The sequence below is a fragment of the Anas platyrhynchos genome, chromosome 2, assembly GCF_047663525.1.
Source record: "Anas platyrhynchos isolate ZD024472 breed Pekin duck chromosome 2, IASCAAS_PekinDuck_T2T, whole genome shotgun sequence".
NCBI classification, from domain to species: Eukaryota; Metazoa; Chordata; class Aves; order Anseriformes; family Anatidae; genus Anas; species Anas platyrhynchos.
Window position 1 is genome coordinate 88,154,475 of NC_092588.1, and position 67,291 is coordinate 88,221,765.

Consider the following 67,291-nt stretch of genomic DNA (forward strand, 5'->3'; position numbering starts at 1 on the left):
AAAGAGCTGATCCCAAAGTTTCTAAGCTAAAAATTGTCATGGGTGAGTTCAGGGCCAAAACAAAGACTTAAAAGTGTGATGTTATTTGAGGTTGTCATCATTCCTCCAATGATTATTTGAGCATATTTAGGAAAATCTTCTGAAAAGAGAGAGTAGTTATGCCTTCCACATGACCTCCAGTTCCTTACCATGACAGGTCAGACTCTCACTGACAGCAGAGGTGTGTTCACATGGTTTCCAGCACTGAAACTCTGGGCATTTTTTGGTGTGTGGTTGTCAGGTGGGAGATTTGCACATTTTACCATCATATCCCCCCTTTTGCATTTCAGATAGTAGGTATTAGAAACGCCTGCCCACCAACACTTGCTGTTCTAAACAGTAGTTTTCCTTTTAGATTTCTGTACAAATATATATTAATTAACTGGATTAATTACCTGGATTGAAAAAGGTGCTCAAGTCCATCCTGAAATTGAATAACCAAGAAGGTTCTCACCTGGTTAGTTGGGACCCATTTCGTAACACGAGAATATGTTGATCATAATCATGCCAACTTGTGCCCATATAAAACCAAACAAACTTCAATCAAATCTTGCAGATAGAAATATGCCAAATGATTGCATGACAGGTGCAGATCTACCATTGCATCACACCAAGAAAAACCTCCATTTTTGCTTTATTTAATGCTTTCCTAACTGCAGGTCTAATTTGAAGTTCACAGGAATCAATAGCAGATGACTTCAGAAGAGTGTGCATTATATCTTTGAGTTATGCTGATGCCACTTTACTAAGAAAAATACTTTTATAATCTCTCCGTAACTTTGTGCATGATACAGAAGGTCCAAAAAAACAGTGTTAAGTGTTTGAGCAATTACATCCCAGCTGGTATATGATGGCATAGCTCCAGTGAGACCACTAAGAGTTGTTATTGGTGTTTTTTTTTTGTTGTTGTTTGTTTGTTTTGTTGTTGTTGTTTTGTTTTTTTTGTTTTGTTTTTTTTTTGTTTTGTTTTTGATTTCTGTGGGGTTTGACCTTTTAAGTATCTCTTGGAAGATTCACAAGACCTGACTTGAAAAGGGAGCTAAACAGATTTCCGCAGTTCATGTACATCTCTTCAAGGATGCACAAACCACAAGAGTTGTAGAGATACAGACCAACATCTGTGCTGCAACTGAAGTTATTGTGATCAAGAAATCTAACTGGCAGATTTAGATTAGGAGATCTTATAATGCCATCTCTCAGTTTTGGGGAGGCTGGTGATATCTACGTTTTTAAAGTAATGCTAACATTTGAAGTGACTTTGATATGAAATTCTGCCCTCAGAGGGCAACCATATTTCTCCATTTGTAGTGCCTGAAGGACCAGGCCTTTCATCTTTCTGATTCATCTCTCCTTAACATATGGTTCTGAAGGAGTTAAAGTCTCAGTCTAGTGAAGAGTGAGTTCTTGCCAATCCTTTTTTTTTTTTTTTTTGCAAGCTGCCAGACATAAAAATAAAGGAGATGTATCAGCACACTTCCTTAGAAATTGAGTTTCCTGATTAAGAATAAATGCAGGATATACAGTGTATTTTATGCTGAAATGCATTCCCCTCTAGAATTGCATGAACACAATTAGCCATTAGCAACATCTTTACACTCAGAGAGGATTTAGATCAGGAAATAATAGAAACAGCCACATACTGCTAGAATGTGGAGAGGGAAAAACAAAACAACAAACAAAAACCAGAAAAACAAGAGTCAACTGTTGAGTAAGTCCTGTCCTGATGCTGCTCCATTTCTGTCTCTAGTCAGGCTGAGGAGAATGAATGAGACAATCATGTTGTAAAATGCACAGCAGGACTATGATGCAGTGGTTTTCTCTTCATTATTACTGTGCAGTGATGTTTAATCCCAAAACACTGCAGTTTACCAGCTTAACCCAGGGTATCTGCACACCACTACTTCCCATTAATGAAAATTGTTTCAGTGACAGGAAATCCTTTTATTTTTTTTTTGATGTCCAAGTGCAATGAGTACCAGTGACAAGCCCAATCATTTATGTGTTAAATTTAATCAGAAGGTCCCCTACATTTGGTGCTGGCAGAGGCCGTCTCAGTGTAAAGGAAACTTTTATGTTTTCTTTTGTGATGCTAAAGATTTCTTTACCCTTCTAGCATTTCCTTGTTGGGTGTAAGTCTTCCATTTGATTGGCAAATACAACATTTGCATCTGCATCTGGTTCTGAGCTTCCCACATCTGTTGTGTGTGGTACAATGAACCATGTACTGTCTTTGCAGAATATTTACAGTTATGGTGTATAGGGAACCTAGCTGCTACTGGAGTCAAGAAAAAAATAAAAGTAACCAAGCATGAGTCAGCTTTCCTCTACAAGTGGGATTAGCTTGGGGTTACCTCAGTTTGGGTCTTGAAAAAAAATAATTGCAATGTTTTCCATTTTAATACATAGAAGTACAAATTGTATCATCCAACAGTACTTTCAGGTATTTCTGACACACTGGTTAGGAGCCAGATTCTGTGATGTTACAGCCAAAATGAGTTGAAACAGATATTGGGTCTGTGTCTTTGGTGGATCTGTGAGGTAACATCATAGCTTGAGCTGAGTACTGCAAAAGGAAAGCTGTGAACACTGATGCCCAGAAACCGATGTGAAGCATCCACTCCATTTTTTCAGGTTCAAATAGAATAGTTCAAGAGGTTTTTCTGATGGGCAAATAAAGACCAAACCTCACAGGCCTATCACGCTCAATAAAAGCCTAAGCTTCAATAAAACACCTCCCCACATACTTATGATTTTTTTTTATTTATTTTTAAATCAGGATTTGATATTATTGTCCACACTTTAGTTGTAGCAGCTGGTTCTTATGGGTGAGGAAGCTTTTTCATCCCTCACTAAGCTGAATTTCCTCAAAACTGAAACAAATCTTGCTGCAATGATGTCATGTTTATTTTAATCTTCTCTTGAACAATGCATATTAAATAGTGAATATGGTAAGATTATTGAATTTAGACTTAATTGGCAATCCGAAACCTACTTTTTTTTTTTTCCTTTTCTTTTTTTTTACCACTCGTTGTAGTGGCTTCAAGGTGTACTGTGCCTAGATGTTGGGTTCAGTCAAGTCAGGAACAGGGTATAGCTCTAAGAAAAGAGAGAGGCCAGAGGAGAAAAGTAAAATCTCAAGGTAGAACCTGTTTGAGATCCAACCATGTTCCTATGATGAGGCAAGACTGGGAAGTGTAATCCATGGTAACTAATTGCTATGCACAGCCCTGAAGAGATCTCTGGTGGACAGATCAGCTGAATAGACATTGCAAACATCTGGGAGAGTTTGTGGATTTTACTGAAAAGGGAAAAAAAACGCTGCTGTGCTGCAGAGTAGAAACATAATGTGACCATACATTCTGAATGTGCCTTTTCTTTCCATTTTCCTTGGTGAATGGGAAACCACAAAACTTTAACCCCGCTTTCATAGTCTAATTTCAGCTAAAGAGAGATCAACTATGCCATCTGAGCTAAGAAACCTGTCAACAGGCTAGTAGTGCCATGCCAATATGCACAAGAAAAAAATAATAATTTAAATAGGATGTGAATTTCTCTGTGGAAAACCTACATATTTGAATTGTGCTTTAGCCCCTTCCACCAGAATTGCCCCTCACTGACTTTTCTGACTCCTTTCCAGAGCTGAATACTGTGCTTTACATGCCCACTCCTGCCCAGATCACATTATTGCCTTTGACCATGGGGCTCCCAATCTGATGCTCTCTCCATAGCAGAAAATACAGAGCTCAAGGCCACTGTGCAAAGCAGTCATGATTACCTCTCAAATAGGAACATCTCCTTGTTTAAGTCTTCAAAACATTGTATAAATATGCGAAACTGAGAAATTGCTTCTCCCTCCTCTTCCCACAGAGATCAATGCACAGCAGACTGGAGAAAACACTGTTTGTTGTTGTTGTTTGCTTTTTTTGTTGTTGTTGTTGTTGTTTTTTAATGTTTAGAATTTATTCTGAAGTTTACTTCAATGTCTTAATTATCCTGGTCTTGGAATACCAAACCCCTCCTTAGTTTGTTTATTTGATTTGTTAATTTTATGTGTTGTATTTGTTATGTGTTTATTTGTTAATTTTGTTAATTTTATGATTTCTGAAATATATATACGTATAATGTGGTACATAAACATGCTTAAATGAAAGAAAGAAGAGATAAAATATCTGATTTAAGCTGGCCTAAAGTAAAGTCATTGTGCTACCTACAGGTTAATTTATACAATGCCAATATATATGCATTTAATGTTTTACTATATGACTCCAAGACTCACAGTCTTATCAGCTTCCTTTGTCCAGCAGCATTTGCCTTACTTTATGAGAATTACTCAAAAGCTGAAAAGAGCATCAGGGGTTAGAGAAATCTGAAATTCATCATCTACAGCTCCTCAAGTGTGAATTTAATATGAGAGTAAAGATGACAGTATTATTGCTGCCAGGGTGCATGGCTCTGAAACCATTCAGCAGGGCCAGATTGAATTAGGTTTCTATCTGAAAAGGATGTCTATTGACAAAAATGCTTCAGCCCATTTCTCAAGGGAAAATCAAAACCATTCTTTTCCAGGATTCACATAGAGAACTTTGGAAAGCATTTACTTTAAAAACAAAACCAGACATATTGCTTCCTCTCTGTGCTACGCTCATCAGCTTAATATTCTAATAGATTTAACAAGAAACACTAATAAGAACCATAGTTTAAACTGAGAAAATGATTTATAATGAATAACTTACAAACTAGATTAATTTAGTCTCATCCCTGTTAAATAAACTAGTTTCCCATTCCCTATGGTAATGTTTAACCTTACTTTGTAAGTGGTCCCATACTAACAACAAAAAGCTGCCTTTGAGGGTAGCTATGAGTGATCATCTCCATCAGAGGCATGATCAGGTAAGAGGTATTCATCACACTGCTTCCTTCTTCTCCGTTCTCCTATTGGAGTAGTTACCTTAAAGTACTTGGGATTTTATTATCTGAACTATGGGATCAGTTGTAACTCATGTGAAACTGTTTGTTTCCTGGCACAATGGTGCCATGTCTGAGGATGTGGGTAGACAGATTGCAATGACTGTGTTTCTCCCTTTGGATGAGGAAAAGTTGGAAGTAGAGCTGAGGAAGCTGCATACACTTTGGTTTTCGCAGTAAATGATGGCCAAGTAGCAGAAAGAGTTACAAAGCTTAAACTAATAATATTGATTTTCATTTCTGGAACACAGAGCCTCTCTCCAAAGCATTGTTCTGAGAAGAATATTAGGCATCTACCTCAATATCTGGGCTTAGCAGAAGTGTTCTTGCTACCCTTACATTGAATTAAGCAGGGTGATATGTAGCAAATACATAGTAATAATTATACAGTTTACTAATTTTCAGCATCACTACAGTTATTCCTGTCATCTTACGCATGCTGAAATTGCAGTGATTTAGCCTTAGTATTGTCTTTTGAGTTTTTATAAGCTACTCTTGCTTGTCTCACAGTCAGTTGGCATAGTTACATATATACATGTGCATATACTCATATGTTGAAACTAGAAGTTTATGTATTTTAAAGAAAATGGATGAAAGAATAGTATAGAAAAGAAGGACCCAATGTCTTTTTGCATTTAAGGGGATACTGTCAGAATTTATGGAGCTGTAATGTGGGCCAAAAGCAACTGCAGAATTGCATGTAAGCCAGGGATCACAGTTCCGAGGACTGACATCTTTCATCTTCTTTTATCTTCTCTGAGTTAAGCTGAGGAGTACCCAGAACAGTGTACTTACTCTCAGTATGCTCCATCAGCAAGTTTGCAGTGCCACAGAACTAGGGCAGAGGGTCACTTTGCCACCCAGAGGGACCAGGACAGGCTGGAGAAATGGGCTGACAAGAACCTCATGAAGTTCCACAAGAAGTGCAGAGTCCTGCACCTGGGAAGGAACAACCCCAGGCCCCAGTACGTGCTGGGGGCCACCCAGTTGGAAAGTAGCTCTGGAGTAAAGGATCTGGGGGTCTTGGTGGACACCAAGCTGAATGTGAGCCAGCAGTGTGCTCTTGCAGCAAAGAGTCCTAATTGTATCCAGAGCTGCATTAGGCTCAGTGTTGCCAGCAGGTGGAGAGAGGAGATCCCTGAGCACTGCTGAAGCCACACCTGGAGCGCTGGGTCCAGTTCTGGTTCCTGCAGTGGAAGAGAGATGCAGACATCCTGAAGAAGGCCCAGTGAAGAGCCACTGGAATGATGAAGGGACTTATCACTCTCCTCTCCTGTGAAGAAAGGCTGAAAGAGCTGGGACTGCTCATCATGGCCAGAAAGGTGGTGGAGTCATCCACCTTGGAGATCTTCAAAAGCCATCTGGACATGGTCCTGGGCATCCTGCTGTAGGTGGCCCTGCTTGAACAGGGGAGTAGGACAATGGAGGACACTGACCTCCAGAGGTCCCTTCCAACATCAGGCATTCTGTAATTCTGTGAGGAACACAGTCCAGACTGACCCTGTTAGGGTGACAAGAGGGCCCCTTGGCTACCATCTCATTTCACCAGGTGAATTCTGATTGAGGACCCATGGACAGAAACAAAATGGGAGAGAGGAGGAGATCATTCATTGCATGACCATCTCTATGTTCGAGACACCAAGTGGCAATTCTAGGAGTGAGAATTAAAAGAGTAAGATCCTGGGAGATATCACAGCCAGCAGCTCTAAAGAGACAATAAAACAAGCCAGTAGACAGTGCCCCAAAGGCTTATTTCTAAACTATATCTCTTATGTGGATGGCTCATTGGAATCAGACACCTATCCAAACAGCACTATCTTGCTGCTTATATTGTCCCTACTTGAGTGATCTCTTTGGGCTCACTGCCTTTACAGTTACCATTTCTTCACCATATAGATTATTGGAGAGCAATAAAGGGAGCAGCAAGTGCCAGAGAAAGGACAAGACTCATGGGTCATGTTGTAGAAGCACAACTTGAAGGAGGAGACAACAGCTTGTAGACCTTGAAAACACAATGAAAGAGATAGAAGATTTTATTTTAATTAAAAACAAACAAACAAACAGTGATGTACTGCTTGGACTGAGGATTAAAAACAAACAAACAAACAAACAAAAAGATCCAATTCCTGGACCCCTCAAGGCAGCTGTTTTATGCTGATCCGAAACCATGTTTAACAACACCAGATTTCAAAGGGTCAGTGATATGAGGGTTTCACAAAAAAAAAAGGTTCTACAAACACACGAGAAGGCCTGTTTCAGTGAGGTGATTAAGAAGAGTAAAACAAGAGGAGAAAAATGAAGCATTTATATTTATCATGATATGGAAAGACAAATTTTACTGCAAACTTTCACTATTTGGTACTTTATTTGCTCGGGTTAGGCTTAGATGTCTGGTAAAATGTGGTTTGTGTTCCCACAGATATCTAGTATTGCTACAACTAGGGAGGAAGTCCCTTGGTGAAAAAATTAACAGTGCAGAATATACATCAAGCTTACCTTAGTCATTGATGCCTGTGCAGAAAGCTGTCCTGTCAGAATGACATTTTTTATATCCAATTCTATTGATATTAATGTGTCAAATGGGAAAAATGTATACTTGAATTCTGACACCAATGTCTGTATTTAAATTAGGACATAGTTTGACATTACAACATTCTTTCAGTGTTCATACATTTACCTTTGGTGTAATAGACAATACTACTAGTCACAACATAAAGATTCTGCAAGCCTTTAACTGGTAGAACAGAAAACAGTAACGGTTTTGTAACCCATGAATTTTGGGAGAGAGGTGAAGGGAATTGGAGAGGGCCTACAAACTGCCTTTGGCAATTTAAGATTAAATGAAGACATGTCTTAATTCTGTATAGATTTTATCAGTTTACAGGATAGCCCAGCAGACTGTGTTTTCCACATTTTCACCCATCTTACACATCTTTTTGCAATTAACACATGGTTCAAAGATTGGAATAAAAAATCATTGATATTTTATGTTTATGTCAACTGGCATTCATCCATTATTTCTCACTAAGTTATTCCATGTTGGCTGGGAATGGTATTTGACAAAAGCAGTCTTCAAAGGGTTAGTGCTGCAGGAGCTGCATAAAGTAGATTCTGCAAACTCTTACATGGGTAGCCCTGGTTTGGTCAGATGGTGATTAGCAGGGAGAGCTGATCCAAAACAATTAAATTCATGTAATGTCTTTTTAACGATTTCAGGCTGTTAGGCTGAAATACATGGTGTTAAACTCACTGGTGTAATGCCTAAGAGCTAGGTGGCCATCCAATAAAGCAGGATCTGCAGCATGCCAAGCAACCTTTTTACATGTATGCATGCTTGAAAAGCACTTCTACCTAAAAGAGACCCTTCTGCAAAATGCAGCACCTGAAGATGTGGGAATAATGAAAGCTGCAATTTCCTTAATGTCAATCACAATTAGATTTTCAGTGCATATGAACTTTAAAGAAATTTTATCTTCATACCAAATTTTGATTTTTTTTTCTAATGAGCTTAGGTTTTAACCAATTATAGCAGTGCAGGTTCTGATATTCCTATACCTGTTGAGTCATACCTTTTTCTAACACTATTCTCAAATGAAAACATTAAAATAAAATTGAAGAGATTTATATATAAGTAATAGGTTTATTTATTTTTTATTAATATTTTATTAAATCAAAAAATAATTTAAAAAAATCTCAGAATATGAGCTACCCATTGAAATAGCAGTAAAATTTTGTTCCTCAAAAAATACAATACAATACAATAATGCACTATTGCATGTTGTTGAGGTTATAACATCATGTTTTTACAAGCAGGAAGGGATTTGTGGAAGGTAAAAATCTGGTATAATGATAGTGGCTTGTTAGTACTTTACCTAAAAGCCATGGCAAATACAAACAGGACAGGTCCTACATATGCCACATATAGTCATAATTCAATGTTTATGGAAGTACATGGATTTATATCAGCCTCTGTCAGAGCATGACTGATGTGAATGGCTGCCTCACAGAGATTAGGCACAGGAGCAAATCTGGGGACTCAATGCCCAAATCTCAATGGCCCAAAGTCCATTGTACAACTCTGCTGAAATTTCATCAGCCAGTTTTGTATGTGTCCTATGACACAAATATACCATACTTGGTTGGACCCAGACAACTCAACTAACAAAGCTAATTATCAGAAGTCAATCAGCTGTCTGATGATGGTGGACGTTCATGGAGTTGTGAGGTTCCATAGGTTGAAAGCTGCCTTTGAGAGGGTTTTTCAAACTCTGCTAGGAACATGATAGGACATTCACGACCATTGCTTTATCCCTTGAAGGGGACTGAGAATAGACTGCTGTTCTTGGGGCTGGGTACCTTGTAGGGGCGAGTTCATCAGTTCTCATGTAAGATTCACTAGTGAAGAGAATGCCACCAAGATGGTGAAGAGATGAGGTACGTGAAGAGACGAAATGCATGCATGCTTGGATAAACTGTGACTTTTTCCTTCTCACCTTCTTGCAGCAGAATGTAAGTAGGTATTCTGAAATAACAGGTATTGTGTTCCTATTCTCTGCTACCACCAATTTAAAAATCTTAATGTAGCACACAGAAAATTTAATTCACACTCTTAGTAACTGCAGTGATCATAGAGAGCACATTTTGAAGGCTGAAGGCAAGGTGGTGTTTCCAAAGTAGCTAGGGTGTGAATGTTGCAAACACCTTTTGTGTGTGTGTGTGTGGCCATCTATGCTCTGTGCAACATCTGTAGAGTTACAAGTGTCTCCTTCCGTATGGTGAAAGTTCTGGAAGTCCACAGACTAATTTGTACAACAAGAAAGTACCCATATAAATAATATTAGTCTAGGATCTGGGGGCAAGGGAAATTTGCAATGCCATATGTGTTCATTTCTATGCCAAGTACAAAGATTTTAATGAATAATCCATTGCAATTGTATGTGCTTTGCCCTGGAAAATGATACTCTTGATATCTTATTCTCTCTGCTGCATTTCTGAACTTCTCAGACAGTGAGAGTACTAATCTCTACTTGAATAAAATCTCATGCATTATGTTAGCCTCCCTGCTTGCTTATTCAATTACATCACATGCTGCATGATCAGCTCTTGTAGTATTTGCTTGTATTTGCTGTTTTCCAGTATTTGCCAAAGAGGATAATGATTTTTTTTTTTTTGGGGGGGGGGGGTGGGTTGGGGGGAAGAGCAGATTTGCTATAATTGTAAGTGGAAAGCAATCACAGTTTTGTGTTCCTTGTATAATCAGTGGAAGGAAAAAACAAAACAAAACAAACAAACAAAAACAAGGCAGCCAAATCATCTGACTGAGAACAGTAATGAGTTGTGATTTTAAAGTAACAAAATGCAACCTGTAAAACATATCAAAACCAGAAGACAAGCAAAATCAGCAGTGTGATGCCATTATTTTCATTTAATGCTTGTGTCTCCTGCTGTGGAGTGGAAACTGTGCAGTGGGTATGGTCAGTGTCTGCCCAGTGGCAGCTGGTGGAGTTGCCTCTCCTGGGGAGCTAGAGGGAATTCCAGACTGACCAGGCTGCACCTGGGTGTGAGGAAGCAGTAGGTGCCAAGTTCACCAGTCTCAGCCAGACATTTGCAGAGAGGCTTGTAGTAACAAGGCTCTCATGCTTGTATAGGCATCATCATCAAAGCTGACATCCAGAACTCTGGGATATCTGAGTGTCAGGACTCATTTAGGAACTTTGTTAGGGGGTCTGAAGAATACCCCAGTCCTTCTCCATGGCCAGCATAGCTCCCATTTTTTACTTTCTTATCTCATTCTTCCTTAATTCAGTGCTGTTCTCTGGCACCTTTCCAAAAGTGCTATGCTTTCATCTCAATAACAGTTTCTGGATGAACTACTAGGTAGAATGGCTGGACTTTTGGACTCCAAATATCTGTATAAAGAAAGAAATCATGGTAGTTCTCATGGTACATTGAGAACTACTGTGGTACATGGTAGATCTCAGAAGACATTGTAAGATACAAATATGCAAATCACAAATCCCGTAACTCTATTAGCTAAATCGAATAAACAAACAAACAAAACCCTTAAGGAATAGCTTTAATGGCCATAAAAGTTTAATTTTGAAATTTCCAGTCATTTTCTTTCATGTTTTTCTACATCCCATGCTGATGTATGAAATGTAAATGCAAGAGACTCAGCAGCTGTATCATCTGTATTTGTGTGGCCATGCTCTACAGGTTATACAGCAAAGATCCCATTCGTTTGCATAAAAATGAATTGTGAAGTCACAGGCAAAGGACTGTGAAAGAACTGTTTCAATTAACAAGAAAGGCAGGTTAGATGTAGGAGGACAAATATTTTATTCCATTAAGTTCTTATTGTAAGGCCCCTCCTGATAAGTGAGCAGATATATGCAGATATTTGGCTATTAGGCTTGACGGGGTATGCTGTAGTCTACAAGATGTTAAGTACAGCATATCCTTGAACATTGTCCACGTCCCTGTTAACAGTTTGAAAGTATTATTGAGGTCAAAGTGAGATTTGTGATTTGTTTTCCCTCAGACAAATGAAAATGTATTCGCAAAAGTCTATTTTGACAGTAAGTGTAGAAGTATCTAAAGTGACGACTGCCAAGATGGCTGAGACCACCTCTAATTCATTGGTTTGAACAATCTTCTCTCCAGCTGGCCACCTCCAGAAATTCCTCAGCTTGGAAGGATTATTTAAACAACATGCTGTTTCCTGACCTGATTTGTTTTTCCATATAGGAGCAAATACAATAAGTTCAAGTTCAGAGAAAAGAACTGGTACTTGAGATTAATGTCAACATCTTCACGCAAATACTCACCACTGCTGGATACCGCTATTTGCTGCATATAGTATATTTAGATAGCAGTATTTAGTACTGCACTTTTCTCTGTGTTGCAGCTGCAGGCTGTTATCCTGCAACAGAAACCCTACTAGCTATTAGTTAAGGCAGTAATAGTAGTGATACAGCTTATAGTGAAGATCCCCTGAGAAAAAAAGTGCAGTAATTAAACTCTGTCACTAGAATTTTGTATGTCCTATCATGAAGTCAGTGTATTTATGAAAATAAAATGTCTAAATAAATAAATAGAAGGTTTAAATTAAAAAAAAAAATGTTTTAAATAGTTTAAATAAATAAATTAAATAATAAATAAAAGTGCATGGGGAAGCACTTAGCTAAAGTAATCTCATTTTATGGATTGACTTTTCTCCTAAGTATAAATCACAGAATCACATAATCACAGAATTTGTAGGTTGGAAGAGACCTCAAGATCATCGAGTCCAACCTCTGACCTAACACTAACAGTCCCCACTAAACCATATCCCTAAGCTCTACATCTAAATGTCTTTTAAAGACCTTCAGGGATGGTGACTCCACCACTTCCCTGGGCAGCCTGTTCCAGTGTCTAACAACCCTTTCAGTAAAGAAGTTCTTCCTAACATCCAGCCTAAAACTCCCCTGGCGCAACTTAAGCCCATTCCCCCTCGTTCTGTCACCAGGCACATGGGAGAACAGGCCAATCCCCACGTCACTACAGCCTCCTTTAAGGTATCTGTAAAGAGCAATAAGGTCGCCCCTGAGCCTCAAAAAAGATCATATAAAGATGATATTAAAGGAGTGCGGTAGAGAACAAAAGAAGAGCAAACTCCTATTAAGAGTGACCTAGGAGAACGCAAACCTAGTGCTTTAGGGCACAAACAGATCACCTACATGGCTATCATTTGAACATACGTTTTGTATGTTCAGACAGGCTTGGCCAAATATGGAAATAATTGGTGTATTCTTTCCTGGAAAGATAATTAAAGGCCACTGCCAGAGGGGGGGACATCTCAGCATTTAGACTCCTGACCCTTCCCGGCTTGTTGAAACCCACATTCCTATGAGTATTTGAAGATACCATATGCTTCTGTTTGTATCCTTGCCCTGGAATTCCTTACAGATTTCTATGCTTTATTTTTCATAACAATTTTTTAAGAATCCAATATCAATTTTGATTAAAACGTCACTAAAGGTGTGCAATCATAAAGGAGTGTATGTACAGTATTTTTCATTTGATATCAAAGTTACAGGTGGATGTATAAGGACATGGGGAGGTAGGGCACATACAGACAGGAGGATCAGTTAGCTATAATGTAGTTTCCAAGCATATAACATAGTTTCCAAGATCTGGAGCTTAAAAGTGCTAATTAAGGTTAGCAGGTAACTTCTCACATCTGTATCAGCTGTTCTAACTGTCAATTATTGCAAATTGGGTACACATCCCAAGGTGACATTTTTATTAAAGACGCTAAAACTCATTTTCCCTGTTATTCAGGTGAACATGACCCAGGCATAAAAAGATAAAAATTATTGAGTATTACAATGTACTAAAAAAAAAATAATAATCATCCTTCTCACTGCACTCTCTGAAAGATTCATTGCAATATTACTGAGAGAGCTGGGAATGCTCATTTCAAATAAACAAGGGCAGATCAATTTCAAAGGAGGCAGTGCTGTCAGGAGTAGCATCTATGAGAAGAAAATAGATAAAGGGGTGAAATTTAAGTTGCATATTCAAACATCTTTCTTCAGTTTTTAATTAAACACGCAGGCTTATCTTTCCAGAAGAACTTAGTGTCAAGCATTTTGGCTGCAAAGAGACAGGAGGCTCTGGAACATGCAGCATATGAAAGGCTCAGAGCCAGTCATGTAAGCTTTATAAAGGCTGCCCTATTTTACCTGAGGCCAGACACAGCCACCCACACATATCTAAGCATTCTAATTCAATAAGGGATGGTAATTAGTTTTAAGTGTGTACACCTCAAGGATGCCTCCCTTCCTCTGAGAGTATAATGTACCTCAGTTAAACAAATGCCACATGTCCATCTCCACTGCAAACTTGTAGTTAATGCTAAGGCATCCAGCAGATCACTTGCTTTGTAAGTATCCCCCATCTATTACAGCAGGTATAAAAATAAACAGCAGTATATGGTGTAATACTTCCATACTGCCTTGTGCCTACATACATACACAACATAGCTAGAGCAGCGTATGGCTGCCTTTAAAACCAGTGTGAAAGCTCCTTTCTTTTCCCAGAATAGGAAATGTTGGGAAAAGAACAGTTTTCTAGTTGATTCTGTAGCTTTCTCATTGCAACATGATTTGCTACTTTCCAAACACTTAGGATGGCTCCCTGAGAACAGCTGCCCTGCAGGGTCCTTTTACCCTTGGCAGCACAGCTCTTGAAGATGCTGTGCTGCTATTTGTGGCTTCCTACCACAGCTGCACATCAAATATACAAAGAAGAAGCCAGACAGGCTTTGGCAGCAGAATTGAAATTATAATATGAGGACTGGGAGAGAAGTGACTAGTTTTTTATTGTTCTAGTAAGAAATTAGTAATCAAATGTACAGAAGAAGGTAATTGCTTGCTGTTTCATTCACTTGTTCCAGAGATAAGTGCTTGTTACCAGGAGAACAAGGGTCAAGTTCACTAACAGAAGGTTCGTTATTAGCAATAGGCTTAATCTAAGAATGTTTTAAAGTTTTATCCAGGATTTGTTCATCCAGTTTAGCATTGTCCACATATCTCTTTATCTACCATCAGCACCATAGAACACGAAGTGACAGAGAGAAAGGGAACTCGGCCAAAGAGAAGTGGGAGTGGCAAGGCTTCAGTTCTCAAGGAGGCTAGAGAATAGTCTGAGAAGCATTTACGTGCAGTCTGAGTTTGCTTCACTTCTATTTCTCTAGAGATGATTGACTTAGGGTTTAATTAGCTGCAAGCACATAGGTGTTTGGTGCCATTTCAAATGTGCTTAGGCATCCTGTTGGATCTCCAGTTACTGCCCTGGAAGGGTACAGGCTTCTTATAGGTCCTGTGGTCTATCTGCAGGCTGTGTCTCAGAGGAATGGAATGGTAGTTTGTGTCCAAAGGACACCGAGTCCAGATGAGCACGCTTAAATTTTTCACCCACGTGTCCACTAATCAATCTGCAGCTATTCCTGTCCCAGAGTCTCCCCAAAGTCCAGTATCATGCACATTTTGTTTTTGCAGTTGTAGCAGTCAGTGAATTTTCAAACTGGTTGCAGGACTAACCTGCAGACTAGCCTTTTTCCTGCATCTGTGATTCAAAAGGTTCACATATGTGCCTAACACATGCCTTTCTCTGGAAGAGATTTTATTCTATTCCATGTTCCTGTTCAGGCTGGACAACACAGATCACCAGGGAGGGGTGGTTAATGAAATGTTAGTTCTGCAGCTCTCTAACATGTTTTGTCCCATTTTTCTTTGCAGCAACCTACAATGAAAGATGGCAAATCTTGCCACATGCCAGTTCTGGGTGTTACTGCTCTGTTAATACTAGTTTTAAAATCCAAAAGCATTGCAAAGCCATCAATATTATCACAACATAATCTTCTCATCCCATCATTGGCACAGTCTGTGAAAATATCCCTTTAAATACCACTTGTATACGAAGGACCCAGCAGTCCTATATACAAATCTCCTTTTCTTAATGATTTCTTCTTTACCAGGAGTTTCACAAAATGTCATAAAGGTCCACATTCGCCTGCATATCTGTAGAGTCTGTAGCAAGAACTCATGCAGCAGGAAGCAGAGGGGAATAGCTGATTTGTTGACAGTGATTTCCAAATTGAAAAATGATAACTTGCAAGTTAGATAAATGGATCTAGGCAATTATACTTCTGCACACAATCCACGTGGTCACTCTGAGCAATGGGCTGCTGCTTCTCTGATCCAGCCCTGAGAACAACCACAATCAGGAGAGTTCAATATTAGAGGATGCACCAAAGCCTTGCAGCAGGTGGATCATCATTACATACAGTCTCTAGAGAGGAATTCTCTCTTTGCGTTTGTAAAATTTCCAGCCCTGCATTACCACCATCAATAGGCACCTTCATGATTCCATTTTCTGTCCTTGCCCTGTCCTACCTTTCTTGCAAAGTATCACAGTGCCATAAATAAAGAATCCTTCCTCAAAATTATCCTCTATTTCTGTGCATAAACCCCTGCTCAACACTCACTTCCAGGACTGACCACTGATGCACACAAAATCCTACATTTCTTTTCCAATAGATTTCAGGCCACAGACTTTGATTAAAGACTTGGCACCTTCCACCAAAAATAACCATTCCCTTTCTCTTTCCATACCAGATGATATGCCTCTGTATTACCTCACATTTTTGCAAGTGTCTTCAGAGGAAGAAAACAAAGAAAAATAAATAAATAAATAAATTAAACAGATTTAGCTAACATCTCATTTCGATAGGGTAGTCATCTGGCAAGACTGTGGGATCAGCAGGAGTGGAGTGTTTACTGTTTCCCCTTTAAGAAGCATAAAAGATGTCACTTCTTCTGGTTTATGTAACTGCCTGAAACAAGATAAATAAGCTGGCAAGTGCAGTGGATTTTATAAGGACTAGAAGACCCTCTTCAGTGATGTAACACCTTCCTAATCTAATCCAGCATGGCCTGTGTTGACTGCTGTATATTTTCTTACAAATTTATCAAAAGAAGCAGAATTTTGTCTCCTGATACACACAATTTCATGAAATAGTCCTTTTTTATTATTTTTGAGAGGGCTGGTGGGTGGCATGACAGAGAGTACAAAAGATTATTTCTCAGTAAACCACACTCAAGCTGAAACCTTGAAATTACAAATTTTGTCTCCAGTTCTTCTATCAGCTGACATTAATGTCTTGGCACCCCTAGGAGGCAAAGTTCCATATCTCCAGGAACTAGCCTCTTTTTTCAGCAGATATGTAGCAGATAACTGACAACTTCCACAGGTCACTTTCACTAGAGATTAGAAACTCTCAGTGCGGCAGAGGCAAACCTGGCAGTCTGCATTTTTGCCATGCAGTTTCTGAGAAAACACTTACCAGATTGGGTAATCCTGCAAGCTGCACTGATTCATCATAGCTAGGACACCTTCTGTGACTCAGACCACACAGAGAGGTTTACAACTGCTTTACATCATGGGGAGAAGTCCAAATTGCAGGAGCTTGTATTTTCTCTTCCAGAATGAGTCTGAGCTCTGAGAGATGAAGCAGTCGAGAACTGCCTATGGTATGTGGAACAACCAGACCAATGCTTCCTTGGCCAGGAATGAGCACCTCAAATCTGGATGCATGTCCTTTTTCTTCTGGTACATATATAACAAAAAGATTTCAGCAAAGTAAATACGTAGCTGCCTCCTGTGGTTTGGATTGTGAAGAATTATCTCTGTGCTCACTAAGTGAGTATCTGATGTCAGTTCTGACACCATGATGTAAGTGTGCCTTGCTCCACCTTGCCCCTCACAAACTTGCTGTTGTGTTTCCTTCTTGCCTAGGGCAAGTTCTGTCTCCTGCCTTCTGTGAACTGAGGTGCCCACCACTTCGGGTCCCAGATCATGGTGGTGTCCCAGAAGGAGGTTCAGTGGCAGAAGCCGAATTTCACTGCCTTACTACAAGTGTTGGACAGTTTGCAGCTTTTTAAGTTACCAGACATACACCAGCAGTGTACAGAATGGACTAAAAACCAACATGTTAATTTGGGGAGCTGAGGCATTATTTTTGTTGTCTCACCACTGCTTTTCAAGAGTTGAGGTTGCCTGTACTACATATTACAGACATTCTGATGCTTATAGACAAGCAAATCCAAGGAAAATGCTTACACACACACACACAAGTTTATTTTTCTTTTACTTGTAAACAGATAAAAAGTGATCTGTACAGCTGATATAAAAATAAATTCACTTTGGCCTCGCTTTTGTTCATATGACACGTAATGGAACAGCTAATTGACATTCTGTCATTTCTGCTTCAATAAACTGAACTCAGTGATGCCGTCCTCTAGAATCCATGAATCTATGACAGCTGATCATTTCCAAAATAAACCAAGGATCTAATTTTATTTCTAAACAATGATTACCTCATTCTGGAAGCCATGTTAAGCCTTCTGTCTTAACAAATGATACAACAACATTTAAAAAATAAAATAAAATAAAATAAAGATTTAAAGCAACAACAACAACTTCCAAACAGTTAACGATCAAAAAGGAAACTGTATTTCACAGGAAACTGTACTTCACGATGGAAAAAAACTAATCATAAATGCTACCAAATGTTTTAAAAATAAATTAGTGGCTCTGAAGAAAAACAGCATGCTGGCAAATAAGGCAGGAATTCAATAAGTAAAACATAGTAATTATGTATGGTATAAGACTACTCCAAGAGGAAAAGTTACACCAAAATAAAAAATTGAAACTTTGGTATCATCAGCCACACCATAAAAACAATTAGTAGATGAGTGTCCTCAGAAGGTGGGGAGCTCTGAGTCAAGTGGGGGCCGAAGGGCAGAGGTTCAGCTCGAGAGCAGCTCCCACAGCCGAGGCTGATCCCGCTGTGGCTCCCCCATGGTGAGACCTGCAGGTGCCCTGTCCTCAGCCACCAAAGGAAGAAAAGGGACAGCCCGCAGCTCCCTGAGCCACAGGAGCCAGCCCTTCCACAGCAGGGATGTGCTCAGGGCCCTGACGCCAATGGGAAATTCCTGTGGAAGTTTGAGGAATCAGCATGAGTATTTGCTCCACCTGGAAGCTTTGGTATTTGGAGATCTATCCATGTGGAGCAATGCTGGGTTGGACAGGAACCTGAGTACATGGTTCCAAAAAAGCAAGAGAGCAATGTAAAAACAAAGATTTTCATGAGACAATAGGTTTCTGTACACATGAGATTTTAATTGCTTGACAGAACCAGTAGAAGCTGCAACTGTGGGAAGAGCGTGTGTTCATAACAAAAATCAGTCACATTCAGCGAACAATCAAATAATACACAGTCACTAGCATTGCTATTAACCATCTGCACAGATATTTTAGTGTTGTAAAGCGGACCGTGGAAGTTTAACAGATGGGAATATTACTCAGAAGCACATTATATCTTGATTGAAACATGTAAAGCACATTTCAAATTAAACTGAAGCATTTGCTTACAATCAAAATGCTTCATTTTTGTTACAGGTGATGTCCAACACCTGTGGAGAACTTTACTCTGAAACAGTGCTATTTAGTAAATGGTATTGTAATGGTTCTGTATGAGTATTTAAATAGATTTAATTTCCTATCTTGTCGGAATTTTGTTTCACATCTAATATACCGGCAATTGCTCTCTTTACTCCTTTGTTAATATTTCAAAACTATATTGTATTGTTTCCTTTAGAGATGCAGGAAGTAGCAAAATGGAACAAACCCATTAAAGAGCTGTTCTGTTACTGTATTTACAGTACAGGCTGATGTATCAGGGATTTTTTGAGAAAAAGGAAAAACAGGAGTTGGTTTCTAATTGTGCAGTAGCACAGTGCTTCCCATATAATATCTTCAAGTAGTTTGTTACCTGTATCCATTATTCCTGTGCAACCAAGAGAGAGAAGAGACAATTTTCATTCCCTTGGGGACTGTATTTCTGCCTTTTCCATTGCCTGCTGAAAAAGCAATTAATTTCACTGTCCCCCGGTCTTATTGCTTCGCCGTTATTTTTAACCATGTTATTGTTCCTTATTATTTGTGTTGCTATAACTCTTGGATACTTCAGCCAAGATCAAGACTGTACAAACGCAGCCCGATTCTGCCAGTAAAATATTACAGGTTGTAATGGAAGAGGCGGGAAAGAGCTCAGAGGGCACAGGCACTGCTTTGGTCATGTGCGCAGAACAGGACAGCGAGAGACCAAGGGCGACACGCCGACACGCAGGGATCTGGTGCCAGCGGAGGCGTCCTGCTGCCCCCACGAGAGGTGCCCAGCAGGCAGGGCATGCTGCGGGCTGCCAGTGGTGCCCACCTGAGGTCACTTGCTCCAGGCTGCTCAAGGAGCGTGTGGCAAAGCTGTGCTTGCGCATAAACCCTGTGAGATGCAGTTCACTGTCTTAATCACAAATTAATTCTTCCTGTTTTCAGCTTCTTTTCCTCCTTCTCCCAGCCACCTACACTACTGCTGTTATGGAGCTGAACACCCTTTTCTGCTTTAATTTTTCTTCTTTCTGTTTCAAGCGTTGTTTTTGGCTCTTGTCCCCATCTCTCACTCAGCAGAAGGCTGAATGTTACTTTGGTTGGAGGATGTGTTATATAATGTTCTTCACCCCTTCTGCTCTTTTGTTGGCATCTCCTCCCACCCCTGGCATGCTGAATAATGCTAATATACTCTGAAACATGGGGATCAATAGCCTCTGCAATTTTATTTTAGCTGGTGTAACAGTAGCTGTTGAAAGGCAGGCAAACAGGTGATGTATTAAAGCTCACGTCTATGAAATACCTACTCACCATCAACTCTCCAAATTAATTACATATATGTGAAAGAATTGTTCTTCCAATTCATATTGGATGTTTTCCCTTTTACTTTAAGAGTCACTTTGCACACATATTTTGGGCAAGATTAAGTAGGAAAGACTGACCTTCTTAACACAGTGTATTATTCTCTATAGCCAGATCTTTCTTTCTTATTCTGACATTAAGAAGTCATTCCATTTCTGCACTGACATTTTTATCTTCTCTTTACATCCTTTTCAAAAGCTGTGTTATTTACTGAATTTGTCATGACACAAAGGGAAAAAAAATGGTATAAAACCCCGCATATAACAAATAGCAAGGGCATGCTATTTTTCTCTCATGCAGATGAGTAACTTTTTAGCATTCATTTCTCATTACCTTAGTTTCCCTGTCTTTTCCTCCTGCTTCTCTTTTACTGAGCACTCCGGACTCATCTGTTTGTTCTGAGATTTCCTGTTTCTTCACTGTTTGTGATTGCCCCTTCTTTCTTCAGAATTAATCAATTTGGTTAACACTGTCTCCATCGCCCTTTAGTCTCTCTGGCAACCTCCTCAGGTATGACTTGGCTGTGAGAAAATTAAATGTAGAAGTTCCTACCTCCACAGCGTCCGCAGTTCATCAAAATGTCGCCATCAATGCAATATTTTCCTTTTACGTCACCAGATCTGGACAAAGCCACGTTACTTACCTACTTAACAACCACCTTGGAACAAAAGCAATGTAAGGGCTGGGGTACCTTGCCCTAGCCCAAGCTAAATGGCCAGCGTTGGCTTAGCTAACACAGAGCCGTCAGAACAACCATTTTCATGAGGATAGGAATGAGTGGATGACAAGAAAAGCTATAATGATACCTGGTTTTATTTATTTATTTATTTATTTTCACAAAGGCAGCCTCTGCATATGTGTCTTTTTTTAGAGCAAAGCTGTAAACAGGTGTCTTGTTCTTTGGCATCAGTGTCAATCACACGGCCTCCGTCGCAGACACAGTCTGTAGGAGGACTGAGAGGGCTTTAGCTGTGGCCGGCCCCAATCAGTTTGCATCCCACTCAACCACAACACTCAACTGCATGGTCCCTGCAGACTACATTTTGCCCGAGCTGGTCCCCGGCTGGGCCAGAAGGCTGGACAAGCGGCTGGTGCATACGCAGCAAGCCTCTCCAGAAGGTCTGACCATCACCGAGCGAGGAGGAATGCCATTTTGGCTCAGATCACAGCTTCGGCCTCCTAATGAACCATCCACACCAAGAAACCTGCTGCTGGCAAAACCCTAGGGCTGCTCAATAAATAGCGAGGCCCGGTGAGCTCAGCACCCGTGGAGCCCCGATGCGGCTGCAGGAGAGCATACGGCTCCACAATTGTCTTCGGCGGGGTTTTTCTTTCCCCACGCAGCCAGCTGCTGCTTTTCCCGACGAGCTGACATGCTCGCTCGCTGGTGTTAGGTTTGCTGTGGAAACTCACACATGCTTTCCCTCAGCAACCCCCCCCCCACCTCCCCACAGCTGAAGTTGGAAGAATTTCTACCCAGTGTGGTTGTTGTTTCCCTCTCCCCCCAAAAAAACTCCCCCTTTTTTTCTTTTTTTTTCTTTTTTTTTATGAGGTATTTGATCGCGACACTTTTAGCAGCTTTAATTTTGGAAACGAGGAGGTGATGTAATGAATTTGGGAAAGAATTAAGGAAAAAAAAAGCACAAAACAGGCAGCTAGGGAGGATGAGGCGAACCCCGCCGCCAACTGTTGAGCGCTCCCCAGCTCTGCCCAGCCCGGCCGCTGGCCACGGGCTCGTCCCGCGACACGAGGGCGACCACGGCGGGCGGCCAGCTCGCCACAGGGCGGCGGGGAGAGCAGAGGGAGGGGGGCGGCCATGAGGGGCTGTGGTGGCGGCTGGTGCTGAGGGCGGCGGGCGGGGGCGGTGCCGCGGCGGTTGCGGCGGTTGCGGCGGTTGGCTCGGCCCCCCCGGTAACGGTCTGCGGGCGCTGGGGGGCGGCGGAGCGGCTCCTCCAGCCCTGCCCGCCCGCCGCCCCGCGCTGCCTGCCTTGCACGCCCGGGCACACCGCCGCCCGCCCCTTGCACGCCCGCACACGCCGGCGGCAGGGGGTCACCTTGGCGGCCTCGCCGCTCTCCCTGCCTCCTCCTCTCGCCCCCATGAGCGGCGCCCCCCGCCCCGCCGAGCCGCCCCGCGGGCACAGCGCCCCGCAGGAGCCGCCGCCCGCAGCCGGGGCCGGGGCTGGGAGCGGGGCCGGGGAGGCGAGCGGCGAGCCCCCCTCCGAGCCGGACAGCCCCGGCGGCGCCCAGGGCGACAAGCCCGAGACCCGCTCGGTGTGCAGCAGCGAGAGCGGCAGCGGCAGCCAGCCCGGCGGGGCCGGCCCCATCTGCAAGATCTGCTTCCAGGGCCCCGAGCAGGTGAGGCGGGGAGGGGCGGGCGGTCAGCACCAGGGACAGGGCTCGGCGCCGCCGCAGCGCCCCGCGGGGTGAGCAAGGAGCACGGGGGCTGCCGGGGGAAGCTTCTCCTCACGTCCGTGCACACGCCTGCATAGAGAGTTACCTGGCTTCCTATCACTAGGAGCCCTCGCATCTCTTCCGAGGCAGTTTAGTTTTTGAGCATTACTATAGCCAAAAATGCATGTTCAGTATTTCATGGATTGCAGTCGATTCCAGTTTGTACTTCCACACCTGCAAATGTTTTGGTATTGAATATACATACACATGAAATATTTCTGAAAAATTAATGCTGTTGTGTTGCCTTTTCAGGGCGAGCTGTTAAATCCTTGCCGCTGCGATGGGTCGGTACGGTACACACATCAACTTTGCCTGTTAAAGTGGATAAGTGAAAGAGGGTCGTGGACCTGTGAACTCTGCTGCTACAGATACCATGTTATAGCAATTAAAATGAAGAAGCCTTGCCAGGTAATTCATTTGTTTGTTTTTAAGAATATGCCTTTGCAGTATTTTTAAAAAAACACAAAATAGTACTAGCTTTTGTTTCTAAGTTTTTGGAAAATGCAGAGGAAAACCATATATACTTCACCAGTTCGCACCTGCATCCACTTGAGTTAGGTTTTAAGAGCAGTTACATACTAAAACATGCAGTCATTTGATTCTGGTATGTTCTAGCTTTTGTCTTGCCAGAGGAATAGTCTTCAGAGGTTGCTAAACCCTGTAATTAGATAAGTCATACTGAGACACTGCAGAAAAACTTGGATCTCCCTGTTTCTCTTTCTAAACCTTAAAAACATTTTTATAGTTCAGTAAAGACTGAGTCAAAGGTTGATTTCATTCATTCTTCAGGCATGGGGTACACAAATATAAAAGGAGGTGACTTTTCTGTCCTGGCTCAATCCAGAGTAGCAGAATGGTGTTTAATATTTGTCCACTGATGGTTGATTCAGAAGCTGAAATGTGCAGTAATGTTTTTCACAGCTCCCTTTTATCAGCATCACAGCATGCAGCTGGAAGTTACAATACAATAGTGATAGCATGTTCAGGGAGAGGGGATGGGAAACTCAGATGAGATCTGTTAGGGAAACCTTAAAACCACTTTGGATATTAGAATTCTTTAGAGACTTAAAATTCCAACCTAGAAACTGTATTTCATACATCTGAGGAACACATTTAATAAGATAATTGTAGCATTCTTTTGGTTTTGATCTTATGAGCTCAGAGATGATGAAACTCCTGAGAGCCAAAGCACTCGGATCATTTTTCTGCACCTGAGTTTGATAGGACATTAATAGAAAAGACATGCTTGGATGGCAACAGCAGTTGTGTGTCAATGATAAGCATTCCTTGGATGTAGGATAGCTGGAATTTGCTTATAGCTGTTCAGATTAGGTGCAAGTACTTTCAGAGCCAGTCGTGACTTCAAGTTTTTCCGTAATGAATCTGCAAAGGGAATTTTTGATGAGCTCTCCTGGATGGAACTTCTGGGTAGAGCTTCTATGAGTTAAAAAAGTTGTGGATTTATAAAAGCCTCCAGAAATTGAAGGTGGTAGACTCTGTTTCTACATAGACTTTATTGGGTAGCTTGGTGGCTCAGCATGAGATTCTGTTTGATCATTTTGGCTTTTTTTAATCTATTAAAAGTCTGTATTGCCTGTATATCCACGGCAATTATATCATTTTCCTAGCAAGGGTTATATCATTATAAACTGTTTGCAGTGACAGTCCCTGACAATAACAGTTTAACAGCAAGGGCATGGCCATTCCCTGCAAGCCAGCAACTAGTACAATTTGAGATGCCCAAAGGTAGCCAAAATATCTATAGAAGATGTCAGATGTGACACAACTTAGAAGAGACTCGGGAACTGCTGCTGGAGGCCAAGTGGGATACCACAGTACATCTGAATCATCATTAGACACCTATCTGTGGACAGCAGAATCATGCTCCAGTTTGAAGAACAACTATTCACATTCTGTGAAAAACAAAAAACGGAGAAGGTTTCAGTGGGTGACAATGATGTTTGGCCAAGCTACATGTGAAGTAGATGCAAACTGAAGAACCAAAAGATAATGCCATGCCATTGTCTTCATTACTTAGGCAGATTTTCTCTCTTTCTTTTTTTTGGAGCAGGGAGGGAAATAGATTAAGGTTTCTTCTTCGATAGCTTATAAAAATGCTTGTCTTATTCTTAACTCTATCTTTATTTTTTTATAGAAATGACCTTTTTAATTCTTGACAGGATACAAAAAGATTTTATGGAGTAGCCTACTCAAATAACAAGTTATATTACATTCCTAGAATCAAATTACTGACACTCAAAAGGTTTCACATCTCTTTGGAGGGACACAGTAGTACCTTTCTTAGTATTAATTACACTTAATATTCCTCATGTAGTTAAAGAATATAAAAGGAGCCCTCAATATTGCAGTAATCTGTGTATTTGGTTAAGGGTGATCAGTCTTAATATGTCCTCACTTCACTCCCACATTAATGACTATAACAGTATGGGCCATATTTAACAGCTGCTCTAGTTCAAGCAGGTTCTGGTTTGGCCAGGTTCTGGATCGTTTGCTTAACTACACAGAAGCCTTTTTTAAGGTAATTTTTTGAACAGGTTTTGTAAAAGGCTAAGGGTTAGACCGTTTCAATATAAAGGTACTTTACAACATCTTCATTGAAGCAGTGAATGCAGTAAAAAGTTCTGAAGCAAGCAAAACCTCCTGCATTACATTAGATAAAATACTTGGACAGGAGCTGTTCACTGTCTCTGCAGCTAGTAGTCTGTTTCAGTCCATATCCTCAGAATTGTCCCTACTAGTCTGTTACAGATTAGACCTGTGTAGGCAGTGTTGAGGAGATAAAAAGGTTGCTATCTACCAAAGTAACTTTTTCTCAACTAAATTATCCATGCAGATTTACACCAGCTCCTGAGGTTTCCTTTTACCTCAGCTATTTGTGGAATGTTACAATGCTTAGGGAGTTAAGAAACAGAATTTTCTACATGTTCTTCCAGAACATTGGAATAGATGTGAGTCTTCCATTTAGTATGTAACATCTTCCATGGTTTCTGCCGCTTTATGGCAGGGAAGATAATCCCAATGGGGGCCTCTTTGGAGGTAGTACATTGAAGGAATAAAATTTGCTATGGTAAGTGACTACTCCAGTACATTTTTCCAGATATTCCAGAGTTGCTTTGTACATTTCAGCAACTATTAGTTAAGTCAATTTTAAGAACCCAGTCCTGGAAACACATAGAATTTTAATAGAGAAATAAAACTTAAAACATAATTAAATTAACCAATGGGCTAACAACAGAAGATGAGCACACAAATAAATGGGTGACATTTGATATGATGTTTCACAGAGAAATGCAATTTGATCCATTTTTTTCAGCATCCTTCTCAGGGTTGTATTGAAGAGATAGATTTATCCTTGCACTAATTAATTAATGAAAACACATGTTCATGTTGCTGGACTTGCTTCTTACAGCAGAGCAGAATATGATCCAGTAATAGGCAAGGTTATGTTAAAAAATAAGTTAAAAAAAGAGTAATTAGAAGAGATGGAACAAATATTGTTTTGGGCAGGCAATTTTGGATATTTTGTGAGACAGCTTAAAAAGAAGGGAGAAACCTTAAATGTCTGCCTTGGACATTAAACCACTTAAAATTACATTTTAGATTAACAAACAGAAAGAAAGCACAAGCAGAAATATTGTTGGTGTTGTTTTGGTAAGTGTTATAATTTCTAAGGATTTCCTTCCTAAAGGAAATATAAACAGATTGCTTTATTTTTATTGGAGCTGTATAATTATTTAGCCTTTACTAAATTAGTTCACTAGATCTGCAGTTAAACGTGAATGCATATTGCAGAATGATAATTCCCTTGTATGATTCAGAAATAATGTTTAAAAGTAGAACAGAGTCATGCAAAGGTTGAGATAATATACATTGGTGCTAAAAACATCATTTCTATAGAACTTTGTAATTAATGCATTTAGAGAATGGGCATTTTGTAGTCCATTACTGCAGTCTGTCATAAAATACTATTATGTGAGATGTTTAATATACCCTGCATTTGTATTCATGAACACATTGTGTTCTGGTACTTTTGGTGAACTGGACTCGCTGCAGAAGTGATACAGTAAATCTAATTCAATTTAGAGGTTAATTTAAAAGCTAATTGCATGGCAATTCAACATTTATTTATTTTTGAAAACAATAAAAAATATTTTAAAATGTAAATTCCTATTTGTTAGGTCTGATTTTTGAATATAGACACCTCCCACCAAAAAATGAAGGTGGTAGTTACTATTATTTAAGCAAGTATGTAGTTACTTGAACAGCAACATGACTCATGAGTTCTGTAGTTTTCAGTGGCCCAAATTGTGATTATTAACATTTGAGATATACAGCATAAAAATTCCTATGTTCAATAGTTCTCATGAATTACATGTTCAGTTTTTCAAGTCTTGCTAATGTGAATCATCCTCACTCATCTGAGGAGCATCAATTAGATGAAAGATTTCGTAGCAGATGTAAGTAGATTCATGTAGGTAGATGTGTGTGCTTTATATTAAAAAGCAAAAGTTACCAAGGTCTTCAGATACTTCAATATGGAAGCCAGTGTCCAGAAAAATATGTGTAATAAATAGAATAGATATATAGTAAAAGTTACCTCTAATGACTCTGCTCAGCTGGATGAAAGCATTTGTTTTTCATAAGGTGTTAACTAAGAAAGGGAAAGGGAGAGGGCTCAAATCTCCAATTGTGCTTTTCAAACTACACTATGTTCTAACAATAATCTGCTAATATTGCTGCTATTACACTGCCTCTAACGAAGATCCAGAAGGATACACCATGATATTTACTATGTCAGCACACGCAAAGAACAAAAAGGATAGTCCCAATCTAGGGCCAGTTAACTTAAAGAAGTTAAAATAACAGATAAATCTGTGGGATATATAAAACTTTTCTAATAAGCAGTAGTCCCTCTATAGTAATGATTTTTAAATATTGTTGTGGTTTTGGCATCTCAAATAGGATGAGTCTTTAGATTCTGCTTGAAAAGAAAATAATGAGGCACCTTTTGAATGTGAAGGTAGTATGGAAGGACTCTTAGAAAAAAAATACATGGATGGGGTAGTATCATGAATTGAACAGAAATGGTATTCAATGTCTGAGTAGTCATTAGAAGATGAGAAGATAATTAATATGTCAGTAGGTTAAAAATTAAATCTATTTGTTTGATGTGATGGGGAAGAGAGGAACCAAGACAGCAGTGATAGAAGGGCATTAATATGTTCAAAGTAGTGGACTAAAAAACTCATATTTAAAGCAGTCTCATAGTTGCTGAGAAAATTACATCTGTCAAGAGCTTAAAAGCCATATTACAGCAATTGAGACCTAAGATGAAAACGATAATGAGAAATTAAATTTTTATATATGGATAGTCTTAGAAACATCATATAGAAAGCACCTGCAAGTTTTAGAAATATTGTGAACAGAAAGATCCAGATACTTAAAGTTAAGATAATACTTGGGTTGCAGAACAGATTCACAGGTTGGAGAACTAATAATCCATTGTGCTCGAGAAAGGCTGGAACATGAAAATCTTGAGATTTTCATGAAGTTTAATATATAGGAAGAGCCATACAAAAAGTGGTAGAAACAGGTGATTATTTTAGTTTTGGCAGGGAAGAGAGCTCTGAAACAGAGAAGATTTGTCATTCATGAACATAGACATAGTAGTTGTACTTCTCACACTCTTCTTTTCCTAAGCATTTACTTTTAACCACTTCTAGGGAGAAGTTACTAGACTAAGTAGACCTTTTCATTTTTTTATACTCTGAGCAGTTTCAGTGATGTGTGCTGGGTGGAAGCTGCTGATTATCAATACCATTAATACCAGATCTGAAAGTAAAATAATGACAAACAGCATGTGAGTAAATGGACTGATTCTATTACATCGATACCACAGTAAGAAGGGGTAGGGTAAGAATAAAGGTTGAGTAGGCTGGGTAGGAATAAATCACAGAATCACGGAATTGTCTAGGTTGGAAGAGACCCCAAGATCATCGAGTCCAACCTCTGACCTAACACTAACAGTCCTCCACTAAACCATATCACTAAGCTCTACATCTAAACGTCTTTTAAAGACCTCCAGGGATGGTGACTCCACCACTTTCCTGGGCAGCCCATTCCAATGCCTCACAACCCTCTCGGTAAAGAAGTTCTTCATAATATCCAACCTAAAACACCCCTGGCGCAACTTTAGCCTGTTCTCCCTCGTCCTGTCACCAGGCACGTGGGAGAATAGACCAACCCCCACCCAGAATTAATAACAAAATACTGGATAGAGGCTTAGGAGAAAAGCTAATCATCAAAGCAGTGAATGGCTGGTTGTTGACTATGAACACGGAATCGTGTTTGTAAGTCCAATGAACAGAAACAATGCCCACCTAAGGGGTCAGAGTGGCCATCTGCATGGGATCTGAAGCCATCAGTAAGGACATGAGAAATGATAAAAAGAGACAAGAACTGAAAATGGAAGAAGAGGTTGAAAAGGGTTAAGTGAATAGAAGACAGAAGTTTGGAATAGGGGAAGGAGGTTGATATAGTTCTAGAGAGTCTTATGAGAGAGCTGAGGATGAAGAAGAGGGCAGATTTAGGTCAGAACTGCCAAAAAATGCAAAATCAAATATTTGAAACCTATGATTCGTCTCAGAAACTTGCATATTCCTAGTCTAGAAAGGATTTAAAGGTTTGTGGTGCAAAAATATGCTTTCTTGCTGGTTGGAATGGCTGAAGATTGAAGTGTTGATCCAGAAGGTGTAATTAATATTTGGGATTTTGCTAGAATGGTTGTAGTGCCACCAGCAAACTCCTGAGATCAGCTTTCCTGATCCTCTGTGTGCTCATGCTTTGCTAGATGGAACATTTGGTCAGAGTTGGCATCTTAGCTGATAGAACTCAGGACATCTGTCATTCTTGTTGGAGCACCAGCTACGGCACGCAGGGAGCTAGACAACCACTCTGGTGCTTACATCTGTCTATTTAAGATAGGGGATTGGCAGTAAAAAAATAGATTAGGCAAGGAAGTGGTGATTATAGCATAGAGAACAATTTTGTACTAACGTGGATAGTGAATCAAGGCTTACCAGTCTAGTTCACTTAGCCAGTTCCGTTGTTATTCTGAAGTCCGCATTATAGCAATCAAGTACCTACACAAAATAAATAAGACGTTTTTAAAAAACAGAACTGCATCCAAACTGTGGGGGTGTGTTCCCCTTCTATGTTACTCTTGTATTTTCAATAGCTTATTAAAAAAGGAATTGTTTTCTTGTTTTATTTTGTGAAATGTGTGAATTGTGCTCAGGGCAGCTTGAATGCTTGCATGGTGTGAAACAGCAGTTAGCACAATGTAAACTGCAAACTGTACTTGAAAATAAAGTTCTAATTACAAGTGTCATCCTGATCTAGTAGTAATATATATATGTATGGTGTATTAAATAGTGAGTTAACTACTTCTAGGGAGAATAATGGATTCCTTTGATACTGCAGTTTTCACGGGGCAGAATGCCTAGCATGAGACATGGTGCTAGGTAGTCCTTCAGAGGAAGTGTCTTGACTAAAAGTTACTACGGCAATTATAAGCATAAATTACATCTTTTCAACAGATTTAATTAGAAAAATATTTCCAAATGTTAGGGCCAGTGTGAATGGGAGTCTGCTTACCTCCATATAAATAGCTACTGCCATTTTAGGTGATTAGGATAGCTAAGTAAACAATGTAAGACTTAAGATATGGTGTGGGACCTGTGTTCAGGAATCTTTGAATAACTATAACTGTTTTGTGCCTTTTTTTTTTTTTTTTTTTTTTTTTTTTTGCCTATTTAATAGAATTCCCAAATAGCTTGATATTCTAGCCTAAAATTGATGAAATTTATTTAGTGATGAAAGTTTTCTAAGTTTTTCAAAAACAATTTTTTGTCTTTTCTCACATGTCCCAAATCCTGATCATTTGAGTCTTTAATTCCCATCAACAGGCATTAGTGAAAAAATGTTACAACCAATTCCTGATTGATTGTTTCAGCAGGCTTTTTCTATTTCTTGATGTGGAAACCTGTTAATAAATTACAGTGTACCTCTTTTATACCTCTTGCCTGTGATAAGTAGTTCATGCTTATTTAGTAGTGTAAGTAGCCTGTCTTGGGTAGAACCTTTCAAGACCTCCCCTGGGTTCTTTACAAGGTTTGCTGTGTCAACTGTGAAATGCTACTGTAGTTCTTTTCCACAACAAAAATTTGCTGGAGGAAGTAGGCTTTGTTGACTTTGTTTCAAAACTTACTTATACTGCTTCTCATTTTTGAATGTTTGTCAGTTGTGCTGAAGTCTTCAATGCTGTCACTTTTGTTTACACTTCAATGAAGCCAGTAGAGAATGAGTCTTACAGTTTTAGCCACATGCTGTTTTTGTTCCCCTTACTAGTTTTTCTTTTTATTTTTTCTATGTTTTTACATATTTTTCTGGCAGTGTCTTCCCTCCAGGGCACTATTAAACTTTGCCATTTCTGTGACAAGTGTATTCCGAGTACACGAGTACACTGTAGTGATACTCACACAAACTATATTATTGGAAGAAGGCCATATACTGAGCTAAGGGCTCATTTTTCTGATCTTTTATGCTGAAAGCAATTTCTCAATAGTTTCAGACAGTCGTGAACCTTGCCATCAAGATGGTATCACTTGCTGGCTTCATGTGTTTGTAGCTACTCTGCTAACACTGGAAGAAGAGACTTCAAACAAGAATATTGAAAAAAGCAACATGATGAGAGGACTGGAGCACCTGTCGTACGAGGATAGGCTGAGAGAACTGGGCCTGTTTAGCCTGGAAAAGAGAAGACTGAGGGGAGACCTCATCAATGTGTATAAATATCTGAGGATGGAGCCAGTCTCTTTTCAGTTGTGCCCAGTGAGAGGATGAGAGACAACGGGCACAAATTGAAGTATAGGAGGTTCTGGCTCAATATGAGGGGGCACTTTACTGTGAGGGTGACAGAGCACTGGCACAGTTTGCCCAGAGAGGCTGTGGAGTCTCCTTCTCTGGAGATATTCAAAACCCACCTGGATGCCATCCTGCACAGTGTGCTCTCGGTGATCCTGCTTGGCAGGGGGTTGGAGTAGATGATCTTCAGAGGTACCTTCCAACCTTGGCCATTCTGTGATTCTGTGAAGATCCATAAAATTGGCATCCAGAAAACTGCATCCTAAGAAAATGAGAGCATACTTCAGTATGCTTTCTCTTCTTTGATGCTAAGGAAACTCCCGCTGCTCACCAAGGAAGAACAGACAGGGAGAATCTACTTCTTAATGGGACACTTTATATATCTCTAATGACTATTATCTGAGCAGTCTGAAATTTACAGTCTGCTATACCTAGTGGTTACTCCCTGAATATTGTGTTCCTCCATGGATGACAAGATTAAGCATCTCAATTTCAGGACTGCTGTTTCATAGGAGGAAAGCAGTCCAACATACTTTGCTTGGAGGAATCAGCATAACATAGTTGCTCTCTGGCTCCTGTCAGAGTAACATGAATAGAATATTGGAGTCTTAAAACATGCAGCCTTTTCCTGCGCTTGCAACACTGTCTTCCACATAACCTCTTCTTTAGTGGCCTCAAGACTCATTGGAAGCTCCAATCATTTAACGTCACTTTCCAAAAAGGACACTTTGCCTATATTAAAATGTACAATGATGACTTAAAATCATCATTAAAATAATAATTTTAAATCATCTTAATATTCCCATGAGATTTAATAAAGAGGGTCACTTTCTCTTCAAACAGCATTTACAGAATATTGCGATCATCTCATTGCTTTCTGAAAGTTTGTATCAAATAGTAATTTGATTAAGTACTGTCTGCTTTTTGTCAAACTCAAGGGGAAGGTCTTCATGTCATCCACTGCTTCATATAAGGAGAGGGACCATCAAATGCTTCTTAGGGATTTCAAATTCCTCTACTTCAGTCTTTCTTTTCTATGGCTTGGAATAAAAGATTTAGAAATATGTAGAATAGTTGATGATTGTCAGGGAATACATCTACTTCAGAGTTTTTACATTAGTAAGAGTTGATACGATTACCAGATATTTGAATGTGTTTTAAAATTGTAGATTCCTTGGGAAGAGTTTATGGCTGTGGGGGCTTCAGAAGCTCATCTACCTACCGGACCTTCCATTCATACTTTTGTAGATCTCACTGATATGATTGCTGTAAACCTAGCCACAGCAATTAGGACCCACAGGATCTAAGAACTTCAGTCTTCCAGACCAGATTATTTCAGAATAGATGCAATCTGTATTTCAGTTACTTGCAGATGTTTTGGTGTTTACTTGACACAAGGGAATCTTTGTCTTCATTGTACAGCTCTCATGAATTAGCTCCTCATAATAATCTCCAAGAGATTCCTCTTGTCATTTTTTTTTTTGGGGGGGGGGCGGGTTCAGAGGTACAAAAATCAAGTCCCTTTACTTAAAAATCACCTAGCATTTCCATGGTGCTATGTGTCTGATCTTGAATTAACATATCTGAAGTGTGAATATTGTCTTTGTCCCAGTGTCACTGTCTCCCACTTTTTCATCCTGCCCTAAAATAACTTTGCTAATGAATTGGCCAGATTAAGTACTGAGCCATTGTTGCCTCTTACATGTGAATCCCTTGGTTATGACACTGAATTTGTCACTTCACTGTTTCTCTACTCCCCTCAGTCACTATGCTGACTACCTCTTTTCCAGGATTCTGACAGAAGTAGGGAAGATTCTTGGGACAGAAATCTCCTTCAGTGGGACTTAAACTGTCTTTTTTTCTTCTGGTAATCAAATGCCTAATTCTCTTTTGGGTAAGAGGATTTTGTAGATTTTGTTTTATGATATGAAAAGGAAAATTAGTTTAGAAAGTTAAATAACTTCCTTTACAAGCTCAAATTCATGTGGGGATTTGCATTGTTCCAAAGGGGTGATTAATTTGCATCTCTTGTATTTATTTTCATTAATCAAGAAAAACACTTTCGGAAAAATTCTGTATGTGCTGATACGCCATGATCCTACTGCTTGATCTGTCTGCAGCACTCATAATCTCTGCAGAGTGATAAGAGATCCCAAGTAGCATCTGCTTAGCTGCCTGCTGGAGAATTCTGCATCTGGACTCAGTTAGCATCTTGACTGAGAGACTGAGCTGCTTCCCTTTGTTTGGCCATGAGTAGGCATTCAAAACTGACATTCTAAAAGCTGTTCTGGCAGAAACTGGAAGGTTTGTTTTCATGGTCACACATGGACACACAAAAAAGTCAATCTTTTTCTTACAGTGTTAGGGCTACACAACCATTTCTAGTCTACCTAGTGGAGAAACTAGAAAGATTAATTCCTTCTTCCAGTCTCTTTTCTCCCTTAAAATCCTCTATGAGTTAAGGCCAGTATGGCAGAAACAGTCCTTTTCACTACATTGCAGAAGCTGTCTGGTGCCAGTGTCAGAATACTGGCCATTTTCTTGATTTTTTCATACAGGTTCTTGGGATGTTAGGCCATAGTCAATATTCTCTACTTCAGAGTTGTTCTTATCAGAGTAGCAGTAGTTGAAAGAGACCTAAGTAGTTCTTACTACCTTCATGATTTAGTTGTCTGAACCTGTGAATGCCTTCTTCATTTAGGTTTTATGGTTTTCTGTCACTCTCACCCATGCCATAAAATAAATTCCACTAATGTTCCTGACCAAGGAAATGCCAGATTTCCATCTGACATGCTTTCTGCATCAGTGCTTGTAGGGATGAGTTGCTTACAAGCTTTGGATATCAAGGGTCATTTGAATATTTTTCTTGTCTGTTCCTATACATTCCAGAGAGGTAAAACAGAGTACCATCCCATGTAGATGAATTTACCAAGCGAACAACAAGTTGTCTCAGGACTTCCTGTAGGATCATTAGGGTGTTTTTCCAAGAGCACCCTAAACTATTGTCATCAGCACTCAGATCCTACTGTTAATATTTTTAAGAAAACTGGAAACAGTGCTGGCTGTAAGACAGAGCAATTTGACAGTTAGCTGATGTGAAAAGAAGACCAACACCTCCATCATATGTGATTATTGAATTTAAAGAAGGGACTATGGTCTAGAAAATATAATAGTTTGAAAAATAATCTGCAGAACAGTAAGTAGTCCTTTGATATATATATTTTTTTAAGTACATCATGTGCTTACAGCATGTGCTTATCTTTCTTTTTTTAGGTGCTTCTTGATTTCAGAGAAACCAAGGGTATTTTTATGTCTGTATTTGTACTGGAAGAGATGTTACATGGGCTATGTATGAGTCATATAAGCACCATTAAGCCAAGAACAATTTATAGTTTAAGGACTTCCAAGCACAACAGTATGCACGGATATTACAGTTTTTGATAATATAACAACTGTTTCTGGTAGTGCTGTGAGTGCTGATGCATAGTATTATGTCAGAAAGCTGTGTATTTTCAGTGGTTATCCCAAAATATTAGAAAAAAATTGTTTACAAATTCAAACAGCAGCATCTACTAGCTTGTAGCAATGATTATGTAGCAATATCCGTAAAAGCTTACTAAGGCAATTGCTTTTTAAAATTTTGCGTTTTTTAAATTCTTATATTGAATATGTTAAAATTTAACATATTAATATTAACAAATGTACCAAGCATACATTATATTAGTATGTATAATCATAAATGTATTGTGTCCTTTTATATCAAGTTTTAATTATTACACATTTTACATAATATATAAACCAAAAAGCATCATAATAAACAAGTTAATTCTTCCATTAGGCCAAATTTTCAAGCAGTATGCTGTTTACCATATTAATTTGCACAGTCTAAATTTTATAATTATGACTAAATTGTCTTCAAATGAAGATTTATTGCTAATGTAATTGATTATAGAATCAATCTAATTGACTTGCTAACCTAGTAGATTGCATTCTAATTGAGTTTTAGAGCAGGTTTTAACAGATTTTGTTCAAGCCAGAATCCAGGATTGTCTTCTCCATGATTACATGCTAGCTGATAATACCTTGGTATTTTTATCATTCTGCCTTTTAGCCCTCACCCAAGATATCTTACTTGGGGATTAGGCAAGGCAACAACCTTACCTCTGAACTAAGTATATGTTCCTTTCATCTTGCCCTCAAAATCCGAAGTTTCCTTGTTTTATATCTCACAAGGAAGCACTTGAAAACAGGATTGTGTCTTCCCTTATGCTGCATCTCCCAGGTTTTCTGAGGTCAAGTGAAAATTCTCATCCTATTCTGTGAATTAGTTTTGGTTAGGACCAAAAGGCCTGAGGCCAATATTTGTACTCAGATGTTTTCTTGTGAGGTACCCTTCACTACTGAAACACATCATTGCCATATAGCAATAGGAAGAAGACTGGACAATAAAGGTACTTCAAATCCTGTGCGTAATTGATGGTAAGGAGTTGCTTTGTGCCAGAAATATTGTGAGGGGCCTGATTCTCAGCTGTGAATGATGTTTCTGTAGGGTGCAAAGGAATCCAGTGACAATAGATGAGGATAATACGGATTGATATTGATACGGATTCAGTCAGATTAGAAGCAAATAGTAGAAAGCAGTAAAATGCTGTGTACTTTAAACAAAACAACTTCTTAAACATGCTTTTCCAAATGGTTTTGTTTGTACCCCTAGGTTTTTTGGCTCCATCATCTAATCATCATTGTGTGTTCAGCCTCGATTGGAAAAATACATTAATGCTTAGCATTTTTAACTCTTTTATAGTATGGTGCCATAGAAAAATCCTCCTTCAGTCTTCTTCCAGTAAACTCAAAATTCTGAACTCTGAATTTCTCATTATATAGCATTTTTTACACCTTCATATCATTTTCATGGTTCTTTTTCAGGAAAAACCTTTCTATGGCCTCCTTTTCAGTATCCAGAACCACTGAGGTAGACCAGTGTCTGAGAAAAGTAATGATGCTTTATGTGGTACTAAATTCATGTTCCTACTCATCCCTATAGAGGTGATGTGAATACAGGAATCAATTTCATCTGCTCTCTCATTGTTTCAGTATACATCTATGTGTCCAGTATGTGAACAGAAAATGTTTCCGTAAATGACATTGAAGAATTGTACTATTGCATATTCTGAATACCATGCAAATATCATTTATTAAGATTCCACTTCTAAAGAAGTGGAAGTTTAAAACTTGCTTTAGCTCAGGAGAAAAATAGGTTTGAATCAAGGCCTACCTAAAGGGAATGCACCGGCCATTAGGGTGTAGAATATTCTCACATAAACCCCTTATCTTGCATCTTGTATAGGTTGTAAAAATGATTTGATTATTTATTGTGTTGAAAAGACAGAGAAAGAGTAATCAACAGTTTTGGAAAATCCAGTTAGTAGATGAAATGTGAGTTTCAGTAAATGGGCTTAATACTTAAGATAGACTAGAAGACATCAAAAATTGTCAAGAGCAGATGATCCCTCTATACAGTGACAAGTGGTCAGGGTGTTTTGTGAGAGGGGCTTGTTCTGTCCCTCCATGCTGAGCAATTTTTACACACCTTTAGAGTTGCATGATATTATCCACATGGTCAGCATATTTTTTCCTGTTAAAAGTATTCAGTAGTTTTAGCTCAGCAGGTTTAGAGAGAAGGAAAATGCATCTCCAGAACTCTTTTTGATATTTCCTTTTTGTGTCCATGGAGAAACAGATTTCCAGAATATCTGGGCTTCTGGGCACTCAGAAATCTGAGATGCATCCAGTGGAAAGGCAGATGTTCTACTCAATCAGGTATACGCAATAAGCCAACATTTCTAGGAGCTATCAGCTTCTAGGGACTACCAGCTAAATTGCATGTGTGCTGCATGGATGGACTGTACCTCCACAGTGAACGCTATGCTTTCAGAATGTCCCAAGTACAGTAATGGTATAGCCTTCCAAGCAGACTGAGAAGTTACAGGCCAAATTATCTGTATTCACAATCTTTCTGATACACAAAAAGAATGGAAATTATGGAAATTAATGGAAAATTATGTCTGGAAGCACTTTGTCTTAATGGAAATTAATTAAAATTAAATTTCTGTCTTAAATCTTTTTTAAGATTTTTAAAATCTTTTTTTTTGGTCTTAAATCTTTTTTAAATTAAATCTTCGTCTTAATGGAAATTAATGGAAATTATGACTGGAAGCACCTTGCCTTAATAATTTATCAAAAGTAGGTAGCATTAAAGGTGAACAGCAATTTTTGTGGCATCAGTTATTTTTAAAAAGGACATAAAAATAGAAGCCTATGGCCAAAAATGGCATTTCAAATGTTTGCATGTATGTGCCTATGCATTTTCTATCCAGGTTGGTCAATAGCTTGACAATATCTCTGCATATTAAATCACACAGATGGTGTTCCGTACATACTGCAAAACACATTAGAAAAATTAATTATCTGATTTTCTAGACTATTAGCAGGAACAGGCACTCTAAAAATGGTTTACTGGACCTAAATCACTGAGTACTTTTGCTTAAGTTTTATTCATAAACAGATTGAAAATCCTGTTATGCATTATGAATGACTGTTTAAGAACTTGTTCCTGTCAAAGCTATCAGATTCTAGCAGCCAGAGCAAGTAGGCCAATCTATAATGACTTTTTGAAGTCATATAATTGATACATCTTTGGGCAAACCATACTATGTTATAATAGGTCACCATCAGGTTTGTTCACTGCCAGCTATTTTTAATAAATTTTATATTAAATGCACCCTCAAGACTGACTAGAGAGAATGAGAGTCTACTGTGAGTAGATTCCGTAACAAAATGTGTTTGTAATCCTCTTAATTTTCAATTTAAGCATTTTTTTTGGATTACAGACTGAGGCAGTTGAAGCATGTGCACATTTTCTTTTGCTACCTTTGCTACTATGATTGCAACGGTATAGCATATCTGGAAGAGTAGATAGAGTAGATAGCTGGTAGCAACCACGTCAAACTGACACATCCAAATCCAGTAGAGATTATGAGTATCTTCAGAGTCTTAAAAAAAAAAAAGGAATCTGTCAGACCAGACCAGTTCCTCTAGTTTACTTCTATATTTTATTTAGCATTACACCAACATGACAAGGTTGATCATGAACAAGTGTTCACATGTATGCTACGTCTTACTATGTTTTTAAAGGACATACATTTTTATAATGACTTTTTATTTGTTCTGGACCCAGAACCTTAGTAGTCACATTGATTTCTGGATTGATATGGATTTAAAGAAAGTGTATGTGGCCTATTGCTTATGATGACATGCTTGAAAAACTGAGCACTAACTGAGTCACAAATTTAAAAAGTGGTAAAGGCATACATTTGTAAAAGATAGTGCTACCCCTAAGAAACATGGGATAATCCTTATCTGTCTTCATAGGATCACAGAATAGTTTGGGTTGGAAGGATCCTTAAAGATTATGATGTTCCAACTCCCCTGCCATGAGCATCAACACCTTCCACGAGATCAGGTTGCTCAAGGCCCCATTCAGCCTGGCCTTGAACACTTCCAGGGGTGTCTTATGTCTCATCATCTGCTGCTGGTCTTCCTGAGTTGGTACTACAAAATCAGTAGGAGAGCTAATCTCTGTCATCTAATGTGGGGAGTGATAAACAATTTTCATATGTTCTTTATTAAAGATGTAAGAAAACCTGTAGTTTCACTGCAGACATTTTTCCTATAAAGTATTCTAAGTGCAATTTCATTCTTAATCAATGCTTTTAAGATCACATTACTGCCACATGTTTTATAATAACAAGGCATCATTAAAAAAAATGTTAATATGATTTATCACAAAGATGACAAATCTTTGAATATTATATCCTTCTTTATGTAAGTAAGGAGCATATATAACATGTATATGCAAGAAGCATATATGCATATGATGCATATAACTGTATTAACTTCATTTTTTAATAATTAGCCTTTCAAAGCAGTATGCTTCTTTCAACTTCTGGAAGTCTCTACCTAAAAAATAAGAAATTATGCAGTAATTCTCCTTGACAGAGCACACACACAGAAGAAAAGGGGAAAAAAGGTTTAGGGGGTCAGAAACAAAACTGTGGGGTGCCATTAGTGTATCAGACTTCTGAATGACTCATGAAAGGAAGAGCAATAGTAAATAAAAGATTAAAAGTCAAACATAATAAAGTGTCAGTAAAAGTGAAATGGAGATTTCACTTTTATTCTAATAAAATAGATTCTAATGGAGATTAGGCGGAAACAGAGAGTGTTTCGCTACTGGAAGGAGGGCCGGGTGACATGGAAAGAATACAGGGATGCTGCTCGTGTCTGTAGGAAGAAAATTCGTGTGGCTAAAGCACACCTAGAGTTGAAGCTGGCTGTGTCTGTGAGAGAAAATAAAAAGGGTTTTTTTAGATATGTGAATGGAAAAAGGAGAACTAAAGAATACATAGGGCCGCTCCTTGACAGGGAAGGTCTTCTCACAGACGATGACATAGGCAAAGCAGAGACGCTTAACGCCTTCTTTGCCTCTGTCTTCAATGCCGATGATGGGCTTCGGGACCCAGGGTGCCCCGAGCTGGAGGACCGGGACGGTGGAGATGACAAACTCCCGACCGACCCTGAACGTGTGCGGGATCTGCTACTCCACCTGGATCCCTACAAGTCCATGGGTCCGGATGGGATTCATCCCCGGGTGCTGAAGGAGCTGGCGGACGTCATCGCGGAACCTCTCTCAATTATTTTTCAACGATCCTGGGAGTCTGGAGAGGTCCCGGTAGACTGGAAGCTGGCAAATGTTGTGCCGATTTTCAAGAAGGGTCAGAAAGAAGACCCTAGCAATTACAGGCCTGTCAGTCTCACGTCAGTGCCTGGTAAAATCATGGAGAAGATGGTTCTCGAACGTATTGAGGCGCACCTGGGGGACAAAGCAGTCATTGGTCCCAGCCAGCATGGGTTTGTGAAGGGTAGGTCCTGCCTAACTAACCTGATTTCCTTTTATGATAAGATCACCCGTATGGTGGACCAAGGGAAACCAGCTGATGTGATTTTTTTGGACTTCAGCAAGGCTTTTGACACGGTTTCCCATAGGATCCTACTGGACAAAATGTCCAGCATACAGCTAAATAAAAACATCATACGATGGGTGAGCAATTGGCTAACGGGCAGGGCCCAAAGGGTTATGGTGAATGGGGCTGCGTCAGGCTGGCGGGCGGTCACCAGTGGGGTCCCTCAAGGCTCCATTTTAGGGCCGGTACTTTTCAATATTTTTATAAACGATCTGGATGTAGGAATAGAAGGCATTTTGAGCAAGTTTGCTGATGACACCAAACTTGGAGGAGTTGTGGACTCAAATGAGGGTGAAAAGGCCTTGCAGAGGGATCTGGATAGGTTGGAGAGCTGGGCGATCGCCAACCGCATGAAGTTCAATAAGAGCAAGTGCCGGGTCCTGCACCTGGGACGGGGAAACCCTGGCTGCACGTACAGACTGGGCGATGAGACGCTGGAGAGCAGCCTAGAAGAGAGGGATCTGGGGGTCGTGGTAGACAGCAAGTTGAATATGAGCCAGCAGTGTGCCCTGGCAGCCAGGAGGGCCAACCGTGTCCTGGGGTGCATCAAGCACGGCATCGCTAGTAGGTCGAGGGAGGTGATTGTCCCGCTCTACTCTGCGCTGGTGCGGCCTCACCTCGAGTACTGTGTGCAGTTCTGGGCACCACAGTATAAAAAGGACATGAAACTGTTGGAGAGTGTCCAGAGGAGGGCTACGAAGATGGTGAAAGGCCTGGAGGGGAAGACGTACGAGGAACGGCTGAGGGCACTGGGCCTGTTCAGCCTGGAGAAGAGGAGGCTGAGGGGAGACCTCATCGCAGTCTACAACTTCCTCGTAAGGGGGTGTCGAGAGGCAGGAGACCTTTTCTCCATTAACACCAGCGACAGGACCCGCGGGAATGGAGTTAAGCTGAGGCAGGGGAAGTTTAGGCTGGACATCAGGAAGGGGTTCTTCACAGAGAGAGTGGTTGCACACTGGAACAGGCTCCCCAGGGAAGTGGTCACTGCACCGAGCCTGACTGAATTTAAGAAGAGATTGGACTGTGCACTTAGTCACATGGTCTGAACTTGGGTAGACCTGTGCGGTGTCAAGAGTTGGACTTGATGATCCTTAAGGGTCCCTTCCAACTCAGGATATTCTATGATTCTATGATTCTATGATTCTATGAAAGTGTAGGAAGTTCTAAAGGGACAAAAATACAACGTTGTATTAAAATCAGAAGCATGACTTCTATTTTGTTTATGAAAGCACCATCTTCAAGGAAAGTTTTTTTTACTGTATATTAAGGTAAAAAAAAAAGTGTTCTTTTAATGGGCAAGAGGAATGGCATGGTACATTGTAGCATTACAGATATGGTGGGAAGGAGCATGAAATGGGATCCTATTTCACAGAAATTTAAAGGATTTTATGAGTCTGTCTTTGAAAAAATATTATTGTAGTTGTTCAGATACAAATATTTAAAGTTTTATTTTATTTCTTATTTTTAAGCAAAAATCTTATCACTATATTTACTGCTCTTTATAGAAGCCAACACTAAAAGGTTGTATAGATCTTTTTTGGTTGGGTCAAACTTAGATGAAAGAACTCTTACTGATTACAGAATGTATAGTCAGCAAATGACAAAAAAAATTAGGAAGTCATAATTCATAATCTTGAGCAATTAAGAGTTATAAGGCAAGTTATATAAAGAAAATGAGAAATACTTTTATGGAAATAATGGATTTAAATTATGGCATGCTACTAATGACACAATTATTCAATTTGAAATATTAAATAATTCAGACTGTTAAATTCTAAATGCAGTTTCTCAACATTAACTATCACTGATTTATTTTTACTACATTACTTTTGTGACCTCTTTATTGAAAGCAGTAATTTTAACACTAAAAGGTGACATGATTATAACAACATATAGTAGGGCATGCAGTAAGGTGAATGTTTGTAAGAAATCAAATAAAGCTTAAATGGCTTTTGGTACTATAAACAGAATCCTACTCTTAGAAAAGGTCTTCTGTACTTCAGTGTTTGTCAAAGTGTATATTCACATGTATTAGCTAAACTTTGCATGAGAATTCAGATAGTAGAAAGCATTTTAATCACAACTGCTGTTCTTCAATAATCTTGTCATGAAATGCAATGCCACCAAACAATACAGTCCCATGTAATTCTTCTCATTGCCTGATGGCTAATATTGTCTATGTCTACTTAAAGACCTAAGTCTTTTGTACTTATTTACATATGAATGGCCTTGTAACTATAGAATACCTTCTTCACTACGTGAAAGATAGGTCTGCCTCAGTCCCATCTGCTTGCTCGTTATAATTCATACCCAACTCAGGAAAAGTTAAGGGAAAAAAATAAAGGCATATATTTCCCAAGAGATGGCCTCAGAATAAGTTTCTGAACCAAAATTATTTAGTTAGCCATTAGGAACATGCACAGTTTTGCCACTTGCTCTAAGACGGGACATAAACAGTAACCAAGGTCCCCAACTTGGTCGCATGTTAGAACTTAACATCAATCCATATCACTGTTACGGTGTTGGATTCTTATGGCAGGCTGCTTAGCTCTAGGAGACAAGTTACTAGTTTTGTATAAAACTCTCTGGACTTCTTGAATACCTTGTATTTTACACAATCCTTCTTCTCCTTTTACTGTGGAATCTCACCAATTAGTTGAATTTACAGATTATACTAATAAGAACAATAGGAACATAACTTTTATGAAATATATAATTTTATAAAGTATACCTTATATACTTTATTTATACTTTTATAAGGTAACTGCTGACCTTCATATTGAGAAAGGTGGGGGAGTATAGTTTCTTTTGTACAGAAAAAAGGCAGCAGATACCGCAAAGGACAAAGTGGCTGAGTAATAGAAGAAAACATCCAAGTCCTTTTAGAGGTTCTTGGTTTTTTTTTGTTTTTTTTTTTTGTTTTTTTTTTTTAATGTTCTTTGATTTTTAAAGGCAAAGTAGTTAGGAACTACAATCTCTGGAAGGTTTGTGCATTTTCTCAGTAACTGAGGTGGCTCACCTTCCTGGTTGGTAGCATGCTAATATGCTGAATCTTTGAAGTTACTGAATTTATAGAGGTTGAGGGATTCAGTTACTTAGATTCTTTACAGACAATTCATCTGATCAGGAGAATAGCAAAATAACTAGAATACATAACTGAGAACATGCTAGGGTCATATCTATGTCTCTTAGGACTTTTCAAGGTCAAGATTTTCTATAAAGAAAAAGTTTGGGAAAATCAACAGATGCCCTACTGAGATCCTTTTGAGAACTTTTTATGAAAAAAAAAAAAAAAAAGTGGTAGGAGTGGTTGATTCTGGTTGGAAAGGGGTGACAGGAATAGAAATTGCATGCCAGACAATACCAGAATAAAGAGTGGGCTTTATATCTAGACTGCACTCTATGTTACTCATCCTGAATGTCTGGACGACTTCTCCTTCTGTTCAGTGCTGTCTTTGAAAAATAATGATGAGTAACCTAAGAAAAAAAAATACAAAATTCAAAATAAGCTGAAATGAAGTGAGCTCAGGAAATTGCACTGTCAAAGATCTGCTATTATTTTAGTGATAGAACTTTTTTTTTTCAGTTTATTGTCAGCTTCTCCCATGAGTTTGACAGTTTAACATTTTGCATAACAGTTAATGCATAAAACTAAATTTTACTTCATGGAAATATACTTTGATTTCAGGCATTCTGAGCAAATATATTATGGGTTTGTCTCAAACTAATAATGAAAGAAGATAGAAAGAGATTCATAACCAAATTCATAACCAATGGCATTTTTGACAGTTTTTTGCCAGGTTATACTATGTGGCTTTAGCTGAGAAATGAAAAATAATTTTATTGAACATACAGGGGTATGAGAGCTATGAGAGCTCTATGAATTTCAGTCCTGGCATTTAAGTCCCATATACAAGTAATATTTGAGTCATGAGAAGCTCACTCCATTTTGTCATGCATCAGTTGTAATCGACCTTCCTTGACCTTATTTAAAAAAAAAAATTCTAACAATGGAAATGAGTATCCGTAGTTTCTCTGCTATAAAAATATGTTATTGAATATGAATAGTCCCATTTCAACCTTTAAGTTTAATAAAACAGCTAGTATGTGTTTAATAAGTTAATTATAAGTTGATAGTATTTCAAGATACATACTTCACAGATTGTTGTATGGCTATCTTTTTGTACTGTTATATTCAGAAGCCTGCCAGAAGAGAAGGTAAGCAGGACCAGATGTGCAAATTAGGCAAGAACTAAAAAAGTCGATGAGAAAAGCTGAAAGAAATGAAAGGGCAGAGGTACACATCGCTCATCCAGGCTCTTCATACTGGTACTTGATGGGAGAAAGAGAGCTTAAGTGTTGGGTTAGACTGGGTATAAGAAAAAAGTTTTTTGACCTAAGGACTGTCAAGAAGTGGACCAAATTGCTCAGAGAAATTCAGCTGTCTCCATACTTGGAGATTTTGAAGCCCTGAGCAGCCTGGGCTGATCTCATCACTGACTGTGTGTTAAGCAGCAAGATGAACTAGCGACCTCTCACAGCCCATTGCAACTTGAATTATTCTAGCATCTTATGATCATACACTACTACTGTACTACTACTACGTACACTACATACACAACTGCTGGTTAAAAAGAAAGGTTTTATAAAGCAGCAAAGAAAGGAAAAATCATTACTAGATGGGAAAAGAAGTAATAAGTTCAGTGGCTCCTTCTTCACCTGTTCCCTATTGCAACGCTTGAAGTGGGCAGATTAATTGTGAAGTGTTCAAAATTAGGAACAAAAAATATGTCAATCTAAAAATCCTGCCCTCTAGCTCTGGAATAGTTGATGGGTATACAGTGTGGAGTCTACCGAATTAATTCGGACAAGGAATAGGCCAAGAAAGACCATATACATTAAGGGCAAACTAAAATGCTTTTTTTGTTATGCTGTATTTTGCTCTAGTGATTCTTTATTTTAACAAAATTTTATTTCTGTTCTTATCTTGACAGAATTCAGTAAGCGTACTCTTTATATTTAAATCTTTTCACATCATAAATCCGAGTCATCTCACACACAGAGGATACAACCTTCCCAGGAAAGACAGGCATAATTAAGGTGCACTGAAAAGAAATGTGCACGCTACCTATATTCAGGGCTCTTCCTCAGACTTCGGGTTGCCTACAGACTAGGCTGGGGGTGTCTCTTTGGGTTTTTGCCGAGAACCCCAGCTCCCCTGGCATGCCTGGAAATAGCCAGGAGCTTCTTTGATGAGTGGCAGGAAAGTGGAAAATGGCTTTTGACTTTGAGGGGAGTGGGATGGGAAGGAAAGGTGCCACTTTCAACTTGTTAACATAAAACCAGCTTAAGGTTGTCTTCCCAACATTGTTTTTATTCTGTCCATTAGCTTAGAAATATGAAAGACTGATTTCAATTTCTAGGAGTATTTTTTTTGTTTTGTTTATGTGTTCAAAACAAAAATAAAACTAATAACTGTTCTGAAGTTCACAACTAGATGGTGATGTTAGTGATGCTGGAGGGGATGGGGAAGCAACTATTAGTTTTACCTTAACTAAAAGTAAAATAGGTAGAACAAATATATAAAATGTCAGTGTCAAGAATATTAGTAAAAATCTATGAAGATATGTATAAATTTAAAAATCGCTTCTGATTTCAGGGAAAAAAAAAAGTGGCATTGAATGTACAATCAGATAATAATAACATTTTTATCTTATACAACTTTGTTTCTCTTTTAGTGGCAAAGCATTACTATAACACTGGTTGAGAAAGTGCAGATGGTTGCTGTAATCCTAGGATCTCTGTTCTTAGTAGCAAGTGTGACTTGGCTTCTATGGTCAGCCTTCAGCCCCTATGCAGTATGGCAAAGAAAGGACATCCTTTTTCAAATCTGCTATGGAATGTATGGTTTTATGGATCTAGTATGCATAGGTAAGCTCAAAAACTTTAAACAGCACAGACTGTGGTTTAAGACTGTGGCTATCTATTTTTCTAATTGGTCACTCTAATTGATCACTCCAGTTCTTTGCAGATTTATTCGCAGCTGGTGCCTTCGGCAAATATTGCTTTTTAAAGTGTTACAAATACTGCAAAGAGAAAAGAACCAAACACACTTTACTCTCAGATTGATCAAAGCATCTTAATGATGAGAACAGCATCAGGTTCAACTACTTGAAAATACAGACAGCTAGCAAAGTTCAGAAAGATAAACAGGTGAAAATAACAATGACATTATTAAGAGAATTAGTAAAATTATGTGCTATCAAGTCTTCTACTGATGCAACTTTGTATTAGATTGTACCACCATGAAGGACCAGAAAAGCCCCTGAGGATGTCATCAAATTGTGTGTCCAGGATTAATTTGTATGGACTTACATAGGTTGCTGTGCTAGTAATAGAAGAATGGAAAAGACAGGCTTGAGTTCTTTGTACATCATAAATACAGTTATGAAACACATGATACTACTGACTATAACTTACTACACTATTAAAAAGTCTCACATCATTTAGCTTTATCTAAAATGTTAGAAAGGAAAATACAATTTATTGCAAAGTATTTTGACCAGTTTTGAATTTTCTGATAATATACTGAGCCAGAAATGTTTAAATAGGAATCTTTTTAGTATTTTGTAAAACAACTTTGAACTGATTGCTGTAATAGCTACAATTAATTGCAGAGAGAGTTTAGTAACTTGGAGTAAAAACTAAACCACATTCTTAGAATTGCAGTTCCAAGAAAATGCAGAAGTAAAATGCTATATGATGCTAGCTTTTAGCTTTCTGAACGATAAAGGTTGATGTTATCTGATCTCTTATATGGGAATAATGAAGGAGAGGGCTGAATTCAACTCAGTAAGGTGTGAAGAGACAGGGTGATTCCTAAAATCAAGACTTTTGCTCCAACCATAAAGCCATATCATCTTTTATTGACACCATCTCATTACTGTAAGAATATTTATTTATATTTCGGCTGGATCACCATTTCTATTTGTTTTGTAATTTTTCTGAGAAGCCCACTCCAGAATATTTTCTGATACAGACTTTCTTCTGTGAACCCAGATCTTCTCAGACAGAGAAAAAAAGATAAAGTTGGTCTGGACAGGTCCTCAGCTTTTAACTGAAACAAACAAACAAAACTCAGTTACAGGTCCTCCTGCTATGTGCTGATTCTTGAATACTGTTTTTTTTCCTGCTGAGCACTTAATTTCCGAGTTTTTTGTCTTTGTTAAAAGAAAACAAAACTCCAAGTGTAGAGAAAATGTGCTTCAGGTATTCTAAGCTTTTCATTTATATGGAATTCTGTTTTTTTCACATAGATTCCAATTTTCAAAATCTGCTTTGGTATGCATCAGCCAATTGGAGTAACCAGTTATTTTAAATGATTTCATGTCTTTCTGTTTCTTTGGTTATTAAAACACTTGAATCAAATCATTCTAAAAGTCACTGAGTACTGAATTTATCTACAGAAGTCAACTATAGTTAGATGTGCCTTCAGTAGATTGCTACATGAGCTAGGTGGCTGCCCGTTAAGTCAGTCAGGCTCCTGACACCTCTGGCCAGGAAGCTGAGCTAGCATGTACCTCAGACAGCTGCAGAGCATCTAGCTAATGGGCACCATGCAGGAACAAAGGATGCATAGCTGGCTTCATCCACCAGATAAACTGACCAGCCTGTGAGGACCTAAATGCATCTTTTACAGTCCTATCATAAAGAAATACATGCAAACTTTTACATCACTTCCACTGAAACTGACTATAAGTAAACATATTTGAACACTGGTTTTGTAATTATGAAGTTCAGTGCTGATATGACTTAACAACTAACTATATATCTGGAAATTCAGAAAGCGGCTGTTTGGTAATTGTAAAATTCTGATAATACATATTCATTCAGCCTACTCAGTCTTCTTATAATTTAAAGTAATCTGCATTCTGCAGGCTTGTAAAACCAAGGATTCTTGTAACTTATGAAAATATTTATTAACATATTCAATTTTATCTTTTTGTTTCATCAATAAATGAAGGATCTTAGATGGATAGTTTTAATTTAAAATCTTTGAATAAAGTTCTCTAATAGATAAATGTAATTATTATTCATGAATTATGTAAAAACACAATAATATAAATTATGCTAATGACTTCCAAAAGGCTTTTACTATTGCACAATGCTTATGGCCAGACAAAGTTCTTACTCAGTATGTCCTCTGATCTCATGTGTATTTAGTCATCAATGACATTCTCTCAGTTCAAACTTAGTCTTACAAAGGATCTGCAAGGAGTGGATATCTATACTCCCACTAGAGTCTGTTTATTTCATTCAAAATCTGTGCATATATATGGATTTGCCTGTGCAGCACCCATTCCAAGACAAGTAAAAGAGTGGTACAACCAAGATTTAGTCCAGCTGCCTTCAGCTGCATCTGCTTATAGCTTTGCATTAACAATATGAAATTTTTTGGTCATTTTCAAAATGTAAATAGCTCTATTTTTTGCTATTATTTAGCTCTATATTTTGTTGTGATCATTTTAAAAGCAGTTTGCCCAAAGGTAATGACATATTCACAACCCTTTACACATTCAACTTTTTTTCTTACCTTTTTTATTTTTCTCTGGCTCCCACCTATTCTTTTCCTCTCAACCTTTTTTAGCCTTGACATTTTAGTTATCTTTATGTTTTTCTCAGCCTTACAACCCTTTTCAGCCTTAAATCCTATTTCAGCATCCTCTTCTTCTCAAAATCCAACTTTATCAGCCCCATACACTTTTTTGACTTTCGCTTCTCAGAATCTACCTTTTTCTCAGCCTCCCACCCTATTTCTCCCACTGTTTTTCTCTTATCCTTCCACACTGCTTCAGTCTCCACTTTTTCTCACACTACGACTTTTTACCTCCCAGCGTTTTATGGCTTCCAGTTATGCTCCTTTCAAGGCCTTTTTCAAGCCTCTTTGTCCCTGACTGCCCCAAATACTTTGCAACATTTGTGTAACTGACTCACTTAGTTGTAAAAAATGTACAGGCAGAAGTTCTTGCAGGTTTTTAACTTTAACGTTTTAACCAATTTATTGCCTTTTTTTTCCCAATGGTTGAAGCTATTTCTATAGTGTCTTTTATTTCCCAGTAAAAGTGTTTTTTATGCTTCTGGGAGTACCATTCCTAAATGACTATAAGAGAAACTAGCGTGACAAATAAAACAGCATAAGAAGCTAATGCCACACCTGAACAAAGATGTGCCCTTCTTGTACAGACATTCAGTATGAAAAAGCTCAAGTGTTTTTGTGACTTGGGATATGAAACCCTATGGACAGAGCAACAGAAAGAATTTCATAGTACTTTGCAATAAAAGAACAAAAAATTATGTCCCCATAATCCTGTTGTCTGGCTCCCATCACAATTGCTATATTTTAGAAATAAATTGCGTAGGTAAAGCCTTCTTAGAGCCTTAGCACATTTTGCCAGGTCCTTCGTCCCACAGACTCGGTCCCTTGTAGATGTTACATGGACAGAACATCAGAACAGCTAACAGCACTGAATTCTAATACTTCCTCTTCGGAACGTATAGGTCAAACAAGGTATTCTGCTGATCTGTAATTTTTTCCTCTAGGACTGTACAAATACATCCTCTGTGCTACTGAAACCATGGTATTTGGAACAAGTTAGTATAATTCAAGGATGTATCTTTTTTTTTTCTCTTCTACCCCGTTCATTGTTGTGGAACTCTTAAAAAGATTCTTTGCCAGTATCTTACACCTCCACTTTAGTGACTAACTGCATATATTCTGAGCATCAGAACTTCTCTGTAACTGGAAAATCACGTCCAGCATTTAAACCTTACCCAGATTTCCTCTTGTTTATGCTCTCAGAATTTTTAGTGCACAGTGGTTTTTTTTGTTTTGGGTTGTTTTTTTTGTTTGTTTGTTTGTTTGTTTTGTTTTTGTTTTTTGTTTTTTTGTTTTTGTTTTTGTTTTTTTTCCCCTGAAAGTATCTTACAAAAGAGACAAACAAGTCCTGGCATTCTTTTGCCTCTTCTACATAGGGCTCTTTGAATATGTAGTTTTATCAGATAGGAAAGTAAGTTTTTGAAGAGACAAGTTATGAAAGTGTTTTTTTTTCCACCTTCAGCATTGCCAAATCTGACAGCTTTGTTTCAATCCTTGCAATATTTGCTTCTTTATTCCTTAGCTCTTTTAGAGCATATGTGAACAACAGCTTCCATTTTAAAGACAATTTTTCTTCTTTACCATTGTTGAGAAAAATCTGAAAATATAATTTCAGTAATTACATTGTTTGGGTTCCAGGGCAGAGTAGGCAGGTATCAGAAATCTTTAGATTGGGGTAAATAGGTTCTCTCAATTTTGCTTCATCACAATCTTGAGGAAGATTGGACTGAAAAAATAGTATGATCTAAGGACAGGTAGGGGGAAGGTACAGTTATGCTCTTGTTCCACAGGAAATCCATCAGAAAAAAAAAAAACAAACATACAAACAAACAAAAAAAAAACACAGAAAAAGAAAAAAAAAAAAGAATCTTTGTCACAGCAATAAAACCATGGCTTATTTGGTTTGCAGATTTTGTATGTGATCAAAGGTCATTTAGCCTGTATCAGATGCTTCAATGAATTCTAGGCAACTAGAAAGGCTTGGAGGACTACTACATCTGAAATCACATCCTTCTGCATCTTTGTGTTTATCCATCTTTCAATGTAATGCTCTTTAAAAATGTATTAGGCTAGGCAGTGCAAATCATTGCACTTGAATCTGCAGTTTGCCCTTCATATACATTTTATTAGCACCCTTTCTGCTTGTGTCATCTTTCTTTGAATGGCTCTTTTCGTGTATCAGTTAGCCCCACTGAGAGACTCATGCTTAAATCACGATTTGGTTGTGTAGGAACAGGTAATATACAATCTATTGTGATAAAGAACTGTAGCCTGTGACACCACAGTTGATAATGAAGATTTTGTAACATATAGAAAAATTTCAGGCAGCAAACACTCTGGACAATTAATTTATAAATGTGTTTGGGTAGGCAGACTGCTCTCCTCTCAAAGCAGAGAGTCAGAGTGAGCATATGACATTACTCAGAACCATACATGTTGCCAGGCCTGCTGAGGAACAGAGGAAAAAAACAATAAGGCTGAAGCTCCATGAATTTCCTGAGTAAATCCATATTTAAATCACTTATGCACAAAAAATGTGCATATAAATATATAAAAAAATATGCAAATATGCATACCTATGAAAAAATTAAGAATTTCATTTATGTAAGCAAATTGCTTGCATGCTTACAGTACGCATTAGCTACATGGAAGCTCAGAAGCAGATTGGTCTATTTATGACTACAGATAAATTATATTTACCCTGAAAGGACCATCTAAAAGAATTCCTGGATCTCAACAAAAAAGGGTGATTCTTGATTTTTGTCTACTAAATTTTGAAGCAAAAGAATGCCCATCATCCTTGCCATGCTCATCATTCTTAATCATAACATGTAATTTCTTCTTGCTCTACCGAAGCAAGAAAGTCATTACTCTTGCAGCTGTTCAAGGTTGTTGTAATTCTTCCATGTTCCCAAACTGAAATAAGACTGTGAAAACAGTTACATTTTTTGTAATGAATTCTAAAAACCACTGTTGAACAAATGTAAGACTATTACAGAAGGTCTGACTTAAAGATCTACTTAAACGAGTAAAAACATCAATAAATAGGACTTACTGTGAACAAGGATAACACCAGCATAAACAATCAATTTACAAATCTGCTGGTCGGGTTGATTTATATTGGTTTACTTAAATCTAGATACATTTTTCAGTTCGGCATGCTCAGATAATTCCAGTATTGGTCATGTTGAGCTTCCATTCAAAATAATTTTATTTCCTAATTATAATGACTAGGAAGTTTGTGTAAATTTTGGATTTTGGTTAAGTATATAATGGAAGGGTTTAAAATCACTATAAATATCCAAGGACACTAAATACATGCATGCTCCCTTCCCTAATCTTAAACACATGGATATTATATTGCATATGTATAATTTATTTGAATTATCAGAGTTACAAGCAATTTAATGGATTCTGGCAGTTGCCAGATTTGTTACAACATGGTATTATGAAGTTACAGCTTTATTTGCTCTTGAAATGATATTCAGTGACATTTTGTAAGAACTAATGCTTTCTTTTCTTAATTTCAGGACTTATTGTACATGAAGGTGCATCTGTTTATCGAGTGTTTAAGCGCTGGAGGGCTGTGAATCTACACTGGGATGTGTTAAATTATGATAAAGCTACAGATATAGAAGAGAGCAATCGAGGAGAATCCTCAGCAGGAAGGACATTGTGGTTACCGCTGACTGCATTTAGAAACAGAAATTTAGTTCACCCAACACAGTTAACCTCACCAAGATTTCAGTGTGGCTACGTATTGTTACATCTATTCAACCGCATGAGGCCTCAGGAAGATTCATCAGAGGATAATGGCTCTGGGGAAGTAGTGATGAGAGTGACCTCAGTGTAATGATTACACTCACTGTGCTGCACAGATAAGGATAATGTGCCCTGATGTTACAGGGCTTTGGAATGTAGCTACAATGAATGGAGAAACCATTAACACTTGAAAAAAATACACATTTTTTAAAAAAAATTAATGCTTTTTATATGATCAGCTAAATCACAAATACATTTTTTCTGAAAAAAAAACAAAAACAAAAAACAAACAAAAAAACAACAACAAAAAAAAAACAATCAACAAACCCTCTTGCTTTTTATATAGTCTGGTTTATTAAAGCTTTTGTCAATTTGTTACCTGAGGTGTATATGATATAGTTTAGCTCTTAGGTCTTTGAATGCTGAAGAAAGTCATTTTTAAGTAATATATATATATTTAAATGTATTTTCTTAAATTCTGGCTTTAACCCACTATTGTTATTTTTCCCACTTTCATGAGGATTAAACTGGAAAACCTTTCAAAAAGAAAAAAAAAACGTTGACAGAAGTCAAGCATGCTTTTTTTTCTAATGTCTTTATTTTGTTTCAGTTCAGGTTGATGAAAGTAAGTAAGGGATATATTGTCCCATGCTGTTAAGTGGGAAGACAAGCAGGTGTTCTAAAAATGTTAGGGAAGATGCATACTCTTCTTTTAGCTCTCCCATGGGGATATTGATATCAGACACGAGTGTGACACAGACAGGGGAAGAGTCTTACATTTCCTCTCAAGACTCCAAGATCTGCAGACTGCTGTAGCTGTGCCTGTGCACAGACATAACACTGTCTTCCAAGCAGCAGTGCTGCATTCAGCAGCCTGCGAGCTTCCAGTACTATTCTAATGATAGGACATTGTCCACCCATATTCTTTAAATAAAGAGGAGATTACAACTTGCATTGCAACTGCTGAAATAATAAATCCTAACTGAAAATGAAGTAGAATAAATGCAGAGCCTTAATTTCGCCATGTAACAAAAGAGGATATTAAAAATAAGTCAGTATTCATTTTTATCATGATAGCTAATCAGTGCCATGGAGTTTGCTTCTGTTTCTGCCTCATGGCAGAAATTCTAATATTCAACCAAGTAGATATTGAAATAATTTTCAAGTGAATAATTAAGTTTGCTGAACATCAAGAACCCTGGCTTGCTTGCAACAGTTTGTGGTGGGTTGATGCTGGGTGGCCACCCTCTCACTGCCCCTCTTCTGTATGATGGGGAGAAAATAAGGTGGGACATACTCGTGGGTCGAGACAGGGAGATCACTTTCCCACTACCTTCATGGGCAAAACAGACTCAACTTGGGGAAAAGTAATCGCTTTTATTGCCAGCTGAAATAGAGTTGCAAGGTAAGAAACAAAGATAAAAACTAAAACTTGTCCTTCCCAGCCCCCATTCCCCACTCCTGCGCAGGGCAGGGGGCTGGGGCCAGTCCTCGCAGCCCCCCTCAGCCTCTGCCTTCCCCAGGCTGTCCCTGAGGCGAGGCGCCGTCATCTTGGCTGCTGGGCCCAGCCATGCCCTGTGGCAGGGCTGGCATGGGGTAGCACACCCAGGGGCAGTGCTGGGCTCCCACAGCTCATACAAAGTTAAATGCTTTTGTGTTCCAAAATATATTGTAACCAACGGGTGACTAGTTCTAGACATATTTTGTGCAGTACCTGGATTATTGTGCCTGGAAAATTCCCTTTCAGGGATCAACAGGGGGGTGCTGGTATCAGTGTCAGCCTTGCCTTTGTAAAATGCCCACATACCAAGACCAGACACAGGACGCTTCTGCAACTACACTTGAAAGGGAGATAGAAAATAAACACTGGAGTGAAGAGCTCTTTGTTTATTCATAAACATTTAGCTGACAGACTCTACAGAGGGCCCAGCATTCTGCATTAGTCTCACAAGCTCAAATGTACACTTACTGAATCTACAGATGAGTTACTTCTCTTTCAACAGTTAAAGGAAAAGAAGTATATCAGCTGTGATCAGCCAAATGGTATATCAACAAAAGCCATTTAATATCCTCCATGACAGATTACCAACATTCAACTAGCAATCTCATTGAGAATGAGAACTATGAGAACTCCCTTCCATCGTAGCTTTCGAAAATTTCCCAAAGGAGGAATTTGTGGAGAAATAAGAGAAGCTATGATTGGGGAAGCTTGCTGTATCACCAGAAATTAATTATTCTTAATTACCACTTAAATGGTGTCCTATTTCCCAGAAGAACTACAATTCCACATGACCAAGTAGAAATCAGAGTATCTCAAAAGCACTTTTAATACAAGGCAAATAATTAATTCCTTGCTCAATATACTTAAAAGGTTGTCTCACACCTTTTAGGTACCCATCATCTGTGAGATTTAAGGCATATTTCAGCAGTCTATTTACACTATCCTAAAAACAAAAGTATATGAAAACATTTTGTTACAAAGAGATCTTTTCCATTCACATCCAAATTAGGGTGCTGGATGAAAGTGACTCTCCAGAAAAGATCAATAGATCTAATTAAAGAGAGGACAAGATTTCTGTGTACAAATGTTTCAAAGACTCGTGCCCATAACACTTAACAGTTTTTGAGGGAAAATGATTCAACTAAGAGTAATGAAAATTAGCAAGTTAGAAAAACATTTAGGGCAAGTACCACAAGAACCTTTTTAATAGCAAGATTTGTCATCATTAGTCATTTCTGTGGCACAATAATTTTGCATAAGTCTGAGCTTATGTATTTCCATGTACAGTGAGATCAGGGAATGATAAACAGCCACAGGGTTAGTATAGGCAAGACACAGTTGAAAAAAATAATAATCTATATATTGTAATGCAGAATGTTTTCAGTAGCAAGTGTAGCTAGCACAGGATACAAATATTTCTTCATTGACCTTGGATTTGTGCAGTACTGCAGTGCTGTAGTCACCTAAATGCAAGATAAACATTCAAATCAGAACAGGTGCAGAGAGGGGGATGCAAAAGGAACAGGGACTGTATTTCACATGTGGAAATTAGAAGAGCGTGGCTTGTTCGGTTTACCAAATGTCGAGACTGAATGTTATTATTCTTAGTTATTACATTGCGAAATAAATTTTTCGGCAAAGTACAACACTAGGAAGCACAAGAACCCAAGGACACAAATAGATTGCAAATAAATTTAGCTGTAATTTCAAGGTAGCTTTAAAATATTTATAGAACGAATCACGGACAACAATTCAAGCTAGAAGGGCCCAACCTCCAGGGTAAGCTCTGAGGTCAGACCAGGTTGCTCTGGGGGTCCTGGGGCTCTGCAGACAGCTCCCAGGCCCATCACTTCCCCTGTAGCTGTCTCTTCTGCCGGCTGAACAAGACCTCAGCCTTCCCTCACAGGGCAAGTGCTCCAGCCTTCAGACAGCTTTGGGGCCCTCTTATGAACTTGCTCCAGTTCCTTTATGCCTTTCCTGTACTGGGTTGCCCAGGGCAGTGTTGGCCATCCCTGCAGCCAGGGCATGCTGCTGGCTCACGCATAGCTTGTCTGCCTTATCACAGAAATGCTCCCAGCTGGGCTCCAGCCTTTACCCTTGCAACAGAGCTTCCTGGCCTGCAGCTGCACTTGATATTTGCCCTTGATTAATTTCATGAAGTGCCTGCTGGTTTATACCTCCAGCCTGGCTAGGTCCCTCTGGGCAGCCGCCCTGACCTGATTGTGTGTCACAGCAATCAGAAGTCATCTGCAAACTCAGTAACAGCAGGGTCTGTCTCTTCTTGCTGGTCTCTGATAAAGAGAGGCTGTCACATGGGACAGAGCCCAGCACAGACCCTTGATTTATTTCATTTATAATTGGCTTACAGACAGTGTAGGTCCCATTAACCACCACCTTCTGGACCTGAACATCCAACCAACTTTTTTGCTATCCAATTGTCCAACAATTCAGAGCATAATGTCCTGACTGAAAGAAGCTGATTTGGGCAGACAGTTTTGAAAATCTTGCTGGGGTTGAGGCAAATTATATCCACTATTTTCCTCTTAACCACAAATGCAGTCTTTCAAACACACAAAGCAAACAAGGAGGTCAGGCATAATTTACCCTTGGTAAAGCCATGGTAAAGGTCATTTTGGTCTACATGGTAAAGGTCACTGTTCCCAGTAACCTTCCTTTTTCTGCATAGGACCAGAAATGGGCTCTAAGAGGACTTGATCTATAATTTCTCCAGGGACCAAAGTGAAGAGAACCAGCCTTTAGGTTCCCGTGTTGTCCTCTGGGCTGTTGTCAAAGATGGGTGTGACATTTGCTGCTCTGTCCAGCTACCAGGGACCTCTCTGATCTCCATGAGATCTTGCACATAATCCCTGCCTCAGTCTACAAGAACTGCCAGTCATTCCTCACCTCTCTGAGCCCCTTCACTCAGCCTCAAGGCCTGTGAGACCCCACGCCTGGGCTCTGTGATTCTCCTCCCTCCCCTCAGGATTGTCACCTTCAGTATTTCACGCTCACCACAGCCCAGGCTGACACGGATCACATCTCCCCCACCTCAGCAGAGACAGCACATCCCTCGGTGGCCCAACCATTTTCTGTCAAGTTGCCCCAGAAGTCTCCAGGACTGCATGTACGTGCCTGGCCGTGCTGCCCTTCCAGCAGGGAAGGTTCACGGAGCCCAGGAGCACCAGACTCTGCCATCTTCCAACTTTCTCAACGGGTTTAAAGAAGGCTTTATCCACTCCTCACCCAGACCCTGAGTCTGGTAACATGCCCCCCACACACTGTCCTCCCTGTTGGGCCTGACCCACGAGCTCTCACCAGAACCTTGTCCATGCCACAGGAGAGCTCTGCACATCCCAGCTGCTCCTTCACACCAAGGACGCTCCTCCTCCTCTTTCTCCCTGTCTGTGTCTTCTGACAGTGCCACAGTGAGTTACTGGAAGAGCATCCCAATAAAAACAGTGACAACAAAACATCTGATCTGTTTCAGAGGGAGCTGGATGAGTTTATGAAGGTAATTAAGATGTTTTCACTTGTGGTGGCAGAAGATTGGAATTCATTCCATTCCCTTTCTATGCTCATTTCTATGTAGACCAAATGCATGTATCCCCCCTTCAGAAGAATTTAAAGTCTCATCTGAACTAAACTTATATGAAATTAATCAAGTTATGGAAAAATTATATATTTAAAGGGCACTGAGAGACACTTTTTCATACAACCACAGAAGCAGATTACAGAGTTGGGTGAGGTTCTCTGAAGTTCCAGAGAGCCCTGCCAGGACCATGCTCCAGAGTAACAACACTGGAAATAAACCTCATATACAGCATGTATTTCAGTCACTAACCCGTCTGAATATTGAAACTGCGAGTGGAAGAGAACCAAGGAGCAGTACAAACTGAAGGTTTTGCACCACCCACCTCAAAGTCAGTTTTCCATTTGCCTTGCTGTGGTCCCCACTGGCAGCAAAACAATGAGCTACTGTCAGTGTAAGGGCAACTTCTGAGTTTCTGTTGGGACACTCTAGAAACAGCAAGACTTCTGCTTGAAATGGCCCGCGCGTTCATATCAACTTTAAAGTGAGAAGGAATCAGATTTGGCTCATTGAAGAATAACAGTGTTTTCTGCTTAAACTAAAGGTGACTATCCAAAAAAATGTATGTGGTGAAGCACAGTCATCCAAGGCTCTCAAGAACAGGGTCATTTCCAGTCAATGCTACACATAAAGGATTTTGAAATTGTTATAAACCTTTTTTTTTTTTTTTTTTTTTTTTTTAATATAACTATCAGATTACTATTAGGGGCATAATTACTATTAGGGGCATATAGTGTAGGCAGTCAAATTTAGCAGAGGTCCCTGGACTAGACACATGCTTCTTGAACATAAGAATCAATAAAAAGCCCATTTTTACTTTAAAAATATAGAAACGATTATATGAAATAAAGTTGTTTCATAAACAGTTTTCTGACCAGAGAAAACTAATCTGATAGGAGCTGTACCAAGTAGCTCCCTGTTTCACTTTTTTTTTTTTTTTTGACTCAGTTCATATGGTACCATCGAAACCAACATGATTACTAAGCAAAATGGCATGAGCTACTGAAGAATTGCATTGCAGCATGGACTAGACTGCAACAGCAACTTTGAGAAAAGAATATATGCAATTTGGTTGTTGACATTTGGTTAACTTTTAATACTAGGTGCTGGATAATGTTGTTATCTACAGAATATGTTAGCTTATCACAACTCTATTCTGTAAATGAAATATCCATGGGATGATTACCAATATTGAGATCTACCTCAAAACAATCTTGGAGTAGCACAGGACAAAACAAGCTGGTGCCACTATATGAAGGAAAGTAATCTTTTCACACACACAAAACAAACAAACAAACAAACAAACAAACAAAAAACTAATAGAAAAGTACCCTCTAAAACCTTGACAGGTATTTTAAAGATAACTCAAGATTTCTACAGGAGTAAATTTGAAAAATTAGTTAGCATCTGTCAGACCTCGGACCCCAATAATTATGCTTTAACAAACATGACAATTTTCTAATGCTTGAAAAATATGAACTGTTAGGAAGTTTTCTGGAGAGAATTGAAGGTACTCTTTAAACCATTTCATCTTCTTTGTTTGCCTTACATAAAATAATTCATTTTCATATGCCTTGTAACAATTTCAAAATCCCCAGTGAGCTGCCATTTTTTAGAATCACCTCTCAGCTATTATCTAAGAAATAAAGCCATCTCTAGGGCTGAATTACTACCTTGGAGAGGATACCAGAGAAATCTTTAAAAACTGGTAAAACTTGTATTTCGTTTTCTTAAAATCAAAGATTAGGTTTCAGATCTTTCCGCATTCAGAAATTCATCAGCTGGATACTGTCTGTTCTCCTGGATTTAAGAGAGATTTATGACGTGCTGCAGAATGCAACCACAATCTGAGTTAAAGGTGATGCATATATTAAAACTAATCACGTGGCAAAAAAAAAATAAATAAATAAAAAAAGAAACACTGGGAGACAGGCCCCTGAGAAGCATAAATACCTTTCAAAGATCACCCACAGATAATGGAAAAAGAGCAGTCAGTAGCGTAATTTTTTCCTGCTGTTGCCACTCAGCTATCCTGCAGGCATGTAGAAACCCACGATCAGCCTCCTCCTTAACGTGTTCTCGCCTGACAGACTGAACCTCTCCTTTTCCCTGGGTCTCAGCCCGTACCAATTCTAGCCAAAGTTGACCCCGACTTGTTTCCATTCACTCCCTTCTCTCAGAAGACTAGCAGCTTGACAGGCTGTCCTTTGAAGGATAAAAGACATATCAGCTGCCTGAACATTTGTAAAAGCCTCATAAAATGACATACTCAGCGTGAAGCAGCCGACTGGAGCCAAACACAGAACCTGTCTCAACACCAGTTGACACAACGCAAGCTGTGTTGGGACAGGTCCACCCCGGCGAGCCTGTTGGTGCCATCTGAGCAGCAGGGCTCAGAACTGGCCACAGGCAGAGACCAGAAACGCCACCACGGCCGCTGCCGCAGAAGAGTTAAGGTGAATGGAAGGGGCTTCAGACAGTGGTTTCTTGGTGGCCAGGAGAACTTCCTGCAGGTTTCAGACTCCCTTCCTAGCCCAAAACCTCACTTGATCCTACCCAGGAGGCTGGAAGAGAAACAGTCAAACTGGTGAAAGCAAAAATTATGTTGAATAACATTAATCCATAGGTCCCATTTTCTAGGCCTTGCTACCGCTGCTTGCCAAGAAAAAAATTACTTCTTTGCATCTTTTGTCTTGCCAGATTTGAAATAGGAGGAATGAAAAATGCAGCCAAAACCAGGGAACTTTGTTTTTCCAAGGGAGCATATCAAAGTTACCACACGCTCCTCGTCCAGGCTTTGCTGGAGCTCGGCACGCTGAACCGGAGCAGCCAGCTCTTTAAAGAGGGGAAACTGGACGCTGCTGTGGGAGACAAACGAGATGTGAGCGGCGTCCCCCTTCCCATGCCCCCGTAGCACGACTCCACCTAAGGCAGCCCTTTCTGGTAGCCACCTGGGAGCTGACCCAGTCCTTGGGAAGCCTCAGAGGGCTCCGGGGCTGGCTCTGACTCTGCTCTCCATTGCAGGCAAGGGCCTCCTGTAACTCTTCACCTGCGTGCCTGCAGCAGGTCACAGATTTTTTTTATTTTATTTTTTTTTTCCCTTTTCAGTAATGCAGCCAGTCAAAGCGAATAAAGCTGGAGTCCCACATAGGAACAAAAATTCAGCACCAGATGCATTTTTCCTATCAGGGAGCATCCCTGAATGTAACTCCTCCATCTCTCTTATAAAGAAAGCAATTCGATCCAGAAGATGTCCAAACAGTGTTGACAGAAGGTGTTTTGCCCACTCACATACAGCTTCCCAACCTGTGCAGTGAGTCCCTGATCACATTAGACAAAGAAATCTATCATCCAGACACAGCCCGGCTCCGTCTGGGTAGTGTTACTTGTTAGACTTCGCTGTTCCTCGTCCCACGGAGATTCAGATTGTATTAATGAACTTCAGAAAAGAATCTACAGAAGCTTTTACACTTTGAAATGGAAACTTTTCTGTGCATGGGCAGATACTCGCAGCATATTTCAAGCCAGCGCCTCACATTCAGCGTGCACGGGGCAGGGTGTTTGTTCCAGCAAAACACATCTGGGCTATCGCTCTCTGCGGGACATTAAGGTAATTAATCAACATTCCAGTTTGCCACTAATGACGATTTGGCATTTGCCCATGAAACAGGAGTTTCCAGGAGACCTGCTCAACATTTATCCTCACATCAAGTGTTTACCACCTTCATAGGACATTAATTTGGGGTTTACATATTTAATAAAACACCCATTTATTCCCATGGAGAAAAGTATGCCTCACGTTGTTTGTCAATTAACTCCTCCCCCCACCCTTCTTTAAATGCAAGCACAATCCCATATTAAGTAACAGCCCTTAATGACTGATTCACTATTTCCAGTCATTCATAAGGATAAGTTAGTTTTCCTGTCTCCTTCACAAATTCTTTGTGTGTGTGTGTAACAGTTTCTAATCCATCACCCAAAAAAAATAGAGGCACACCATGCCTGACACGCATTGGTGTATGCTTTGCACAATAAGACAGCTTTACACTCCATTTAGTTTCATCATTTAGGTGAAACTAGCATTCAGATCTTGAGCCTTCACCTTGTTGCTGGAGGGGGGAGAGCTCAGACAGACCCTTCCCAAGAGTCAGCCAGGCTGGCTAAATGCTGCAGTTAAGGACCTGCAAGTCAGGAGCCTCCCATCCTTCCCCAAAGGCATGGGCTCTGCTCATGCCACCTCAACCTCAAGAGCTGAGACACATCCTGACCTTCAAAAGCCATCAGAGCCCAGCAATCCTCCTCTCATCTGCACACAAAACTTGACGATCCATTACACAGTTCAGCAGAACAGCCCTTAATTTGTTTGCCATTTTGTTCTGCCCTTCCCTTTCCATCAACACACCCCATCTCGCCCCATGGTGGAAAAATAGAGTGGCCACAGCAGAAGGAGAAAGGAAAGCTACTTGTAACCAAATTTTCTGGAGACTTTCTGTCTCTGGTTCTGAAGCCGTTTGCTACACTGCGCTTCAGCAGCACAGCAGCGTTGCGATGGCTCGAGTGCTGCATGCTTTTACCGCTGTGAACTCAAAACCTCTCCTTGAGGAGGATGCTCCTCAGCAGAGGGACTGCATGTAAAGCCCAGCCCTGGGCACTTCGCTGGATCTGTTTGCACCATCGCCTTGCAGGAAGGACAGGCAGTGGGTGACTGCTTCTCACCTCCTGTTAGTGACTCTAAGGGAGAGGCAGGGGACAGCGGGGGGACCTGAAGTAATCCCAGCAGATGCCACCTCAGACAAGGCTGCAGTAGACCGGGATCACTCCCAGTCTGAAAATGCTGAAACACGTGGAATTACCAAACGGAGAGACCTCTGGGTGCTCAGCATGGCTATATACATATGTATGTACACACACACACACGTGCATGGATTGTCTTTTACCATTCACTGACCGCTTTTGCTCGAGTCCAGGGGAAATTTTACCCCCACAGAGAAAATCCTGGCAAGAGCAAAAGGCATTCCTGCGTGCAGGAATTGTTTCCCTTAAAAGACATCCTCCAGCTGTCTGAAATGGAAAAATTAATTTATCTTCCACTCCTCCTTTACTGAATGAAAAATGTGCAAGAAGGCAGGAACAAGCCTCTTCCAGCGACCCATGGGAGGACATGAATCCTTCCATTGTTTGAGGCTCCTTGATTACCAGGAAAAGGGCTGAAGGGGGCAGATCCTGATGAACCTAGCAGACAGCCCTGCTTGACACTCTACCTACCTACCTCTTAACCTCGGGCTCAGCTCCTCCCTACCTGCAATGAGATCGGAGAGGTTCTTCCGAGGAGCTCCATGCCACTGCCTTACAGCACGTGGGTACACGGTGCTCCCATCCTTCTCTCTGGGCATGAAATGCAAGAAATTAATTCTCCTGGCATTTTTAATAGCTCTTACCTTAAGTGAAGGAAAGCTTCAGCAGCTTCCTCCACCCCCAGTGGTAATGTTTGCAAGAACATACATTTTGGCACCACTGGCTGCACTCGTGTGTCCAAGCTGTGATGCTGTTCCATGCTGACTGCAAATCTCGTAGAATAAGAACCTTAGCTGATACAGCTCAAATCAAATTAAGAGTTACTGAGGTAAAATAGATTAAAAATAATAATAAAATTCTTCCTAGGCAGCCATGGGAGGTGTGGAGAGGAGAGATGGGAGCAGTGCATGAGGAGCCTGCCTGTGCAGGAGGTGGCCTGAAGAAGGTGGGCCCAAGTGGTGGTGGTAGGCAGTGGGTGCTCCGTGGCACAGAGGACAGTGAAAAACCTGGCCTGAGACCCGGGGAAATTTCCTTCCTGACCCTAAAGGGGTGACAGGGCTTTACACTGTGCATGAGAGCAGAAGTGGCCACTGGGTCTGCTGAGGTTGGCCCGTGTGTGAGGAGGATCAGGAGAGCTGTGGGCTCAAACCAAACATCTCCTGACCATCCATTCAGCCTTGGCATACAAAGCAGCCATCACTTTAACAGGGTCTATTTGTTTACGCTGTAATTAATGATCTTTCTTTGGGGGGGGAGGCACTGCTATGGTCTGAGGTTGCAGTTTTGATTCTGAGAACTATGATTTTCTATCTGCATGCATTGCACTTCATACATCACGTTATGTTTTACAAGTGTTTCTCTCTCTTTTTTTCCAGTGTATTGTCCTTACGTTTCTCCTCTTCTTATTTCTCCACTACAGCCATTAACCTTCCCCTCCTTGCCAGCCCTGGATGGCAGGGAGCTGCCTGGCCCACATCCATCTGCTGTGGTCTCAGGGTCTGTAGGAAGATATTAGGTCTTAAGCCTAACTCTGGAGCCTCATCTGTGGTGAAGGTAACCTGATTTGTGCATAAGGAGCTTTGAGAGAGTCTGCTGATTATCTCAGGTACCTAAATACTGCCCTGATAGGTAGTTAAGTCCTTCCTGTCGTTTTAACACTAGTCTAAAACACTTCTGTACAGCCATCATGCAAGGGATGCGAGTCACTTCGCTCTTTGCCAGGGAGGTCCCACTGCTGCTGAACATGCTGAGAGTTGCACAGATCTCACCACACACAACAAACAACACAGCAAAGCTTACACGTAACTCCCACCACAAACTGCAGGTTGCTGTTCCTCTCCCTCCCTCCCTCCCTCCCACATTGGGCTGGCTGCAGTAAATACTCTCAGAGCCTCCCTGCCAGATTGAGCACGACAGGAAGCACAGTGAAGGACGAGGCGCCCAGCAGCTCCATCATTATTGCACTCCTCCATGCCCTGGGAGGCTGGGATTCAATCCTTTCTTAAACTGGCAAGTCTTGAACATGCTGCAAAGCTTTCCCTTTTTGCTCTGGAGGTCGCGAGGCCATAAGGAGGATGTGTGCAAATAGTGCAGCTACCAGTATTCAGCCACAAAAACCAAGTCTATGTGTGTCATCAATCTTTGTAACAACTTGTTTATTGCATAAGAGTTTTTTTTAAGGATTTTTCAAATCATCGCTACCTTCACACTGTGTAAAACTCTTGCTTGTCTCTTGCTGAGTATATCAGAAAGGAAATGAAGCTTTGCTAAGCATTCCACTGTAAAAGATTTTTTCCACGGCAAACAAATGCAAGCTACCAAATCACACCCCTTTATAAACCAGAAATCCATTTTGAGGTGAGGTTTTCAAAGAAGAATCAGATTACAAACCTGATTTGCTGTCTGGCCCTAGCTCTCCATCCTGTAGCACATATTAAAACACAGAGTTACCTGTAAAACACGGCTTTTTCCATATCAATGGGACATCCATTTCTTTTGAGTAGGATATAAGGCAGCCCACATGAGGAAGCTTCCGGACTTGAAAGTTTCTCAGTCCTTTATAGTTGCATTTTGTTTTTCTGTATTGACTTCCCCCTCTCCTTTCCAATTTTCTTTGTTTCCTCTTCTTATATGATAAAATAAATCCTTTGGAAGGCAGGGCGATTCATCTTCTAGACTAGTTGTAATTCAATTTTTGTCTTCTGATGGCTTCTTTACCTAAAATTTATTTGAAACTGAGGACCGTGTGCTAACCACATGGTGAATAATATTTCCTACATATCTTTCTAGATAAGAACATTACCCAGAGGAGCCACATTATTGATTCTGGGTATTTATAGAAATTGTTATAAAGATTCCCAGATGTCAACACCACGGAGCTGGAAACCACTTCTAAAAGCAGCGCCTGAGTGAAAAATACATTGACAGTAGATGGATTAAAATAGACACTTGGAATGATCAGCACACCCAGTTTTAGAAGACGTATATTTTGGTGAAGTGAAATATTAATATTTAAGTGTACTATAGAGCATCTTCTTGATTACTTCACTACATACAAAGAATGGGACGGTTTTAGAGATGGCATCCCCATTTCCACCTAGAACTCTTGTCTTCAAAATTGTCACATGTACAGTTTTCATCATGGTCCATAAAACAGCTTACCCAACACCTTCAGGATATGATGCAAGAAAGCATGTGAAATTTCTTAGGCCTGTAGTGTACATGATCTTACCTGCTAGCCATGCAAAAAAAAATAAACCAAAAACCCTTGATCACATGAGGGACCAACAGGAGCTAGCTTCTTGGTTATCCTCACCTGACCTCAGAAACTTCCACCACTTTGAATTTGAATCAGCTGAAAGAAAGCAGAAGTTTATTAAGGGGAAGGAGGATTTTTTTATCAGTGCCAGCCTTTCCTTGGAAAAATACAAGGATGCCTTTTCTGGTTTTCATTCATTTTGGTTGCCATTCATTTCAGAAAAACTTTTCATTCATATTCAAAGATTATTTGATGCCCATCACCTGATGACTCTTTAAAGTATATATGGTTTCATTCTTAAGTTTCCTCTGAGGTTTGTAATTGAATATTTACAAACTAACAACAAAACAAGTATGCTGAGGGCGTGAGCTAGTTGAAGAAATTACAAATAAAGCCCAAAGTCTCTTCAGCTCTGCTGGTAAGTGGCCAAGGCAGTGCAGGGAAAACAAAGCTATTGATGGAAAGGGACACTGGCAAACAGGAACAGAGGCTTTCATCCCAGCTTCACTGACAACTTCTCATTCACTTTGCTTCTCTATGCCTGAATCCCCCTCAAGCTTTACGGACTTTGATTAAATTTTAGATTCTTAGACTTTTCTTATTTGAAAATACAGCTTCCTCACTGTGCACATATAGCATATCACAAGGGGCCTCTGCTCTCCAGTAGGGCTTTTTAAAGCCTACCTGCATCTAACAATGTAACTCAGCAGCAGTCAGTGCGGCCCCAGCACTCAGAGGAGCCCGGCCATGGGAGCGAGCAGGAGTTCAGACTGACTGCTCTCCCACGTGTCTCAGAAATGGAGGCAGAGCAACGCACAGCCACATGTGCCAGGTGTCTGAGCTAATAGGATGGCTTGGCAATGGAGTTTTGGCTCAAATTGCAAGCTTCTAG

The 67,291-nt window shown here is 39.6% G+C and overlaps 1 protein-coding gene across 1 annotated transcript; it reads left to right on the plus strand.

The window, feature by feature from the left end:
• Nucleotides 1-21,883: 21,883 nt before the first annotated feature.
• Nucleotides 21,884-54,241, plus strand: MARCHF11 (membrane associated ring-CH-type finger 11). Its single transcript, XM_027448612.3, has 4 exons — nucleotides 21,884-22,713; nucleotides 23,062-23,217; nucleotides 46,577-46,769; nucleotides 53,025-54,241. The coding sequence occupies exons 1-4, from the start codon at nucleotides 22,456-22,458 to the stop codon at nucleotides 53,345-53,347; spliced, it is 930 nt and encodes a 309-aa protein (XP_027304413.2). The 5' UTR covers nucleotides 21,884-22,455; the 3' UTR covers nucleotides 53,348-54,241.
• The last annotated feature ends 13,050 nt before the right edge of the window (nucleotides 54,242-67,291 follow it).

Bases quoted from the DNA above. Each gene is read 5' to 3' on its own strand.
- MARCHF11 (XM_027448612.3), top strand. From the start codon at position 22,456: ATGAGCGGCGCCCCCCGCCCCGCCGAGCCGCCCCGCGGGCACAGCGCC. The intron at 23,218-46,576 runs GTAATTCATTTG...TTTCTCTTTTAG, and splicing joins AAATGAAGAAGCCTTGCCAG to TGGCAAAGCATTACTATAAC. The intron at 46,770-53,024 runs GTAAGCTCAAAA...TCTTAATTTCAG, and splicing joins TATGGATCTAGTATGCATAG to GACTTATTGTACATGAAGGT.